The 72,089-nt window shown below is 37.7% G+C and overlaps 1 protein-coding gene across 3 annotated transcripts; it reads right to left on the reverse strand.

Moving 5' to 3' along the window:
• Positions 1–5,332: 5,332 nt before the first annotated feature.
• cpeb4b (cytoplasmic polyadenylation element binding protein 4b) lies at positions 5,333–54,332 on the reverse strand. 3 transcript variants are annotated; one of them, XM_089123922.1, is made up of 12 exons: positions 53,896–54,332; positions 51,327–52,487; positions 32,857–32,947; positions 20,081–20,131; positions 19,059–19,082; positions 15,490–15,660; positions 15,267–15,356; positions 12,588–12,706; positions 12,350–12,464; positions 10,569–10,750; positions 8,522–8,754; positions 5,333–7,916 (listed from the first exon to the last, which is right to left on the reverse strand). In XM_089123922.1, exons 2-11 carry the CDS (start codon positions 52,431–52,433, stop codon positions 8,527–8,529), a joined length of 2,178 nt encoding a protein of 725 aa, XP_088980048.1. In that variant the 5' UTR covers positions 52,434–52,487; positions 53,896–54,332; the 3' UTR covers positions 5,333–7,916; positions 8,522–8,526. The 3 variants fall into 3 exon arrangements, with proteins under 3 accessions (XP_088980048.1, XP_039543888.1, XP_039543889.1); XM_039687954.2 differs by having other exon boundaries at positions 5,333–8,754; XM_039687955.2 differs by lacking the exon at positions 19,059–19,082 and having other exon boundaries at positions 5,333–8,754.
• Between the last annotated feature and the right edge of the window lie 17,757 nt (positions 54,333–72,089).

Below are 72,089 nucleotides of genomic sequence, written 5' to 3' on the forward strand. Positions count from 1 at the left end.
TGAATGAACGAGTGTCAAGCATGTCAAATCGCGCTTTGTTTACTTCCAACCGGAAGTCGCCCCCACTTTTGACGCAAGGCCTCATCGGGCGTAGGAAACTTGTGGATAAGTTTTGAAATAACCGATCGTTTCGCATGATAAGACCTTTTAATATTCTTTATCTGACTTTAACTGTACAGTATCTGTCTGTCTCTGACTGTATCATTATGTTTTGTAATGTATCTAATCTATTGTCCTTTTCAATATGTCTAGCCACTCTTTGCATCCTGTGATGGAACAGCATGTGTAGATTAATTTTTTATTATACGTTTTTTGGACTGACTTGGGGCCTTGTTGTTTGGACATGTTTGTCTGGTATGAAGTGGTGAAAATTAATTTGTGTCTGTGTTTTTCACAAACATTTTATTTTGATCATTTTGGTCAATTTGCAATGTCATTTGCGTATTTCTTCTTTGTGTGAAGGGCCATGACGGCCAATTTGTTTCAAGTAATTAAAATATTTAATTTCATGTCTATTTTTAAAAAAGTCTATAAATAAAAATGAAATCAAAATAATACAAAATACATAAATAATATTATAAATATTAATAAATAAACTAATAAACTAAATTAAATAAATTTTGACCTGTTTTTTAAGATTAGGATGTTGAATAATTTGTTTTGTGAAGTAATAGGGGAATTAAGTTGTAACACTTAATGTGTTTAAAAACAATTGTTTAAAGCTTCTGCAGTTGATAAATAATTAACATTTAAAATTCAGCTGCCAGTCATTAATGTTCAAAAATCAGGAAAATATATTGTATATACTGCATTTTACAAACTTCCTCTAGATATAGCTAATACAAAGATTCATGTAACTTACTGTAAAAAAATACAACAATTAAAAAATACAGTTATTTACTGTAATCAGAGAATACAGTAAAATCTGTAAATTACAGAACTGTACTGTAAAAAAATACAGGAACTGGCTGGCAACCCTGCTGCCAGTATTTTACTGTAAAATTTATAGAAAATTTCTTACAGTATAGGATCATCCATGGATGGGTCCAGCACAGATGATGAACAGCCTGGTCAACAACAGATCTGAGATCAGAACCACAGGATCCAGAACACCTGCTGACCAAAGCTCAGGCAGTCAGATTGAGATGAGAATATGCAACAAGCCTAAAATGTTCCAATTTATTGAATTAACTCTCTAAATACAAACTAACTATATAAAAAAAAAAAAAGAAAAGAAAAGTGCAGCTGTGTCAAAATGTTTAAAAAAAGAAAACAAGAGAAATCCATTTGGCAAGACAGGTCTATTTAAAAAAAATTCAAATAGACATAACACAGCCGACACGTTGATCTGATTGGTTACAAGGTTTGTGACATCATAAACGCCAGCAATTTTAAACCACTTTTTTGATACTGTCTTTGGTTCACTGTAGTGTATATGTATATATATATATATTTGCACATGGTTTGTCTTAAAGCATATTAAAAACACCTCATAAACATAAAAACTTGATTTTTTTGTCCCGCTTTAACTTATTTAGCTGCGTTGACTAACAGTCCATTACATGTAAATAGCCTATATTTAAGTCTAAGTTTTCTGATATTACATTTAAATTAGTTATTAATTAACATATTATTTAAATAAGTTAATATATGCAACTTCACCTATACGAATATGTAATGTACTACATGCACACGTTAAGTACATTCAACAGCACACTTTAACATTTCAACGACAAATATAAATAATTATGAATTAGGAAAAGTCCTACTTAAGTGGGTTGAAAAAAAAAACATTCAAATAATTTCATTTAATATAAAAATGAACTACAATACATTGTAATTTAGTTGGAAATACCATGCAATTATTTTTTTTTAAGTTTGCTAAAGTGTACTACTTTTACACAAGGGACTCCAAAGAAATATTCATAACGAAACTCCTGCAAAAGGGTGTGTGGCGTTGATGCACAGCTTCTGTTGATCATCCAAACGAGTTGTGTGATTGAAACCTCTGGCCACTGAAGCGCGGCTCCTGTCCCGCAGTCTCATGGGGAACAGATCATCGCTGCGACCGACCACAGTACTTAACCTTTGTTCCAGAGACCAGGGTGACCTCATCTCTCTCACTCCATTATTCCACTGATCCCAGCGCTGGATAGATATCAGGGAACAAGTGAGGCATGTTCAGTGTTTCATTAGACCAGATCAGAATATTCATTACCTCAGCGAGACAGCACAACCTGCGTGAGACCTAGACAAAGAAACATCACTGGAACAGATGAAAACGCCACTGGTAAAATCACAAAGCGTTGAGATACTTGATCTCCTGTGGAGTATTGAGGTGAAAAATGCTGCAAATTAAAATAATGGTTAATAAAAAGAGATTTTGAGAACAGAAATTTGTGCTAGTGAATTTGTCCTCCATTTGCTTTTGATTTGTCTTCATTTTGACCATGTTAAATCATTTATTTGGCTCTGTATGTTTAGAGAATATTGTAGAATTGACATAAATGAAGACATAAGACATGCAAAACGGCACATCTACATGAATGTCATTGTCAAATTTGTTTTATGTAAACATACTCTGAAAATGGCTAAGACAAAGAGGCTAAGGACAAATTCAAAAGCTTTATAAGTTGTAGAGACAAAGAGCTGCATGTCTCATCAGAGACAGCAGAGGGTGCCACTGAGAACGGATGAATTACAACACACAATCTAATCATAGAACAAAAGAAATAGTTTACTGATGCTATGGGACTACACCCAGATTTATAAAGCAATGCATATTTATACGATTTTTTAAAACTATTTTAACATGTTCCTTGTTAATAAAAAATGTGCACAAAAAACAAACAAAAACAACTCACCTAAAGGATTATTAGGAACACCATACTAATGCTGTGTTTGACCCCCTTTCGCCTTAATTTCTACGTGGCATTGATTCAACAAGGTGCTGAAAGCATTCTTTCGAAATGTTGGCCCATATTGATAGGATAGCATCTTGCAGTTGATGGAGATTTGTGGGATGCACATCCAGGGCACGAAGCTCCCGTTCCACCACATCCCAAAGATGCTTTATTGGGTTGAGATCTGGTGACTGAAGTTACTTTCATGTTCAAGAAACCAATTTGAAATGATTCGAGCTTTGTGACATGGTGCATTATCCTGCTGGAAGTAGCCATCAGAGGATGGGGACATGGTGGCCATAAAGGGATGGACATGGTCAGAAACAATGCTCAGGTAGGCTGTGGCATTTAAACGATGCCCAATTGGCACTAAGGGGCCTAAAGTGTGTCAAGAAAACATCCCCCACACCATTACACCACCACCACCAGCCTGCACAGTGGTAACAAGGCATGATGGATCCATGTTCTCATTCTGTTTACGCCAAATTCTGACTCTACCATCTGAATGTCTCAACAGAAATCGAGACTCATCAGACCAGGCAACATTTTTCCAGTCTTCAACTGTCCAATTTTGGTGAGCTCATGCAAATTGTCGCCTCTTTTTTTTCCTATTTGTAGTGGAGATGAGTGGTTCCCGGTGGGGTCTTGTGCTGTTGTAGCCCATCCGCCTCAAGGTTGTGTGTGTTGTGGCTTCACAAATGCTTTGCTGCATACCTCGGTTGTAACGAGTGGTTATTTCAGTCAAAGTTGCTCTTCCATCAGCTTGAATCAGTCGGCCCATTCTCCTCTGACCTCTAGCATCAACAAGGCATTTTCGCCCACAGGACTGCCACATACTGGATGTTTTTCCCTTTTCACACCATTCTTTGTAAACCCTAGAAATGGTTGTGCGTGAAAATCCCAGTAACTGAGCAGATTGTGAAATACTCAGACCGGCCCGTCTGGCACCAACAACCATGCCACGCTCAGAATTGCTTAAATCACCTTTCTTTCCCATTCTGACATTCAGTTTGGAGTTCAGGAGATTGTCTTGACCAGGACCACACCCCTAAATGCATTGAAGCAACTGCCATGTGATTGGTTGATTAGATAATTGTATTCATGAGAAATTGAACAGGTGTTCCTAATAATCCTTTAGGTGAGCGTATATATCCATAAAACGATTATGTTCTACCTTCATTTTGACCCTTTGCCTGAAACAATCTGTTTTTAAGGGGCAGGGTTAATTCACCCCAAAATGAAACTGATCCTAAGAATTACTTGCCCTAAAGCCATCCTAGATGTATATGACTTTCTTCATTCAGCCAAAAACAATCAGTAATACTAAAACATATCCTGGCTCTTCCCAGCTTTATAACGGGAGTGAATGGTACAATTTTTTGTAGCCCAAAAAAAGCGCATTATAAAAGTGCTCCATATGACTTGAGGGGTTAATAAAAGCCTTTTGAAGCGAAGCCATGTATTATTCCAAGAAAAATAACAGAGGAAGAGCGACCTCCGACCTGACGCATGACGTATTGATGAATGCGGAAGCGCAGAGAGGATTGAGCAAAACAAAACCCCGGGCACAAATTAGAGTCCAAAAGGAGAAATGTGGGAGAACTGTGAGAGGCGTCAAAGCTTATGCGTCAGGGGTCACTCTTCCACCCGAACTAGACTGTCATACGGACGTTACCGAAAGCCAACGATTATAGTTTATAAAGTTATAATTTAGTGTTTTTCTCATACAAACGCATGACATCGCCAACTTTATATTACAATGGCATCATATTCTGAGCAGACTATTCGCTTAACTGCGCTGTAAATAAGAAAACCTTTACAATATCAATTAAGTATTGTGGTATTCCGCCATGTTCCCGAGCTCCCCACTGGTATTTACGACATTCAAGTGCGTTCAACACATAAATACGATCTATACGAGATGACTTGAATGCACCATTAACCCCTGGAGTTGTATGGGTTACTTTAATGATGGATGGATGAACTTTTTGGGGGCTTAAAAAACAACAACAACACGGTACCGTTCACTTCCATTGTAAAGCTGGGAAGAGACAGGATATGTTTTAATATAATCCAATTGTGTTTTTCGCTGAAAGAAGAAAGTCATATAGACCAAAGATGACTTGAGGGCGAGTAAATCAGGTGTACTGTCCCTTTAAGACTCGTCAGTCAACCGCCCCTATCATGATTGGCTATTTCACAAATATTATCCATATAAAACCATCATTTTCAGACAAAGCGCTTACTTTGGGTTTGTGATGAGAATGCCGACTGCTTCCCCGCCGGTCAACATTACAATGCGCCGCGATTACAAAACGCTCCGAACAAACACATAATCGAACAAAAATCAATTCAGAGTAGAACGAATTGATGAACACAGAGAATATCTCGAGGAGGAGACGAGGCAAGAAACGCAAAAAAAGTCGGTGTCTTGTCACAGTTAAGTTTTATTCATTCAACATTTCACATTACAAATATTTAAAAATTATGCATATTGTTATAAATAGTTGGCTGCAAACAATTAAATAACATTAGATTTTTCTTTTTGTTTCACTAGCACTTACAGACCAACTCCTAGAATATGGACATTTTTGTATAACATAACTTAATTAGAAAGAAAAATACAAAAATAGGAACTTATAAAGTGAAATGACAATAAAAATTAAGGTGATATCTTAAGTAAAAAAAAAAATGCTATTAATAAATACGACAACCTTCCCATACACAGTTAAAAACTATTGAAATTTTGCCATTAAGTAACATCGTTAACAGACAGATATTTAAATATTTATTTTCCTTCAGAAAATGTGAACCATATATTGTGGAGCACAATATAGCAATTAGTAAAAACTAGACACTTTAACATATTAAAAGCTTCACCTCAAAAATATAACAAAAATCTGATCAAAATTATAAAAATTAATTATACATTCCAATTAAAAATATACCAATAAACAGCTAAATACATTGTTGACCTAATAATTACAATGCAATCAATCACAGTAGCTTGAAATAAACAAAATAAGCAAATGAGCACAAAACCTTTAATGTTTTAAAAATAACTTCAATTATTTATATTAGTACAAATAGTTTCCATTTCTTTTCTTTTTTACAAACACCAGCATGAAAAGGATTACAATAACAGTAGAAAATGACTGTGAAAAACATATTAACATCTTCTTTAAATGTCGGCAATTAAAAATGGCATTAAAGAATTACATTGCAAAGAGTCTTTATCTGGAAAAAGTTCAAAAAAAGTATTGCACATAACAACTCCAAGTTAACTTGCAACATTTACCACATTCAAGTCTTAAGTTCCCCTTCCTCCAAACGGTGTAATATTTACTTCCAACAGACGGTGGGGATCAAGTCTTTTCACCAGCGTACTATAGAAGATGCGTTCGTCCTGCGCTGCGAATTCATCGTTTTAGTGTGTGTGTGTGTGTGCGTCGTATCGAGACTATATCGTGGGGGGGGAGGTGTGGGGTGGCCTTAAACGAAAGCTTTGGGAACATCTGGTGCACAACCACAACAATTAATTCAATAGCTACGTTGTTTCGTTTTTTTTTTCTTCTTCTTCTTCTCGTCATGCATTGCTAAGGATTACAATAGGAACTAGTTGGCAGTTCAAGAATATATATTTTCAACTGTTAAAATACCTAGACATCAAACATCCATCCGGATTAGCATTCTCCTTATATTACTATAGTTTATATTCCAGCTATGGAGCCGTTTTTGCGCGACACGAACACGAACGACGACGTGTTGTTCCTCACCATGCTGAATTTCCCAAATGCCGTTAAAATCTAGCGTACAAGAAGCAATGCACTTCACCCCTCTCCTCGGCAGATTTGTCGCGTCAACACAAGTGCGTGCTTTAGTTGTAAAGATTCCTCAGCACTGAAATGTATAAAAAGCATAATTGAAAATAATATATATTAAATTTCGTTTAACTCTTAAAATCAAAATTTCCATATATGCACATCTCTCAGTAACAAAAGTACAAAAGCTACCTTTCACAATGTGAAAAATTGAGGTATTGCAAAAAGGAGATTTTTTTTTTTTTCCATTCGTGAAAAATGTGCCTAAAATGACTGTTGGAAAAAAAAAACCTATTTAGAAAAGTAGTGCATAATAAATGTTTATATGTGCATGACAAAATAATTTAGCTAGAAAACACTGTACCAAAAAATCAGCAGGCCATGTATAAAATAATCATCTTTTCTTTTTCTTTTTTTGTTTTGTTGCCATCGTACTTCAAAAAAACAACAAAAAAAAAGCGTTAAACTTCGAAAATCGAGCGACGGCGCTGAACGGGTCTGTCGGGCCGACGCGAGGATCCACTTCTGCGCTCTCGGTCGTTTTCAACTTCTCACTAGTGTTACTAGGACTTTAACTTTTCAAGGCCAATCTTTGGTTTGCTGGAGCCCATACGACTGGGTTGGGGGCCAAAAAAATTAAAAGAAAGGAAACGTCCGTGGTTTTTGCAAGCCGTCTTTGGTTCCCTAATGTCGGAAAGTAAAAGCTGGGAATGCAGAGATGAATGGACTACCTTCAGTTATGCTTTACACTCAGGCTGAGCGGATCGGTCTTCCTCTCTTCCGCTGCGCTTGTACGTACACCTCTTCTCGGGGCTTCTGGGGGGGGAAAGGCTTACGAGACACATATTGTGAGTTAAAGAACGAGTACGAAAGGCTCGCCGCTGAAAGCCCGAGAGAACGACGCCGACGAAATCAAGGCCCTTGCAGGCGGACTACTGCAACTTTAACAACATACATTCCCCACTAGGATTGCTGGATCTCCAATTCAAATCAGGAAGTGACAGAGCAGGTTCTCTCAATGTGCCGTTTGCTGATGTCATTTCCTTTTCTGTGGTCCTGGGGGGCGGGGGCGGGGGGGGGGGAAGTGTGAGACCAGCTTTGATTTTTCTCTCTATATATTCGACTTAAACTAGCAGCTAAGCTTGAGGTATTAGTTTTCTTGCACGTCACAATGGAGATCGAATCCAGACAGCTGTTGGTGTTGTCATCAGGAAACATTAAAGATTAGCATGGTCTTAAAGTATATATATATATAAAAAAAAAGAATAAAAAGAAACAGAGCGTTTGAGAGAATTCGCTGAATTCGGCTGTTTTCAAATCCCAAGCTTTGGTTGACAACTCAGATCTTAGACCACACACGTATATCTGCACTCTGGCTGGCGAGGAAACAAGTGCACTCTTCAACGCACCTTTGCCTTTTCCGTTCGATTAAAGTAGGACGTAATACTTCCAATCGCAATGTGAACAAAAAGCCAATTCTAAAAGTCATGCAGATACTTACTGACAAATTAGACTAATACTCAATATATTCACATCTCTGTGCACTCGAAAATGAAATAGAATGGAGTTATAAAAAAATAGAGAGATGGATTAGACATTTTTCTTTTTCTTCCTGAATCTTTTTTTCGGATACACATCCGTTTTTTGTTTTTTTTGTTTAAATATATTAAATGACAAATTAAAATCATATTTTTTTTTAAGTTAAACTAAAAAGGAACCAGCAACAGAAAAGTGCATTTATTTCGATGATGATTCTGCGACTCCTCTCTCTCTCGCTCTCTCTCTCTCTCTCTTTACCGGCTTCAGTTCCAGCGGAAGGAGATGTGGCGCGGCCGGTCTCCTCCTTCCTTCACCAGGGGCTTGTGAAACTCGCGGCCGGCGCGCGAGTGGATGGCCGCCCAGCAGTATTCACAGTAATACTGGAGACAGGTGACGTTAGCGCAGAAGAACGGAGCGAACTTCCCTCCGCAGCGAGTCCCCTGACACTCATCACACAGCTGGTCATCCAAGACGTATGGCTTCACTTCCACCTGGGGGCGAGACACATCAGCACACGGTTACACACACAGGTGTGCCAGCACATCAAATGTATAGGTTTATTCAAATATTAGCTTTTTTCGGTTGATAATAAAGGGGATTTTCCATTCAAGTAGTTTTTAATCCTGATTATTCTTAAAGGAGTAGTCATCCAAGATGTCCATGTCATTCTTTCTTCAGTCGAAAAGAAATGAAGGTTTTTGATGAAAACATTCCAGGATTCTTCTCCATATAATGGACTTCAATGGGAACCAAACGGTTCAAGGTCCAAAAGAGAGTGTCAGTGTCAACTGCAAACTGTTCAAAGGGCTTTAAACGATTCCAGACGATGAATAAGGGTCTTATCTAGTGAAACGATCGCTCATTTAATAAATAAATAACAAAGTTTAAGTTTTATAAGCTCTAATGGTCGCCTTGCTCTGTTCTGTGATGCGCGTTTGTGACTCTCCTGTTCGAACTCGTTCATCAAAATGAACAAAACTTTTTTCGAGTCATGACTCGAAGGGTCCTAGATAAGACCCTTATTCATCGTCTGGTGTCGTTTGAAGCTGCAATGAAACTCTCTTTTGGACCTTGAACCGTTTGGTTCCTATTGAAGTGCATTATATGGAGAAAAATCCTGGAATGTTTTCATCAAAAACCTTAATTTCTTTTCGACTGAAGAAAGAAAGACGTGGACATCTTGGATGACATGGAGGTGAGTAAATTATCAGCAAAAGTTTTTTTTTAAAAAGTGAACTACTCCTTTAATATTAACTGTCACGACAGCAAATGTTTTTGAATTATTAAAAATAATGAAAGCACTTTTTACACTATGTTTTACTTTTTATGTACTGTGCATGCTGGCATTCTTTAATGTGTATTGCTCATTTAATCCGTCCTGCAATTGATTATTGATTGATATTGATTTTATTTTGTTTTGTGATAAATGGTAAAAAGAAATAGTACAATACCACAAATTATAAATACCAACATCTGAAATTAAAACGAAGACCTTTAAAAAAAACCTTTGTTGCTTGAAATACAAAAAAAAAAAAAAAAATGAAGCTTACTTTGTTTCAGTTTGCTTCTTTTCTTTAGTTTAACGTAATGTATTTAAATAACTAAAACAAAAATACAAATTAATACATCTATAGAGACATAAAAATCATGTAAAAATTACACAACAAAAAACACATACTATAATAGTATCTCAATGATATCAAAATAACACTGACCTCAAATGCAAAACTGGTCAACTGTAATGAGATTTAAGGGAAACCACTGACATGAATAATTTTTTTAATGCACCTTAAAATATAATTTCTCTTTTGTGTCTTGAAATATGCCATTTATTCAGGTTTCATGGAATTTTATCATCGATAAGTATATCCTGAACATTTCAGTCTGGTTTAAAATATCCATTTCACGATTTTTAACGATTCTCATTTTAAAGAATCAAATCGATTCGTTTCGATCCGAAACAATTGTCATTAAAAATGTATTATTATAACATTATTATTTCAAAAAAAACTAGCAAATAGCCTACAAATCAGTAATATTACAGTGATGTACACACTGGCGTTCCCTGTATAGTTTTCAGCATTAGTTTTGTGTTGAGCAATTTTGCCATAAACGAAAACCTTGCGAATCAAAATCGAATCGTGAAATTTGTGTCAAAGCCCAGCCATAAAAGAAACGCAACTAAAACCCGTTCATCAGCCAAAACTATCTAGAATGTCTAGAGTGTATGTGAGGCTCGTCGGATCAATGCCATGTCACGGAAGGGGAGTGTGCATGTGTGTGTTTTGTGGATGTCAGCACTGACCCGTTTATCAATTTCCCCATGCTGCAGTTGTACGAAGCGAGCACTGATAGCAGCGATGTAGCTCTGCTGATTAGAGAAGGCCACCCGCCCCGCTCCCTTCGGGTACTTCAGCTCCGGGTCTGTGTCGATGCCGGCGTAACACACGCCACCGTACAGCCTGTCCATGATCATCGCCAGCTCCACTGTCAGCAACACAACACACTCCATGGTTAATGCTCAAAACAATACAACACACATACTCCAATGAAATGACAACTCCCCATTTGGGGAAGCTACTTTAAAAGTGTAGCCTGCCATGTTACTTTGACATTTATTTACATGTATGCATTTGGCAGACGCTTTTATCTAAAGCGACTTGCATTACATTTCAAGGTACACATTTACGTTCTTATCAGTTCTTGCTTTCCTTGGGAATTGAACCCTGGCCTTGGTGTTGCAAGCGCAAATGCTCTTCTGTTTGCGCTCCAGAAATGCTATACATGCTATTACCAAGAAGTTAAAAGGGATAGTTCACTTTGAAATTAATTTTTGGTATGTTTTAGCTTACCTCAAGGGCATCCAAGATGTTGGTGTCTTTGTTTCCGCTGTAGTTTCAAATTTGATATTTTTAGGTCAAACCGTTCTTGTCTGTGAGTTATAATGCAGGTCTATGGTCACCACCTCAAAGAGCATGCACAGAGAAGTCCAAATTAAACATGATTTAATGACTCGTAAATGTAAGTACACATTGATGGCCTAAGACACGAAACGAGCAGTTTGTGTGAGAAAACGAACAGTATTTATATCGTTTTTACCTACGTGGCTGTGATTACAAGAGGTAAAAACGATATAAATACTGTTCGTTTTCTCACACAAACCGCTCGTTTCGTGTCTTAGTCCATCAATGTGTACTTACATTTACGAGTCATTAAATCATGTTTAATTTGGACTTCTCTGTGCATGCTCTTTGAGGTGGTGACCATAGACCTCCATTATATGACTGATAGACAAGAACGGTTTGACCTAAAAATATCAAAATTGAAACTACTGTGGAAACAAAGACACCTACATCTTGGATGCCCTTGAGGTAAGCTAAAACATACCAAAAATAAATTTCAAGGTGAACTATCACTTTAAGAGAGAGTTTAGCTAGACTACAACTGTTCTTTTGAACGTCAAACAAATATGGTTTACACAAAAATATTAAGTAGCACAACTGTTTTCACTATTGTAATAATTAGAAATGTTTCTTGAGCAGCAACCCATCATATTAGACTGATTTCTGAAGGATCATGTGACACTGAAGATTGGAGTAATGATGCTGAAAATTAAAGGTTACATTTACAAACAGTTATTTTAAATTTGAATAATATTACACAAATGATACTTTATACCTTTTCATTTCAATAATAATTTTCCCTGTATAACGTTCCCCGCTGTGTCGTTTGCTTACAATCAGTAGTTTGATTAGTAAAATGAAGCATTTCTATACATTTCTAACTATTAATATCCTAATAAAGAACATAAAAGAGATCTTGTAAACCACCTTCTGTGATACAGGTGCATTTGTGATTACCAATTTTTTACAGCAATATTTACAGATATACCTCGTATTAAAAAAAACAAAAAAACACACATTTTCAACGATAAATAATGTTGAGGGAGCCACTAAAATAGTCACTGAATTGAATTCTAGAGGAGCTGGATTGGTTCATCCAGGCCCAAATTAAATCAAACAAGTGATTATGTATTTGACGTCACACAGAAACGACTGATTTCTGAAAGAGGACAAAGCCTCGTACCGGCACGAAGTGGACGTGGCACTCCACCCACAAATATGGTCTTCCTGGGGTCGAGAGGCTGGGATCCATCCATCACAAAGTCGCTGTCGTTGAGATTCCACGGGCGAATCTGGACCTGTTACGAAACAAGAATTCATCTTACGAGTTCAAATCCATTTAAGAGGACAAATAAGGGCAGTATAATCAAAAAGTGCAGTTGTTCAGGGCAAAATAATTGCAAACTGCACTTCATCCTTACAGGTTTGTCTTTAATGGTGGGGCTGGAAACACACAGGTAGAGTTTTCCGTCCTCCTCGATGCAGGCATCAATAAGGGCTTGAACTGAGCTCTCGTCTTGAAACAAGAGGAATGCGTAACCTTTGGGAAACACATTTTAGAGTTAAAAACTAAATGTGACATTAAAAGAATATGATACCAAAACAACACTATCGGTAGCGCAACAATCTAAATTGTGACAACTCGTGTCATAAGACATCTTTGAAACACACATTATTATCATTTTAATGTGAGATATCGGTCCTTGTATTGAAAGTCCATTACACCAAAATGAAATGAATCAAGCCGTTTAATCCAAGTCTTCTGAAGAGACGGGATTGATTTATATGCTTAATTCATATATTCACTGTCCATCATATTAAGTGATTGTGTCTCTTCAAAACACTTCACTGCTCAAATGAATATGGATTGCATTTACAAGTGGACTGGACGTTTAATGCAGGGAAAGAAGCCTCGCAGGCTTCCTTAAATAAGGTCTGGGAAAAAAAATACATGAGATGAAATTGATTCTTAAATCCCACAAATTGATCTTTCAGTCTATGGTGTTTTCAGTTGATGAATAAAATAAGCTTCGAATCGCGCCTCCCATCCAATAAATCGTAATAAGCTTTGTTCTTTGTTAATTCAGTTATGAAACAAAGCTTTATATTTCAAATTCAGTCAATTTCATTACAAAATTCAAACAATAAATACAGGTTTGGCGCTCTTTAATGTTACGGATCGCTGTAGCGTCTCAGTTCAAGAGAAATGGCACGTGAGCGATCATCTCTTCTGCTTTATAACTAGTTACAGCACGAAATAATCATGAATGAACATTAGAAGTATGTTGAAATATTAGTAGCTTGTAAACAATATCAATATTAGCTTGTAAACAATATCAAGTAACGTCACATTTACCTCGGAGAAGCCATTCACCTTAGAGAGGCGCATTTTGATAAATACATGCACTATATTGCATATTCGTTGTACTTAAACTTCTTTGATATTAAATGTGTGTTTGACTAAATCATTCATGTTTTTATGACATGAACCATTTAAAGGAACACTCCAACTTTTCACTCTATCCCTCAGAGTTTGATAAGTCCATACATACCTTTTTCATCTCGCACCCACCGCTAGCCTAGCTTAGCACAAAGACTGGATGTGAATGGCTACAGCTAGCACACTAGTCCCAATAAGAGACAAAATAAAGCAAAAATTTTCCTATTTACATGTTGTGATTTGTATAGTCCCAGTGTGTACAAATAGCAGAAGGCGAAGCACTGCTACGGTGCGTCTCAGGTGATGCGGTAATCACTCCGCCCAAGTAGCAGTGCTTCACCTTTTGAGAATATAGTTCCCAATATTTATATGGTTAAAAGATGGCTGTGTCTCATATGACCTTGTGATTTGTACCCTCTGTGACTATACAAATCACAACATGTAAATAGGAAAATGTTTGCGTTATTTTGTCACTCATTAGGATTAGTATGCTAGCTGTAACCATTTACATCCAGTCTTTGTGCTAAGCTAGGCTAGTGATGGGTGCGTCAGATAGAGTTACAGCACGCACAGAGATGAAAAAGGTATGTATGGACTCATCTAACTCTGGGGGATACAGTGAATAAGCTAAAGTCCAAAAAAGTCGGCATGTTCCTTTATATTTTTAAATATATATATATAAAACGAGTAGAAACAATAGTCATTAAAACTATTATTATTATAAAAAATGCTTGCGTGTAATTTAAATACTTCATATAATAGTGATGTACTGACTGGGGTTCCCTGTATAGTTCCCCGTATTAGTTGAGAGATTTTTATTTTGTCCTTGATGAAATTTGCCATCTAATTGATCAATATCGGATCGAATTTGAATCAAATCACAAGCTTATGAATCAAAATTGAATCGTGAAGTTTGTCTCAATGCCCAGCTCTATTAAAAATCTCTTTACTTCTGTTTCTGTCCTTTTTTGAGTGAGCTATCCTTTTATGAAGTGATCAATCCAGCAGAAACTAAAACATTGGTTACTGTTAAAGGAGTAGTTCACTTCAAAAAAAAAAAACTTTAATAATTTTTAATTTACTCACCCCCATGTCATCTAAGATGTCCATGTCTTTCTTTCTTCAGTCGAAAAGAAATTAAGGTTTGTGATGAAAACATTCCAGCATTTTTCTCTATATAATGGAATTTGGTTCATTCAACGAACGACATGAACGAGTTGACTCGGGAAAAGATTCATTTTGATGAACGAGTTCGAACAGAAAAGTCACAAAGGCGCATCACAGAACAGAGCAAGGCGAGCATTTGAGCTTATAAAACTTAAACTTTTTATTTATTTATTAAATGAGCGATCGTTTCGCTTGATAAGACCCTTATTCATCGTCTGGAATCGTTTAAAGCCCTTTGAACAGTTTGCAGTTTGCACTGAAACTGTCTTTTGGACCTTGAACCATAGAAAGTCCATTATATGGAGAAAAATCCTGGAATGTTTTCATCAAAAACCTTAATTTCTTTTCGACTAAAGAAAGAATGACATGGACATCTTGGATGACATGGGGGTGAGTAAATTATCAGCAAGGTTTTTTTTAGAAGTGAACTACTCCTTTAATGACTGTTTCTCGAAATGGTCCGATCTCCCCCAGTGCCAAACTCTCAGCTCACCTTTCGGGGGGAAGTACGACTTGCTCTCTGCTTTGTGAGGCCAGTCCACAAACAGGTGCCCAAAGCGGCGAAAACTAGCAGTTATCTCATCTGGAACAGATAACATAGCAGATAAGAGCAAGCAACTTTCGTAGAAAGAGTCCCAAAGCTAACAAAGAACCTTGAAACCTGTTTTTGTTTTCGTAAGCATGAGAGTAGAGGTCACCCAAAACACGTGCGATACCTTCGTCGATGTCAGGGGGGAGGCCACCCACGAAGACCTTGCGAGAATAGCGCTCGACCCGCTCTCCGTTCTGGTGAGGGAAGCAGTGTGGGGAACCCAGGCCAGGCAGGCTCTGATCCGCTCGCTCCTCGTCCGGGAAACCATCCTCCATCGGGAACAGGGATGAGTGTCCTGAAGAGAGAGAGAGAGAGAGAGAGCAGGGACTATCATCTGTGTTACAATAGCTGTGCACCACATGGGGGGATTATTCTGAGCCCAAGAAACACATAATTGCATCAACTTGGTCGTGTAATTTTGAAAAGCGTAGGGATTTCTGAATTATGGCTACTGTGTATCCTGTAATCAGACCAATTATAGCCCACAGTTTCAGTCCAATGGCCATTTTCTACACAGAGAGTTGTGTTAAAAGGAAGGATGTGTGTGTGTGTGTGTGTGTGTGTGTGTGCACTAGCGTTCAAATGTTTGGAGTTGGTAAGATTTGTTCTTCTTATTTTCCAAAAAAAAAAAAAAAACTGTAAAAACAGTGATATTGTGAAACATTGCTACAAGTTAAAGTTACTTCTCTATTTTCATATGACATTTTTAATGAAATGTATTCCTGGCATTACTCCAGTCTTCAGTGTCATAATTTTGTGTAAAAATCATTCAATATTATTCAATGTTGAAAAGATGGGGTTTTTTTTTTAGGATACTTTGATGAATAGAAAGTCCAAAAGAACAGCACTTATTTGAAAAAGCGATCTTTTATAGCATTATAAATGTCTTTACAGACTAATTCTAATTTAATGAATCCTTGCTACATAGAAGTATCTTACTGACCCCAAAGTTTGAACAGAATTCAATTAAATCAGATTCACATTTCAAGTTAAATGTACTATATTAGTTAGGAAGGAACTGAAAACAAATGTATCTTTGAAATATTCGTGCAATATTTCAAAGATACATGTACTCTGCATTGTAGAAATTCATTTCTACAATTAAAAGAATGTGTGAATGGGCAGCGCATGTTCATGTACTAAAGCTTCAGGGTCATCCCGTGTCAAGTCAACCATATTTCAGAAACTTCCCCAGCTAAAATGATAGATTTTGATGATATTTCTTCATAAGAAAGACAAACATAAATAGTAATCAAAGCCAAAATGTTCAATGTCACGAATGTATATCGACTGAGTAATCCAATATTTTGCAGAGGAGGGGGTGGTCAAAATGAGTTTTGACCTGAGACTTGGATCTGAATTTCAGCGGGGTAAGAACGACTTTATAAAGTTGGCAGCAACATTATTTTATTTTTTACACAGAGATTGGCATGTCTTGTCGATAATTGAAATCTGTTGACTTTAACAATCTTTACTGCATTATATGCCAATGGTGTCCTTTCAAAACTAGCTTGCATGCCTGTAACTCAAAAAGCTTTAAAGATATCTTAAAAGAGTAGTTCACTTTAAAAAAAAAACTTTTTACTCACCCCCATGTCATCCAAGATGTCCATGTCTTTCTTTCTTCAGTTGAAAAGAAATTAAGGTTTTTGATGAAAACATTCCAGCATTTTCTCCATATAATGGACTTCAGTGGTAACCAAACGGTTCAAAAAGACAGTTTCAGTGCAAACTGTTGAAAGGGCTTTAAACGATTCCAGACGATGAATAAGGTCTTATCAAGCGAAACGATCCGACATTTAAAAACAAAATGTTCTGTGATGCACGTTCATGATTCTCCTGTTCTAAACTCGTTCATGAAAATGAATGAATCTCTTTTCAAGTCATTTGGTTGATTCAATGAACAAAATGAACGAATTCACTTGGAAAAACATTCGTTCATTTTGATGAACGAGTTCGAACAGGAGAGTCACACAGAGAGCAAGGCAGGCATTTGAGCTTATAAAACTTAAACTTTGTTATTTATTTATTAAATGAGCGATCTTTTCGCTTGATAAGACCCTTATTCATCGTCTGGAATCGTTTAAAGCCCTTTGAACAGTTTGTAGTTTTCACTGAAACTGTCTTTTGGACCTTGAACCGTTTGGTTTCCACTGAAGTCCATTATATGGAGAAAAATCCTGGAATGTTTTAATCAAAAACCTTAATTTATTTTCGACTGAAGAAAGAAAGACAAGAACATCTTTTTAAATGTCCTATTGGGTTCAATCGCAGAGATATGGAAATCTTAAAGGGTTAGTTCACCCAAAAATGAAAATTCTGTCAGTATTTACTCACCCTCATGTTGTTCCAACCCCGTAAGACCTTCGTTCATCTTCGGAACACAAATTAAGATATTTAAGATATTAAGATCGCTCCTGCATACAGTCCATAGGCTTCTTGAGGGACTGGCTCTTGCTGTCCCCGAAAAGTCATTAAAGACATCGTTAAAATAGTCCAAGTGACTACAGGGGCTCAATCTTAAGTTTATCAAACGACGAGAACACTTTTGTGCGCAAAAAAACAACAAAAATAACGACTTTATTTCAACTATTCACTTCCTTCTCCATGAGCCTGTAGTCAGTTAACGTAGTGTGATTGCGTAGAGCTACGTCACACGTAGGCTCACTATTGGCCGACGCTGGTCATGTGTGTGTGATGCGTGTGACGTACAATAACAGAAGCTTACGCTATTAAACTAGTAACCTGACTCGCGCAGGGGGAGAAATAAACGAATAGTTGAAATAAAGTCGTTATTTTTGTTGTTTTTTTTGCGCACAAAAGTGTTCTCGTCGTTTGATAAACTTAAGATTGAGCCCCTGTAGTCACTTGGACTATTTTAACGATGTCTTTAATGACTTTTCGAGGACAGCAAGAGCCAGTACCTCAAGAAGCCTATGGACTGTATGCAGGAGCGATCTTAATATCTTAAATATCTTAATTTGTGTTCCGAAGATGAACGAAGGTCTTACGGGGTTGGAACAACATGAGGGTGAGTAAATACTGACAGAATTTTCATTTTTGGCTGAACTAACCCTTTAATGCTGTTCCACATTTTCAGTGGTCAGAAAACAAACGTGTGTCACTCTGCATACAGCTGATAAAGAGACATTTCTAAACTACAAATAACGTTGAAACTAGAAATGTATCTTGTTTTTATTTCTATCAACACAATTGCATAGAATCTGCCTGTCTAAGTGCCATAAAGAAATGATCTTTCCGCCGGGGACGCCTGGTTGATGGACACAGACAGGGCGTTCAGTAACAGGCCGAGAGCTTTAGTCCACTAGTTCAAGCCACTCCAGCAGATTTCCTCCTGACATGACACAACACAGCCTGAGCTGCTTTACAAGACTTATGTAAGGGACTTAGTCACAACTGTGGCCTGGATGGGTGTGTGTGTGGGGGGGGGGGGGGGGGGGGGGGTGTACAAACCACAGAAAAGCCACAATCAAATTTACTCTTCACCAAACAAAAGTAGAAAAGAGGCACACAATCGATACACAAATGGAAATGAAGGTTGCAAGTGTTCATGCAAACAATAAGAGATGCCCCAAACATTTCATGCAGATGCTGGATTATTCCACCGATAATTATGGTAATTTGAAAGTCTTAATCATTTTTGCTCATTTGGATTCGTTAAAAGTTCTTTACCTCGTCGCCTCCCATAATTCCGTGCTGCATGTAAGATAAAATGACCACATGTGAAGTAACACATCCCCAATGAAAAGGTGAACTTTCTGACTGAACAATAAAAATGAACAGTGGAACTACGATACCAAACCTGACTGAATCAATTTCGTGTTTTAAACTAATGTGTTGAAAAGTATGTGCCAGTTTAGATCCGTTAGCCGACTCTCGTTTGGATGAATATGATCAAAATCCTGCAAAAACTACAGTTTACACAGTTTGCTGGCCAAGTGCTCAAACACCGTTAACAAGACTCAAACTAAACCGTCCGGATAACCGGTAACCACTGAGTATTGGCACGTTTATTAGCATTTCTTACCGTAGGAAGTTTACTCACGGTTCAAACAATCCACAAATGTTGATAAAATATTATATATATAATTGTAAAGATATATTGCAGATACTGCCATTTATTGCTACTTAATATATAATATAGGTGCATATAAATGTAATACTTAAATAATATAATACTTCAGTTTCATTAAGAGAAAAAAATTGGTCAAAACATGTATTTTCATGTGCAATACATATCACATCAGCATTTTACATTTTGCATTAAACAATTGAAATTCACTTAGGAACAACAGCCAAGTAGCCTAGTGGAAATGATGGTGTCTCGTATTTAAAAAAAATAATGTTCGTACATCCAAAAAAACAAGCTTGATTGAGATTTTTGCGCAAGATAATACACACTTATATGATGATATACATCCTTCATTTAGGTGAAACTTGCAAACTATTAATATTTGCATTACCTCATGTCTCAAATACATTCAAATGAAATGCTAAAGCTAAAATGGCAAGTCCTATCAGCAAATCAAATGTCCACTGAGCTAGTTAGACAAAGTGCTCCAAACTAAACCTATTTTAGTACTTCCTTGACAGAAACATGCAGACTATTTTAACATCAGCTTGTTGGGTCTGTCGAGCCCATCCTTCAGCTTGAGCCACACACACACACTAAACCAATATAAAATATTACATACCATTTATGGGCAAGGGGCTGTCTCCTCCGGGATGGGTGAATCCGAGGCGACCTTCGAGAGAGGAGGGGGTAGATCAGACGTGTGTTTGAAATGACACACAGCACGTTTGTAACAAATCTCTAGTTTCACACTTGAATGTACATTATTGGTGACTTGATTAAGATGGCTGTCAGAAGCAAAAACAAGTTAGATGTCACCTAAACAAAGTTCCCCTTACGGTTGATCCAACCACACAATTGGACTTTAAAGGGATAGTTCACATTGAAATTAATTGTTGGCATGTTTTATCTTACCTCAAGGGCATCCAAGATGTAGGTGTCTTTGTTTCCGCAGTAGTTTCAATTTTGATATTTTTAGGTCAAACCGTTCTTGTCTGTCAGTCATATAATGCAGGTCTATGGTCACCACCTCAAAGAGCATGCACAGAGAAGTCCAGATTTAACATGATTTAATGACTCGTAAATGTAAGTACACATTGATGGCCTAAGACACGAAACGAGCGGTTTGTGTGAGGAGAAAACGAACAGTATTAAAATAGTTTTTACCTCTTGTAACCACAGCCACGTCCAAGTGATCTGAGGGCTGAGGCGTGTGTTAACAAAAGGTAAAACGATATAAATACTGTTCGTTTTCTCACACAAACCGCTCGTTTCGTGTCTTAGGCCATCAATGTGTACTTACATTTACGAGTCATTAAATCATGTTTAATTTGGACTTCTCTGTGCATGCTTTTTTGAGGTGGTGACCATAGACCTCCATTATATGACCGACAGACACGAACGGTTCTGTTATACCAGCCTATGTTATACCATTACTAATAATATTTTTCTTCAAAATTGAAATGCTTTTAGAACACCATTTTTAGTTTATACAACCAAACTGATTCGCACATTGTCATAAAAACAAGCACCCAGTAAATAAACTGATGTACTGTAAGTCTCGTCAATCTACAGTCAAAAAAGAAAAACAAAAAAAACAAAAAAAACAAATCTAAAACATTTCTTGGGTTCAGCAGTTGAAATTGTTTCAAGAAATTTCTCAGAAAGAACAACATATTTAGGTAGTAACGCTGTTTTAAAACAACACCAATGTCTAAAGAAACATCCCTAACCATAAAAATTAACAATAAAAAAAATATGATTCAAACAACTTTACAGTAATATGAGTTTGGACAAAAATAGGAAGGCTTATAGGAAGGCTTGAACCCACCCAAACCCTCCAATAAAAACGCTCCGGCTTGACCCAGACTGGCTTATTTCAATGTAAAAACAGAAAACCTCGCCGAAAGCAACATGTTCGCAGGTATGTTCTAGGCGTGTGTATGAATATTCGAATGATATATATATATATTTTTAAAATGCCCATCCCTAGTACGGGTATAACGATATTCGAACCGAAAAACCACGATACAGAACTCACGATTCGAATCGCGATACTCTTATTGCGTACCGAACACGCCCCGCCCCCTGCTACCCCGGCCCCGCCCAGCCGGCTCAAGTGTACAGTACACAACAAATTCAGTTTTGTAGCCTAACCACAATCAACACCAAATAACAAGCTCCGTGTTTTGTTACTTTAGATAATAAGTATGGTGTAATCTTTCAAATTCTGTCTATTTGATCACGATATTCAAACAATAAATGGCGTTTTGGCGCTCTTTGATGTGGCGTGACAGATCGCTGTACTAGCTCCTCATTTCAAGCGGAACCACGAGTAAACGCGATCATCTCTTTCTCTGTTACAGAAAAGACTCGTGAAGGTATGTTGAAAGATACAGTATACTTACTGAAAGGCATCATAACTCGTGTAATCGCTCAATCAGTTTTTCAGCAGCGGAAAGTCGTCAATAAAACAGCTTGTCACTAGCATTATATTTAGCTCAACAGGCCAGTGATTCAGTGTCCACAACTTTGGTTCCTATAAATGAACTCTTGCACTAAATAAATGCACTATGTTAGCCTATATATTATATTTTACTTAACCCGTTAATGATATCTTGATTATTTAATGTATGTTTAAAATATCTTTCTTGAAACAGTGTAAATTATTATATTTCAATAACAAATTAGAGTAAAAACACAAGTTAGTGCAAAAACTGCATTATATTCAGTTTACATGCTTTCATACAATGCGTTGTGTGTTTATTATATCTACAAAAATAAATAGCATCTGGATTTAGGTTAAAAGTCTAGGCTACAACCTTTAATGTTTTAGTAATGTGCGGCTCTCTAAATAGTTAACAGCATTAGCAGATTTTTTTTTTAATCCTTGTGAAACAATTAATTCTAATTGAATTAATTTAAAGACAAAGACAATTTTTTAATTAAACCACTGTTTAAAAACAACAAAAAAAGCAATTTTAGCTTTCTAAACCGAACCGAGACGTCAAAACCATGGGAAAACCAAACGGTCAGTTTTATGTATCGTTACACCCCTAATCCCTAGTATGTGCGTGGTTCAGTGAGAGTCACTTGTGAACACATTAACAACGACGACGGATTCAAATCGCAAACTTAAGAACAGGTTTGACGTTCGTGGAACTCACTGAAATGGTTCACAAGAGTCATGCGAATCAGACATCAAGAACCTAAAACCTAAAAATGTTGCTCTACTCCAAGGAATAACTGATGAAAACTGTCGTCAGAAGGTGTGTTTATCCCTTGTGTTATGTTGCGGGTCAATTTGACCAGTTTAGATTTTCTAGTTGTTGGAAATACTGGTTAACCTATATATTTTTTCTTGATATTTTGTGATTTTGAAGTTTCAACATGCTGGTATTTTTTGACATATACAAACATAATTACTATTACGTTCGTGATGTTCGCGGGTCAATTTGACCCGCATATTTTAACGCTCTAATGCAACTGTACCGACCCAAAATAATAATATTTATAGGTTATATTTTGTTATTTTATCTTTTTACTACCTTATGAAGCTAAAAAATTAGGGTTTCCACACTTATTTCAATACAGAAAAATATTTTGTCAGCCACAGATGGTAAAAATTACCTTTCATTTATTTTTTCAAGCTACCTGATATATTATGAAACCTTTGTTTTTTTTTCTTGATATTTTGTGACTTTTTCTCATTTATCATCATGAACATGCATGCAAAGTTTCAACATGCTGGTGTTTTTTGACATATACAAACTAAATTACTATTACGTTTGTGATGTTCGCGGGTCAGTTTGACCCTCGTAGGCAGCTATTCAAAAGCAACTGTACAGACACAAAATAAAAACATTTATTTGATGTATGTCAGGGCATCAACTCCAGTTCTAAAGTGTAAGTGTATCTAAAAGTGCTCTAACCCTAACCAAACTTGAAAAAAAGCTAAATAATGGTGTTCAGAATTAATTGCAAATTACAAATGAAAATCTTTGACAGACACAGATAGTAAAATAAGCTCTCATTTTTAAGCTCTCTTGGTGTCTGAAAATCCTACATATAAGGTTTGGTTAAAAGCTAGGTATTTCAAAGGCAGCTTCACAGACCCAAAAAAATAAATAAAAAACATTTATTTGATGTATGTTTTTGTTATGTCTGGTTTCTGTTCATTTTCAAATTTTGTCAAAACAAAACAGTTTTAAAAAATGGTTAAAACACATGTTCATTAAATCATATCTTCAGATATATATTTTTTGGAATATTTGAAAAATGTTGATATTAAAAGTTTACAGTTTGAACCTGAATCTTTGTTGGTTTTCATAGTGTGATTTTTGAGGAATTGTATTGAATCCAATTAGGGTCAATTTGACCCGAACCATAAGGGGTGTACACAGAAATCCAACATAACACAAGGGTTATAGGGTTTCGATCTTCGTCGTTTACAGTGCCTTTTTTTATGACCATTCCCAACAAATCAGAACGTAATCCGGGTGTCTCACAATACTCTCCCGGATCTAGATCACTTTCGTTCTCATGCCGAACTGCCTCTAGTAGAAGAATGAGAGGAAACATCAAGGTTTGTTTCTCTCAGTAGTGTTAACATGGCTCTGGCTGCCCCTCCTTCTGTTGTTCACTGCGAGAGCAGTCTGGTGGCCAGGGCCAGCACACCATTTTGTTGCTTTAGCAAGAACAGAGAGCTCTTTTACAAGCAAAGGACAATACTGGAAGCTATTCAAAGCAACTTGTACACTGGACTACTTCTGTTCCCCCGTCTCTTGTTTGTCATCTCTGCCACACTGGGCTGGTGTCTGCAGGGTCACTCTTCTGGATCTGAGGGGGCAGTTATGCTCTTCTACAGAGACGCTGACCCCGAGGCTTGTACTAATTTGGTTATTAAATTACAATGTGAGAGAGAGCAGTTTTGATTCAAGAAACCATCCAACAGAGATTTCATTGTGTGTGTTTTTAAAAATCCAAAGTAAGTTTTAAAGGGTTGCAAGTTCACTTTTAAAAAACACTTCACTTTTGCTGATAATTTACTCACCCCCATGTCATCCAAGATGTCCATGTCTTTCTTTCTTCAGTCGAAAAGAAATTAAGGTTTTTGATGAAAACATTCCAGGATTTTTCTCCATATAATGGACTTCAATGGGAACCAAACGGTTCAAGGTCCAAATGAGAATTTCAGTGCAGCTTCAACGGGCTTTAAACGACACCAGACGATGAATAAGGGTCTTATCAAGCGAAACGATCGCTCATTTAAAAAATAAATAACAAAGATTTAGTTTTATAAGCTCAAATAGTCGCCTTGGTCTGTTCTGTGATGTGCGCTCGTGACTCTCCCGTTCGAACTCGTTCATCAAAATGAACAAATCTCTTCCTGGGTCGACTCGTTCATTTCGTTCGTTGAATGAACCAAATGACACGAAAAAAGATTTGTTCAAATGAGCGATCGTTTCGCCTGATAAGACCCTTATTCATTGTCTGGAATCGTTTAAAGCCATTTGTAACAGTTTGTACTGAAACTGTCTTTTGGACCTTGAACCGTTTGGTTCCCATTGAAGTCCATTATATGGAAAATCCTGGAATGTTTTCATCAAAAACCTTACTTTCTTTTCGACTGAAGCAAGAAAGACATGGACATCTTGGATGACATGGGGGTGAGTAAATTATCAGCAAAAGTTTTTTTTAAAAGTGAACTACTCCTTTAAGCATGGTCAAAAAGTGTAAAAATACAAAATCTGACATCAAATGCTCCTGTTTAAAGTAAAGTCATGATATAGCATTTGCATCCCATTTTTACTTCAGTAACATGATTTGTTGTGAACTTCAATGAGTAAAAATAAAATGGCAAAATAGTACCAGGCCTGAATGAATTCAAGTTGATTGTGAAGGTCAATCCTGAAACAGCGCGTCTAACACCATGAATCTGCAAGCTAAACTAAACTACATTTGACCTGGGCTGTGAGCTTACAGTCTGAGCTGAATCTGATGAGACAAAAGAGACCGTCTGAAAAGCAAATAAAACGAGGAGAGGGGCTGTAAAGCAAAAACAAACAGCAAGAACAATCTGATTCACAAACAAATGATTTTTATGAGCCGTTTTCTATTGGGAATCACTCAAAAGCACCCACAAACTAGGGCTGGGTAAAAATATCGATTCATCAATGCATTGCAATTTTTTGCTTCTCAATTCAATATCGATTCATCAAATCCTATGAATCGATTCAGCCATCCAGGCCAGTGGCGGCGCTGTGGGCTACACTCTAGTGAGAGCGTTCAGCGTTGTACAAGTCACGCTTTAGCCCTTAGCAAAATAGCGCGATGACGGACAGCAGCTGCACTCCGTTCAAGCCTGAGTCAAGACTGCACCGCCAACATTAAAAGCCGACGTTTGGGCTCATTTTGGATTCCACTGTAAGCCGGGAACTATGGAAGCTTGTTTCCGCCACAAAATGGAAAATAAAAAAGGTAATTGCGACTTTTTATCTCACAATTCTGACTTTTTTTTCTCACAATTGGGAGTTTACCTCTCGCAATTCTGACTTTATTTCTCAGAATTGCAAGATATAAAGTCAGAATTGCGAGATATAAAGTCACAATTGCGTGATATAAAGTCGCAATTGGGTGTTATAAAGTCAGAAATGCGAGATATAAAGTCACAATTGCGTGATATAAAGTCGCAATTGGGTGTTATAAAGTCAGAATTGCGAGATATAAAGTCACAATTGCGTGATATAAAGTCGCAATTGGGTGTTATAAAGTCAGAAATGCATGATATAAAGTCAGAAATGTGTGATATAAAGTCAGAATTGCGTGATATAAAGTCAGAAATGCATGATATAAAGTCAGAAATGCATGATATAAAGTCAGAATTGCGTGATATAAAGTCAGAAATGCATGATATAAAGTCTATGAGATAAAAACTTCTGAGAGGGAAAAAGGTTAGTATTTTTTCCCCCTTAGAATTGGCCTGTGTGATCAGCTATTAAGTGTTATTGTTTACAAAATTATAATTATAATATAATATTGCACTTTTATATTGTCAGAGCAGTTACTGAATCAACATCTGACTCACTTACTGAACTTTCAGAGCGGCGAAACTTTAATTAGGAAAATTACAGACTGACTGTAAATATAACAATGTGCAGTTGAACATAAAGCTGCATCTATTTTGTTATTTTACAGGATAACGTGCACAAATAAATTAAATTTGATTTCACGTTGACTCTACCAGTAATCACTTTATTGCAGGTGTTCTTATTAATACCATTAATGAAAAGAAAAAAAACTGCACATTGAACCAAAATGCAACGGTTCCCTTCAAAACACTAAAATAACAAGTTTACAAACTCTCGATGTCCTAAAACCAGGCTGATGTGTTTATAAAGAACTTCAGCGTTAGAGACGCCACTGTTTGTAGGTCAACACAGAGCTGTATCTCTCTTTTTGCTCTGTTTGTGTGTATGCGAGTGTGTATGTGGGCGTGCAATGATTCAGCACTAATGGGCCGCTTTTTACAGCTGCTCACTATCACACCAAAAAGTGTAACACCACATCTGTTGTGAAATCTACACAAGTGTGCAAGAAAATGCAGGGTAGAGAATGCCACTGGAGAGCACAAAGGTAACAAGTCTCCAAAGACAAAAAGAAAACGTTTTAATGCCCGTTCACTTTTGTTTTTTTCATTCTGCTCAATTGGGAAATAACAAGCAGCTGTAGCCAGCAGCAGTGAGTGACCATAAAGAAAGATTAGATCCACTGTCTGCTCCAGAACATGCTCTAATACACGCTTGAAATAACATCATTAACTGCTGGTTGAATGCATACAACTGATATCAAACGTGAAGCCTCCAGGACTTCATCAGTTTTCAGCTTCCGCAAAAGAAGAATATGAAAGTGATGCAACAACCAACAAATTTTCAAAAACAATAAATGGGACACTGGTCACAGAACTGGAGCTTAATCAAATCAACATATGATTTCCAACAAAAAGCTGAGAAAATTATCTTTTCGTCAAAGACTGTGTCAGAATCGGATTCAGAACGATGATGAATACAGAGTAGATCGAGTCCTTCAAACCCCCCAAAGCTTGCACAGTTTCGACGTATTTGGGCCTGTTCACATATCACAATTTTTGCACTCTTATGCTACGTTCACACCGGACGCGAATAGGGCGTCAGGCGCGAATGATTTCAATGTTAAGTCAATGCAAAGACGCTTTACGCGCGCGAAAAATTCCTGCGGCGCGAATGAGGCGTGGAGCGCGGCGCGGAAGACGCGAATACGCCTCATTCGCGCGTCAGGTTGGCGCGAATTGAGCGTTGTGCATTCACGCGTTTGACGCGAATTCGCATCTGCCGCCCGAGTTGAAAAATCTGAACTTTGGCGTGAATTCGCGCCGCGTTAACCAATCAGGAGCCTAGCTGCTTGCTCACGTGGTGAAGTATCTGGATGCTTCAGTAAATTATTTTGTTAATATGACTAAATGCATGGTGGGATTATGCACAACAAAGCAAATGTTTTATCACTTAAAACATTATTTCTATATAGAAAATGTTCATTTTGTATTGAATGTTATTCATTCCATATCTAGAAATAGTATTATGTTGTAAAGACAATCAACATACTGGCATAAATTCGTGTCTGGACGTGAGAGAGAGAAAAAAAAAAACCACAGGACAGGTTAATAACTTTTGAAGGCTGGCTCTATTTATCATCAAAACAAAAATAAATGACAGCTAGATTAGATGGATGAGGGCGAGGGTGATCCTCGCTCAGATGCGGGACAACAGGTCATCAAACTGGGCACGTGACAGGCGGAAGCTCTTGGAGCGAGCAAATGGTGAAACTCGCCAAACGGTTCGACTCCGAAGGGTCCGGTGGACACAAATGTACGGCGACGATGATCCCCACGCCGCTGTTCTGCTCTCCAGAGTAAATACAGAGCGGTAACTCTTGATGAATGCTCGGTCGACATAAAAACAATGGCCGCCAACGGATTTTGATTCTGACGCGCGTAAATTTCGCTTCAAACTTTACGCGCGCCAGTTTCGCTCTTGACACGCGAATTAACACTAGTGGTCAAGCGTCAAACTAGACGCGTCAGGCGCGAATTTGACACGCGATTCGCGTCCGGTGTGAACGTAGCATAAAGTTCGTTATTTCAAATATTGGCGCGCGGCATGCGCACTCATAATGGAAGCGCTCATTTTTTTCAAGCGGGTCTGTGCCGCATCGAGATAAAAACAACTCAACTTTTCAGAATGCCACTTGCGGCAACATAAGTAGGGCTGAAACGAATAGTCGACGTTGTCGACAAATATCTTTGTTGTCAAGTAGTCGTTTGATCTCAATGATCGTCCAATATCGCGATTTGACCACTACGGCGCTGTGGCGCAAGAGTGTAATGCAGCCCTTACAAATGCTGTTGTGGTAAAAGAAAAACAGTGCGAATTATGACAGAGTGCAAACGAATACGAACTAGCAAGGTTTGGGACAGTTTCACAAAACTTAAAACCAACAATGCTGTCTTGTGCAATACATGCAAGGCAGAACTTGCTTTTCACGGGAGCACAACATGCATGTTGGAGCACTTAAAGAGGAAACACCCCGGCAAAAGAGGAGCCGTTGAGAATTGAGTGTTCCAGCTTTAGCTAACTAACTAGTGGTAAATTTAAAACTGAATCAAAAAGTTAAACAAACATCTTTAAGATGTTTTCTTTACACGTGAAATAAAGAAAACAGTTACAAACTGAAACAGGAAGTGTTTCTGGACCAGTGTTGTTTACATCTTGCAAAATGGTCTATATATATTTTGTTCCATAATCATGAAGATTTATAAAAGGAGATGTTAGGAAGAATATCATGGCAGTTACTTTTTCTTTTTCATATTGTAAAGTAAAAGGTGGATGAAAACGTCTCTGTCAGCTCAACTGTCATGTAAAAAAAGATTGTAATAAATATAAAATTATAATAATGGTTTGCAGATTAATATTTTACCATTTTTTCTGTACTGAAGTAAATGACCCTTTTTCTGTTTCAGTTCTAAGAAAAGCAGTGGTCCTATTAAACAACGCTTAGAGAGCATTTGTGTGTGATTTGAGTTCAACTTAAAGAGAATGACCCGTTTAGTTGGTTCAAAGTTCATTTCAAAAGCTGAACGCTGAATTTTCTTTTTTATATTATAGTAAGAATATGTATAACTCAATGTTTTAAATTGAAAAAGCTAAATAATCGTTCCAAACTTGATGATTAGCCGGCAAAAAGATTGACGATCAGTCGATTAATCGTTCTAATAATCGTTAGATTAATTGATTATCAAAATAATCGTTTGTTGCAGCCCTAACCATAAGCGCACAGTAGGTCACGTGACAAGAACCAACCGGAGCGCAACCGCCCTAGCGTTTGGAAAAAGGAGAATGTGGCGCGCCCAGCGTTTTCTACACGTTTTTAGGCGCTATATGTGAATCCGGCCTTTCTCTGTAATGCTAGGCCGTTTTGATCTACATGCGGCTAAACGTTTGCGGCTCTATTATGTTTAACGCAGATCTTCTTTGATTGTTTTTGGATCTGATGATTCTGTACTATTTCAGAAGGTCTGTAATAGGGTTGGGCGACGTCTACCAATTTGGCATCAGACGATGTCTATAGTGAAACATCACGATGGACGATGATATCGGGAGGGAGTGTGTGTGTGTGTGTGTGTGGGGGGGGGGGGGTATTTTCGTAATATTCTCATTTTCCACTACATATTTTCCTCTATATCTTATCAGCAATTTCGAATTCGGCACTCTCTACAGCAGCTGAGCACAGAGCGAGTCTATGGAGCGAATGTACAGTGACATGACTGCCAGATTCAAACTGCGTGCTTGCGCTATGGCTCTCTTCCGGCTTAATAATAACAGTCACAGCGCCAAATAAACATGAATGAACATCTGAAAGTATGTTAAAAGATAGACTACAACTTATCGAAATCCGTATCATGTCACATTGATTCGCTCAATCAGCGTTTCAACCGTGGAAAGACGTCAGTTAAACAGCTTGTAATAAATGTAATGTATCGTCATATTTACCTCAGAAAACCCACATAAACTTGTTAGTCAGCTAGAAAAAATAACTCTAGAGACGAGCATTTTGCTAAATATGTACACCATATTACATATGCATTATAATCTTAATGTTCTTCAATATTTAATGCATATTTGAATCAATCTGGCAAGTTTTTATGACGGCCACCATTTAAATGTTTATATTTCATATAATCTTCTTATTATAAAAATAAATAAAAGTGTAATTTAAGTGTTTGTATGGCTACAAAACAGTTCATTATTACCTTCATATTAGGCTAATGAAGCCTATTGGCTACAACTAGACTCCCATAGTTTACAGCATTTAAGAGATTTGATTCCCTTGAGAAAAATGGCCATTTATTGTAACTGATATCCAAAATAATCGATATTGAATCGAAATCGAATCGAAAGCTTGTGAATCGAAATCGAATCGAATTGTGAAATTTGTCTCAATACCCAGCCCTCTAATATATATTATATCAAAACAATAGATTTTTAGTTTGTAAAATACACAATGGTGTCTATGGAAGCAGAAATAACAACCCATTCAAATAATTGACGACGGTTTTTATACATATCAGATAGATACTGTGTAAATAATTATAAAGTCAACTCTATTTTTCTCGGCCACTTACTTTCATGTATTTTGGGAGAAACTGATGAATTCCCGCACTGTAATAAATCCAACAGACAGAAATATCTGAACTACGGCCCAAACACGGCGTCCATCTCACGTTACAGATAAAGATCTTTATCTTTCCTTTTCTTAAACGACAAAACAAACTCACTAACACATTTGAGAATCGGAATATGAGAATGGTAAGCATCATGATATGGTAAGCGGGGGGGGAGGGGGGGGATGCCATCTAAACCTCGTTATCTGACGATGATATCGTCCATCGGCCGAACCCTAGTCTGTAACAGTAATGCCTCCTTCCGTATAACAGCGAAGTAGTGTTGTCACGGTACCAAAATTTCAGTATTCGGTACCAATACCAGTTAAAATTCACGGTTCTCGGTACCAATTTCGGTACCAAAGCTTAGTTTAAATTTACATATATTTATGTGTTTATCACGGTTACAAGTATGGAAACTGTACATTTGTATTATAAACACTTTAGAAAAAGATTAGATAAAATGACCTAAAATAAACAATAGTATACACTAACACATTTTTAAAGTTGTTTGTAAAGTCTTAATCCTTTATTTATTTAATGCACAATGAATTAAGTGAACAAACATGAACAATCAGATGTTTGTAATAAATAACTTATTCAAACATTAATTAATGTTGTAAAAATATATTGTTCACTCAATGTACTGATAAGTAATGTTGATGAATGATATCTTTGTAGCATTACCATAAAACATGTTTTGTTTGACTTGACTGTCCTTTTATTTAATCTAAAACTGCATTCATATTTAGTTTTAAAAAGGCTTTTTAAACCTGCTGAGTTATAAAGGCAAGAATACGCCTAGAACTGGCACTGACATTAAATGACAATACTAATACCAGTAGCCTACTCTGGTGTCGGGTGGATACTACTGTGCTCATGTACTCGTAAAACTACCCCGAAAGCACTTTAGAGGCCGTTCACATGTCGCGCGTGTTTTTTAATTATATTTTTGCGCGTGCTTATTCTTTCCAAAGCGCTTGCTCTCACGCGGCGTCTGTCGTTGCTATGCAACGAGTTTTTATTATGAGCGCGCTTGAATCGCGCCTATATTTGAAATTGCGAATTTGCGAATGTAATCGGCCTCTTATGGCAACGTGACATTAGCCTAATCCAAGATATTTCCATATGTGGCTCTTTCCTCCTTTCTTTTCAACAAGTGGATTCAGAGAGAGAGAGAGCCATATCAGCGTTATAAAGAGGACGCAACTGTGCACGTTTCAGACATCGCGTCTAGAACAGAACTGGATTAACCTGGTACTCGGTACCTAGAAAAGCTGGTACCGTAACATTTTTTTTTTTTAGTACCGACTTGGTACCGAAGTACCGAGTTTTTTGACAACACTACAGCGAAGAGTTAAAAGTTGACCGTTTTTTTGAAAATGTCATTTGCAAGAGTCTTCAAAAGAAGTAGTATGCGACCAGAATGGTCAAACATTTGTTTAGTGCATGTTTGCATAGAAAAAGAAAAGCAGAAACGCAACTGTGTGAACGACCCCTTCCTGGAGAACAAGCCAGCTCCAGCTTCCATTTGATCACAGAGAGAGAGCAATGCAACTTAAACCACGTGAGCAGGACAAAAGTTTTTGGACATCAACGCGGTACTTTGACACACAATCTCCTTTCGTGGACTCTTATCTTACCTTTCAGAGTGTCTTGCTCAGCCCTCATGATGTCGATCAGAGAGTTCTCCAGAGAATGCATGTTAAAGCCGTCGAATGAACGGGGACGATCCTGTGAGGGGAGAAAAGGAGGATGGGTATCAAGAAAAAAACCAACTACGATGGCATTTCTCATATCCCTCAGCTCTGCGGGAGTATCCCTTTCATCTACAATAAAGCTCAAGCTGTTGTGCTTTTGTTCCTCTCAAAGAACTATATCCTGTTGAAAGGAAGTCACAAATGAAAGGCTCAACAGAGGCTCTAGATCAAAATATAAATCCAATTTGGTGCTCACTACTCACTTGACCCCTATATCATGTGGCTAATGTCTGTGTGACAACAAGTCTAATGATTGACATGACTTATAAACACAAAGGTTGAGAAAGCAACAGCGGCTTGATAAAAAAAAAACACCAGCAATGAAGTTTCAACTTGACGGTTCCTCTGGGTTTATGCGGTTGGGTTACAATGACCAACAACTCAAACCATGCGCACGGCCACACACTCATATTTAAAAGGGAGAAAGCCATCTTTAAAGGGTTAGTTCACCCAAAAATGAAAATTCTGTCAGTATTTACTCACCCTCATGTTGTTCCAACCCCGTAAGACCTTCGTTCATCTTCGGAACACAAATTAAGATATTTAAGATATTAAGATCGCTCCTGCATACAGTCCATAGGCTTCTTGAGGGACTGGCTCTTGCTGTCCTCGAAAAGTCATTAAAGACATCGTTAAAATAGTCCAAGTGACTACAGGTGCTCAATCTTAAGTTTATCAAACGACGAGAACACTTTTGTGCGCAAAAAAACAACAAAAATAACGACTTTATTTCAACTATTCACTTCCTTCTCCATGAGCCTGTAAGTCAGTTAACGTAGTGTGATTGCGTAGAGCTACGTCACACGTAGGCTCACTATTGGCCGACGCTGGTCATGTGTGTGTGATGCGTGTGACGTACAATAACAGAAGCTTACGCTATTAAACTAGTAACCTGACTCGCGCAGAGGGAGAAATAAACGAATAGTTGAAATAAAGTCGTTATTTTTGTTGTTTTTTTGCGCACAAAAGTGTTCTCGTCGTTTGATAAACTTAAGATTGAGCCCCTGTAGTCACTTGGACTATTTTAACGATGTCTTTAATGACTTTTCGAGGACAGCAAGAGCCAGTCCCTCAAGAAGCCTATGGACTGTATGCAGGAGCGATCTTAATATCTTAAATATCTTAATTTGTGTTCCGAAGATGAACGAAGGTCTTACGGGGTTGGAACAACATGAGGGTGAGTAAATACTGACAGAATTTTCATTTTTGGGTGAACTAACCCTTTAACAAAGAGATAAAGCCTGAGATTAGCTATTTACATGACAAATGACTCATACAGAGCCTAAAAAACCACAGGTTCAAGAATATTCTTACCAAGAGATCAAAATAGCCTAATTGAACAGTTGCATTAGCCAAAAAGACTGTCAGTGTGTGCAATCCCTGGAAGCTAAATTGATGGTTTTGGCATGCTCTACCAGATAAACGACAAGATTTATTATTGGATTGAGTAAAAAACAAAGATGCATCAAAATCACAGGAGAGCCTGATTGATGGGCAAGGTAAATAAATGAAGAGTTTAAATGGATTAGGATATTCCCTTTACCTCGTAATGCTATTGTCCACCAAAAGCAAACAATAAGAGAATCTAGGTCTTCCCGTCAAGGTCTAGGTCGTCCTGAAGGTCACAAAGACGTTCAACAATCACGTCAACACAGGCATAAACGCATGACCAAAGCATTAGAGTAACAAACCTTCGCACGTGAAGGGGTGACAGAGTTCCCTTCAAATAATGTCTACGCCAATTAGGGGTGTCAATTTACCATGACAATTACCATGATCAATTGTCTTTTTAAATTACGATCAATTAACCGTATGTAGCCAACAACATGACAGGGTGTGCAAATGCTGCTTAAAACCACATGTTTCTCACTAAAAGAATGGGAAGGGTAGTAAGTCTAAATTAAGGGCTAGTACGATAGTAAAATGAGTCGATGTGATTGATCATTTAAATTATTTAATAATCAAATATAATGACCGATACAACATACATTCCCTTAAAGCTCCTATACATGACTTCACTTTAGCCCAGATCTGTACATTTCTACGCGAGTGTGATGTTGTATGACAATAGTGTATGATGTCCAGTTTTTCCTCTTATAACCATTAACAAAGTCTGCAAGTATATAACGCATAGTGCTTTAAATCAGTCCAAATTTTTAAAGTCATACAGTGTATTCCAGCATTATATGTGGAATCATGCTTTGTATTCCCATTCTTGCATTGTGCGATTCAGGAATAAAACAACCCATAGCCCATTTAGAACTAATCTTAAATTATACATACTACACTGTAATTTTTTTTAAATCTGTTAAATTAAAAACCCGGCAGCTGTGGTTGATATACTGTAAAAAATATGGTAGCAACATTTTAGGTTTTATAGACTTAACTTAAATTTACAGTTAAAATGTTTATTTCAAAATCTGATATAAATGTTAATTTACCGACATATTGAAGTACTAATGTCTATTTTGTGCCACTGTAATACACTGACAAACAAATGATGAATCAAAGCTCATCACAAGCAGCTTTTCTACAAGCTGAGAAAGTTCATGATAATATTCAGAAACTGCACATTGTCATTCAAACAAACACTAAACACCATCATGGTAACACGCGTGAAATTTTAAATGCAACAAACATTAATTTAACAACATTAAATGTTAGATAAAACAGATTTAAAAAAAAACTATGAAGAAAAAGTTATTTCAACAAAAATACATCAAATGTGAAGTGCAGGGAATTGTGGGAATGTCAATATAAATTTTTTTCACTGTAAATTATACAATGATTTGTTATTTTTTCATGTCTACGCAATACTACGCACATGGCACCGTTTATCGTTAATATAACACGCGAACCCAAGGCGTCATAAATCCTTTAGCGTTAATATGAGACTAGCCTACCCTACCCCACACCTAAACCTACCCATCACAGCGCGTTATATTAACGATAACGGGTGCGATGTGCGTAGTATTTCGCCGTTTTGTCATATAGCGTCATATTTGACGCTAAAGGATGACAATGCGCTGGTCATTCATAAAAGTATCGATACTAATAAATTTAGGTATCGGGAGGTTTTTCATTTCCGAGTATTGCGATACTTTTGAAGTATCGGTGCATCGTGCATAGGGTTGGGTATCGTTTGAATTTGAACGATTCTGATTCTGATTCCGATTCCTTGTTTCGATTCCGGTTCCTAACGATTCTCGATTCCGATTCTTTTAAGAGGCAGGGTCAAAAAAAGTTTAGCTAACCTTGCTAACCAATGGCCTTTCTGAAGGAAATAATCCTTTCTGAAGGAAATACTCCTTCTGTAAACATACTCCTTTTGTCACAAATTTTGCATTTTGCCGAGATTTCGTCAACGTAAGGTACTCATGTTCGACTCGCGTGGTTATGCCAACACTTCCGGTAGACGCTTCTTCATTGGTGTTGTTCAGCGTTTTTTTCTTCCGCTCGGCGGACTGTGAATATCGAAACTAGGAATCGAAATTTTAACTTTTGAACGATTCCGGGAAAAACGAAAAGTTAGTCCCGATTCCAATCGATACTCGATTCTCGATACCCAACCCTAATCGTGCAACACTATTTTAAACACACGAAACCTGTCCACTGCAACATATACGATGCCACCAGGTTCAGCTAGCTATTTATATAAATAGCTACCGTGTTGTACCCAAGCTCCAGCATGATTAACGGCACAATCTGCTCGTGCTCAGTCAGATCTGGCAACTGCTGGGACCTTCAGAGCACCACTCATCCCCCTCAGCTTAGAGAGGCCGTGTGCTCACGCAGGGCACTTATGCCACTGATGCCGAACACGAGAGCAGGCCAAAGGCCGCATTCAGAATAGCTGCACGGAGTATTCTGCCGAGAGCCCTTCGATGAAGAACCAACCCCATTGAAAAAACTGCATTATATACACCATGTCTTATTAAAAAGGCGTTAATAAGCACATCCCACACCTTAACGCGAGAGCTATTTCGGGTTTAACTATAATTAGACTGTGCACAGGGCTTGCTGACTCAAAGGCCTTTACCCACCAGGGGCATGTTTTCAGGTCATCATAGTTCAAGCGATATGGAAAAAAGCCTGCTGTGAGCTTTTCAGAACGGGACCTTGATGGAACACCCTGATGTGAGTGATTAAGCGTGGCATGTTACGGGTGATTTTAGGAACGACGTTAATCTGAAATGTCATGGCTAAACTAATGAAAAGGGGAGACGGGGAGAATGAGCGGCAAAGGCTTGACATTGTTTTTTATGTTGCAGCAAAAGGAATTTCAAAGCCTTCCACATCAAATCACTCTAAAGCCTATTAATCTGGCCTTTCTGCACGGTTGGGAAGGCAGGGGGTATGGAAACTTTCCACAGGGGAGCGCAACTTACTCCGCTGATAAAGTAATTAAAGTGTAGAAACTGAGCTCTCGCTCAGATAGATGGTCAAATAACAATGAGCGCCATGGTCATATCCCAGTCGTGGACCTTTTCCCATTGGAGAACTTTATGACAAAATCCTGAAAAATATATATTACAACAGTATCATTTACTACGGCAGCATCCCACAAATAAATACAATTTCAGAACTCAAGAGTTGAAGGAAAGAATGAAGCCAAGTTCACCCGGAGTCACCCTCATGTTGTTCTAAACCCAATAAATGTAAATTAACATATTTTAATGAAACCTGAGGTTCATTTCCCTCCACCTAAAGTCCAAGTAACCAAAACTTTGAAGATCCAAAAACGTCATAAAACGTGTCGTACAAATCCGTATGAATCAAGCAGCGTCATCCAAGTCTTGTGAGGACATTCAATCACTTAAAGGAGTAGTTCACTTTTCAAAAAACGTTTGCTGATAATTTACTCACCCCCATGTCATCCAAGATATCCATGTCATTCATTCTTCAGTCGAAAAGAAATTAAGGTTTTTGATGAAAACATTCCAGGATTTTTTTTCCATATAATGGACTTCAATGGGAACCAAACGGTTCAAGGTCCAAAAGACAGTTTCAGTGCAAACTGTTCAAAGGGCTTTAAACGATTCCAGACGATAAATAAGGGTCTCATCAAGCAAAACGGTCGATCATTTAAAAAAAAAAATTAACAAAGTTTACGTTTTATAAGCTCAAATGGTCGTCTTGCTCTGTTCTGTGATGCGCGTTCGTGAATCTCCTGTTCAAACTCGTTCATCAAAATGAACAAATCTTTTTTCGTGTCATTTGGTTAATTCAACGAACGAAATGAACGAGTTGACTCGGGAAAAAATTTGCTCATTTTGATGAACGAGTTCGAATAGGAGAGTCACGCATCACAGAACAAAGCAAGGCGACATTTGAGCTTATAAAACTTAAGCTTTGTTACTTTTTTTAAATGAGCGATCGTTTCGCTTGATAAGACCCTTATTCATCGTCTGGAATCGTTTAAAGCCCTTTTGAACAGTTTGCAGTTTGCACTAAAGCGGTCTTTTGGACCTTGAACCGTTTGGTTCCCATTGAAGTTCATTATATGGAGAAAAATCCTGGAATGTTTTCATCAAAAACCTTAATTTCTTTTTGACTGAAGAAAGAATGACATGGACATCTTGGATGATGTGGGGGTGAGTAAATTATCAGCAAAAGTTTTTTTAGAAAGTGAACTACTCCTTTAAGATTAGCAGATAAAATGTAAGCTTTTATCTAAACAATGATCGACACACATACATAGAACAAATCACACATGGTAAACACCGAAGGCCAATATGCCTGTGTGAGGCTCAAGAATCGATGAGCTTTATTCCGCACACACACGTGACGCATGGCTTCCGTGTTCACCATATGTTATGCACTCTTTGAATGAGTGTTTATATAGGCTCTCTATCTATCTATCTGTTTCTGAGGGAGTGGTTTCATAGACTCAGGAAGTCAACCGGTCGTTCGAGGACAGAGGAGAATGCGGCTGACAATAAAGGTGAAGTTGAATAAAGGTGAAGAAAAAAAAAAACACGAATACATGTTATATTGCACCCCACAAACACAATCATGCAAAGAAAAAAAGCAGTAAACGACCCCTTCAATTTAGGCTTTTATTAATCTACGAATAAAGCCCTAGATTAAATCTGTTCATCATATAAAGCAAAGAAAGCCCAGATTTGTTTCCCTGGAATTTCATTGAAGGGACAGAAACCTCTCCGGTTTGAGTTTTGATAAATTAACATTATTGGTTTTGGATTGGAACAACACGACTGAGTAAATGATGACAAATGTAAATGTTAGTCGCCCTTTAAAGCAGTTTAGCCTAAAACCATAATCAACAGAAGCCTATATATTTGTACAGGGCTCTAGACTGCGACTAAATGTCTCAATTGTGACCTTTTTCCGCCAAACGCGGAACGAAACGGCGCTACACGAATTGAACCGTGCCACACAGAGCATTCATCAGCTCGGCTCAAACGACTAGGTGAGGTAGAGCGAATGTGTTCACTTGCTGACCGGTCTCGATCACGTGAGTGACTGCGACCACTAAACAGCGCTGTGGGATCCGGTGAGAAACTTTCGAGTTCTTCTAATCAAAACACTAATGTCTCCACTCCACTAAAGCCAGATGAAACATGCTGAAAACTAGGGAAACATTGCTTGTGACAACAGGGCTATTCAACCCACAAATCACCGACATTTACTGTAGTAACACTAACTGTAACCATGGTTTTGTGGCAGAAATGTGGGATAACTAATGTGAATTGTTATATAATATCATAATTATAACATAGACATGCATTTAAGTTTTAATGGAATGTAATTTGTTTTTGGTAGGCTTTATAAGATATGTAAATTAGACAAAATGTGTTTTACCCATGGTTATGATCTACAAATGCATGATACAATGGAAGACCAATTTTAATAAGATTAGAACAGCACAAACAGCGCTGACGTGGAAACCAGGAGACACACTTAGCCTATAGAAGGCTTTCAGTCCACAAATCAGCAACATTCACCATGGATTTAGGCTAATGTAGTAACTTAACTCTAACCATAAATATGATAATGTGACAAAAATAGTCAAACGCTTACAAGTAGCCTACTAAACATGTTATTCCAGCACTAAAAAAAATTATAATATCATACATAAATGTTTTTTTTTCTTGTTGTTGTGATAACCCACACATTTTTTGTTTATCCTTCAAAGATTGTCCTAAAACGAAAAATTTTAAGATGTTGGAAAACTCTTATTTAAAAAAAATTATCATTGTACACAGCAAGATGTTTATTGGCTATTTTCACTCCTTAATATACATGTTTTCACTACTTTTGTTTTTTAATTAAAATTAAGACAGTATGAATGATAATAACTAAAGTTAATTTCATCTACACCCTAAATTAAAGGGGTCATATAATGCCATTTTTGTACAAGTTAATATGAATGTTTAACCCTTATGCTGCATTAGGGACATTTTTGGTCTTTTGCAGTTTAATTTCTTTGACCATTTTGGCTGTTTTAATGCAAATGGTATGACATTTGGCAAAATTGTGACTTTTTGGATACATGTAAAAAATGTGATCCCATTTTGCAAAATATGTATAACACACACTGTGTAGATCAAATAGTAACACTCAGCACCATAAAGACCAAAAATGGCCCATTGAAACCCATTAAAACGTTGTTTAAATCTGAGGCTGTCAGTAATACATGAAACATGATTTTTGCACAAACATCCTTTCATTTTGAAGCAAAAGCATTATATTTGCATTATATAGTGTATTCCACCAGATGACGTCACTACATATTTATTCCCTATGGGTGGAAATGCACCTTATTTTAGGCAATAGGCAATGTTTAATAGGTGGCCATTTTTGGTCTCTAACGCGCTAAGTGGGATTTTTTGCAAAGTGGGACTGTGATAATCCAAATCTAAAGTTTTCTCTTTGCATTTAGTTTATTGAAAATAATTGAATTTTTGTGTTTTTTTCTCTTATACAAATCGATGGTTTCGCAAACAAAACTGGTAATTAAAGGGTTAAAATCCTGAAAATGAATACATTGTTGGTAGTTATGATGAGGACTGATGCTGGTTAAAAGATTTAACTTGGTAAAAGTGGAAAATAATAATAATATATAATATTTTAGGCGATGTTTAATATGTGGCCATTTTTGGTCCTTAATACACTCAACGGTGTTAAAAATCTAATGCAGCACAAGGGTTAAGGTCTAAATGAAAACGTTGTTATATACTTTTATTAAAAATTCTCATTAGTATTTTAAGAAAACACCATTTTACCTGGTCAAAATCAGCTCTGTTTTCAGCAAGCCGTTTTAGTGAATATGCCTTTAAATAATAAACCCCGCCCCTCTGTTCTGCAGGCGTGAACGCACGTGGAGTGTTGCCTTGGCAACAGTTGAAGGTTTTGGAAAGAGAATGGCACCGGGAGTCTCTGAGGACACATCTGCGCAACAGTATCAGTTTGAACTGGAGTAACTGTTCAGCAGAACAAGATGGCGGCAGCAAAGAAGTTCGACAGTTAAGGCTTGAGGACGTTTCTGAATGGTTGGTTAACGTAATGTCACTTTGATCTATCTGGCAGGGTAGTGAGATACAAACGCTGTGTTTACTGATGTAGCAGTTCCGCATCACAATCCGTACAGCGACGCTTCCGTAACATGAATCCGTACAGTGACCCTTTGAATCAAATGTACAATGAATCAAAAGTTCATTGGTCTAATCCATTAAGGGTTGCTCTGACGTTTTTGCGTGCCCGGAAGCGAGTTTTCGTGTACGGATTGTGATGCGGAACGGCTAGACGTTAGTTCATTGACAGATTGACGTTACAACTATTGGTCATGAAAAACTTTTTCCCATGATTTGCAAAGATTAATATAAAGATTAATAAAACTTTAGGTGTAGAGGGAACATAAACAGTTGGTAGCGATTATTTTTTCAGGAGCAGCTTCTTAGCAAAACCAGCTTTATACTGATCCTCGTTTATAAAGCAGTCTGGTGAGAAATGATTCACACAAACAAGAAAGTATTGATGTAGATCGAGGGGAATATTCCCTTCGTAAACAAAACTCAGCCACTGCGTCTTCAGCGGTTCGAATTTAGGAACATCAGATTGATTTCTGTGTTTGTTATTGCACCCAAGAACAGAACAACACTTAGACGCCATTCTGCTCCAGTGTATCAACAATGACGGACTATAGTGTATGATGACAGCTCGCTCAGGGCGGGTCTGTGTTGAAACACTGCTGTCAATCAACAGCCGCGGGAGGGGCGTGCCGTGTGATGTCACACGTTTGAACGGCTCGATTTGAGGCAGGGGAAAACATACTAAGGAGATTAAAACAAAACCACTGGATGGATTTTTATCATTAAATGATGGTTGTGTACAGGCACTGCCAACTTGTAAAAGTGCATATGACCCCATTAAGCTTAGTGATGTATTGTCAGCCCCAATGCTACCAGATTTTTTTTTCTTTTTTTTTTCTTTCGTAGAACTCGGTGCGAGTTCTCATTTGAGGTGATGCGGCCCTCAAATTTGAGCCTGGAGCCCTGTGAACTTAAAATAAAACTGCATATCGTAATATCTGTATGTTAAGTCTATTTATTATTAAAGAATTTGTCAATATTACAGTTATTTTGGGGAAAATTTTAATAATTGCATAGCAAGCTGATTTAAAGGGCACCTATTATGGAAAACTCACTTTTACATAGTGTTTGAACATAAATGTGTGTTGGCAGTGTGTGAGCAAAACCACCCTAGAACGATAAAAATCCATCCAGTAGTTTTTTTACAATCTCAATAAATCATATGCACTGCCTCAGAACGAGCTGTTCTGAGATCCAGGTCTTTGTGACGTAGAACGGGAGACAGGGGGTTGATTGACAGTGTGGCTGTGGCCTAGACTCCGCCCTCGGTGATCTGTACACACCATCCTTCATTGTTTCAACGACAACAGCCGGTAATGTCTCTTGGAAACTTAAATTTATGTTCTGTCGTGGACTGGACTCGTGGGTTAATCCTGTTGTTGTGGCTTAAAAGTTAATCCTCAAGTGTGGATTGTCGTCTACTGTTTGCGATCCACCGTCACCCCAGTAACAGTAAGTGTGTTTTATGATTTTTGAGCAAATAGTCTTTTCAGTCAATGTCAGCCAATAAGTTAGCCATCTTCTCACATTTGCCACAGAAGCACCTGTATGACAAGTAAACATGACGCCACAGGTCCCTCGCATAAATGTAATTTCGCTCGTACGTAGCAAACTTTATCACAGAATGTGTATGTAGTTTCAAAAAATTGCGCTAGTGTCTGTGTGTGTGTGTTGGACATCCATCATTTCAAATGGGACGCTATTACAACTCTAAAGTACAAATAATAAAATAGCATCAAATAACCATACCGAGACGTACTGGTCCATTCTCATTTGTTTATTCTGCCGGAGTCTCTTCATACTATTTATATATTCCGATTCAAACGTACGCTGAATGACATTCAATACGGCGCGTCTCTTCACTCTCTCAGTACCGACTGCCTGCCATAGGTATCAAGTTACGCCGTCATCCAAAGGCAGGGCGGGGATATGCAGCTCATTTGCATTTAAGGTGGAATACCCCCTGAAACAGCTCATTTTTAAGCAGGCCCCAAAATGACATTTTCAAATGGTTATAATAAATTAACTGTGGGGTATTTTGAGCTGAAACTTCACAAATACATTCTGGGGACACCTGAGACCAATATTACATCTTGTAAAAAGGGGCATAATAGGTGCCCTTTAAGGTGTGCCCCTAAATTTTCTGCTTGCACTCCTAAAATTTTCAGTCAGGGGCAACAGCGCTCCTAGAAAAAAGTTAGTCTGGACTAGGGCTGGGCGATATATCGAGTATGTACGATGTATCGTTATATTTTTTTGAAACGATATGGAATGAGGCAATACCGTTTATATCGATACAGTAGTTTGATATGAGCACATCTGAAAAATAGCGGAGGTTGCAGTGTGAGCTGCTGCAGTGAAAGTAGCTAGGCTACGTAGTACAATTTGTCCTAAACATGACACAAGCTTATATTAATTGCGTCAAAATCACTTTGATATAGTTAACAAGTTTAAGGCAGCTTGCCGCCCTGTCAAATGCTCTGACAGACACTGTTGCTGACTGACAGATATACTTGCGCTGTTTAATGCGTTTGAGATGTGGTGCTTTCCTCAGTGCTCAACTTACATTTCACAGGTATATTCTCCATCTGTAAATGTTAGAAAGTAAAGCAAATATGTCCATTTCACAACAAATATGTCCATGTCAGAAGAGGACGAGCTTCTGCAAGTGAATCTCCGCTAAAATTCATGCTTCCTTGAACGAGCGCCGGCGCGCGCATGCGCGTGAATAGTACTACGTAGTACGCAATAATTCTGACTAAAATAAACATATTGCTAAAATATTTGTTGTTGGAGAAAATAAATGTGCCATATGTGGAATTTTAAACCTACAAGTATATATTTTTTATGAAAGTGAAAGTGATTATAATGGGGTAATCAAATGCAGGCTAATATAATTAGTTTGTGCGTTTGTTTTTGTTTTTGTTTTTATTTTCATTTTTAGTTTAGCTTTTAGTCAATATAAAAACAAAAGCTTTTTGCACATAATATATTGCATAGCCTATATTATATTTGTTTTCATATCCTTCAATATCAACATTGTTTGTAGGATATCATTGGGCCGAATGTGAATATATATATATATATATATATATATATATATATGAAGAGTTCAGATGCAAAAGCCTCTAAATGCCATTTGAAATTTTCTTCTTTAATGATGATTTTTATCAAACTTGTATATTTAAGTTCAGTAATTTCACTTAAATAACAATTAATAGGTAATTATCATTGCCATTTAAGTGAAATTACTGAACTTAAATATACAAGTTTGATAAAAATCATCATTAAAGAAGAAAATTTTAAATGGCATTTAGAGGCTTTTGCATCTGAACTCTTCATATATATATATATATATATATATATATATATATATATATTAAATATAAAGATTTTCTTTATCTAAATAGAAAACGTAGAAAGTACCGAGATATATATCGTATATCGCCATTTGACCAAAAAATATCGAGATATGATTTTTTGGCCATATCGCCCAGCCCTAGTCTGGACTCTGGAGCCCTGTATTACCCTATAAAAATGAGGCTATTCAAATTTGTACGAATGTTAAAGATTTTGTTAATACAACTACATGTACACCCCCATCTCAAGCTCAAGATACTGCAACTGTCAAATGTGCATTTCCAACAAACAAACATGTAATACTAATATGTTATATAATTAATAATACTTATTTTTGGTGCTACCGCAACCATCTGTGGACCTTGATGCCACTGCTCTCAAATGTAAGTCTAGAGCCCTGTTGAACTGAGAAAAAAGAATACATATGCCATGCAACATATTGCTCTGATAAAATTAACTTTAAGGTTACTCTTCCAGTTGATTTAAAAATTCAAATGCACTACTTTTTATTCCAGTTCAATGCAAAAAAAACAAAAAACAAAAAAAACATCCCGCTGGTATTGATCATACAACAAAGGCATATACATTGACCAGCGTATATATCACTCCAATCATACGGCGTCCATCTTGTGCAGGTTTACATAGATAAACAATGGAAAAGCAATGCAGAGGAATGCAAAAACGAGTTCTGGTTGAACAGACTCCAAATGACCGAATTTTCATTTTTTGAGTGACGTAACCATTTAAGGTTATAACCAAAAAACACTTTCTTTGTATCACACCACAAAGACCACCAAGAATAGAGGCGGTTTCATGAACTGTGGAGTGAATGTCCATGCTGAGGCAGCCTGAAGCCCACACAATTACAGGAGACTTTAGATTATAAAGATTATAGAGAGCTAAGATGACGGCTAGAACATACAAAGCAGAAGACCTCACTTTTCCCTAAAATAAAACATACATACATTACTGGATCAAAAATCTCCATCTAATGTTACAGAATTAAGCTAAAAAGTCATAAATGCGTAAAACAAAAAAGGTGTGCGAGAAGGATTTGCATGCAGTATAAAATGTAAAGTGTGTCATCTTAGGCGACCGCACAGTCAAATCCTTGACTAACCCTCTGTTCTTTACGATAAAGCCGAGCGACAGATGACTGTTTGCCGGGGGCACCTGCGCCCCATGACAATAGACAATCAAAAGCTGGCCTCGCAAATAAAACAAACAGCTTTAAAATGTCACCGTGTCAGCTTGATCGCTAATTGAGCCTTGGGCAGCCCAATTGGATAAAAAAGAGAGACACTTTCCAGCAGCCATATTTGTTTTTCTGTTTTCTTTACAGTGTCTTCAATCATCTAACCTTGTCACAATATCCATCTTCACCATCACGAATTGCATGTCCCATTTCTCATTTTCTCTCCGAGCAACTGCTTAATTACACATCTCGGCAGCGCCTGTTCATGTGTGAGTCTGTCAGTGTGTGTGTGTGTGAGAGAGAGAGAGAGAGAGAGAGAGAGTGTGTGTCCTGACCCCCCTCCGGAGACAGCCTTTGCTTTCACACCAAACATCAGATATTCTTGGCTGAGAGTACACAGTGCCTGTGGAAACTTCCAGCGACATTATGCAGTGCTGGGAATCACATCACGTATTCAACCAGCTGGAGCAAATAGCTGCGAATAAGAGCTGCCTGTTCTCAGCGGTGGAAGCCACAGGTTCCAAGTGCTATCGAATACCTTTAGTTTGTTGGTTTTACAAAGAACAGAACACATCTAGATCACCAAACTGCAGCCTGACCCAAGGTTCTGTACCAGAGGATGAGCTCTGCGCACAAACACCTCGATAAGAGGATCTGGAAGGCACCTGTTCCCGGTAATCAACGAAAATTAAGACACAAATGAAATGAGGACTGATGGCCCATAGAAATGAGAGTCCGAATTTGTGAATTGAACTCATGCGCAAAAAGTGAATATCGCATAAAACATTTGCGAATAAAGCACCATCCATCCAGTGTCACTTCCTGATAATTTGGTGCATTTCAATAAGAACAATGGAAGTTGCACCAGTAGGAGAAGGCATTGTATATATCATTTTCGAATAATAAATTACTTCCATGAAACACAATCATGTTATCTTGCATTCGAATGCCAGCTGTTTGGGCACGCCGTCATGTAAGACAGTTCCGGCATGTGTTTCCATCATAGTTTATGAGCATGCTTTCTTATTGGATTAAAAAAATGTAACAGACACAATTGAACGTATGTTTTGGTCACATATGGACAAACCTAACCATTGGGTTTAAAAATGTAAAAAATTTAAAACCAATTGTTGGGTTTTTAAATTGTGAAAAATTAAAACCAACAGTTGGGTTTTAAAAAATAAAATTAAAATAAACCAATTGTTGAATTTAAAAAAAAAAGTAAAAAATGAAACCAACAGTTTAATTTTTGAAAAATAAAAGTAAAATAAACCAACCGTTGAATAAAAAAAAAATGAAACCAACAGTTGGGTTTAAAAAAATTAAATTAAAATAAACCAACCATTAAAATAAAACCAACCGTTGAATGAAAAAAAAATTAAAAAATTAAACCAACAGTTGGGTTTTAAAAAAAATAAAATTAAAATAAACAAGCCGTTGAATTAAAAAAAAAAAACATAAAAAATTAAACCAACAGTTAGGTTTAAAAAAACATTTAAATTAAAATAAACCAACCGTTGAATTAAAAAAAAAATTAAATAAACCAACAGTTCGGATTAAAAATAAAATAGAATTAAAATAAACCAACCACTGAATTTAAAAAAATTAAACCAAAAGCTTAAAAAAAAAAATCAAATAAAAAAATAAATACAATTAAAATAAACTAACTGTTAAATTAAAAAAAATTAAAAGAATTAAACCAACAGTTGGGTTTAAAAAAATAAAATTAAAATAAACCAACTGTTGAATTAAAAAAAATAAATAAAAAATAAAACCAACAGTTGGGTTTAAAAAAAATAAAAATAAAATAAACCAACCGTTGAATTAAAAAAAAAAAATGAAACCAACAGCTGGGTTAAAAAAAAAATACAATTTTTAAAAAAACCAACCGTTGAATAAAAAATTTTTTTTAAAAAATTAAACCAACATTTGGGATTAAAAATAATATAAAAAAAAAATGAAACCAACACTTGGTTTTAAAAATAAAATTAAAATAAACCAACCATTGAATTAAAAAAAATAAACCAACAGCTGGGTTTAAAAAAACTGTTAAATTTAAAAACAAATAAATAAAAGAATTAAACCAACAGTTGGGTTTAAAAAAAATAAACCAACTGTTGAATTTTATATATATATATATATATATATATATATATATATATATATATATATATATATATATATATTTTTTTTTTTTTAAATTAAGCCAACCTTTGGGTTTAATATTACAAATTGAACCAATTGTTGGGTTTAAAAATAAAAAATAATAATAAAACAACCATTGCATTTAAAAATAAAAATGGCCAACTGTTGGATTTAAAAATAAAAATAAAATAAATTAACATTTGATTATGTCCATATGTGACCCAAACGTGGGTTGAAACAACCCAACAGTGTTCAGTGAGTGTTTATGCACATTTTTTGAATTGCGCATCTTTGCTCTGCCTGGAAGCGCATCTTGGCGTTTCCATCCAGTTTTTTATACAATATCCCAAAAAAAAACACATAAACAATAGGTTTGATGGAAACATAGCTACTGCTTACTATGACATTACATTTAAATATAATGACACAATGTCATTACATGTATGAAATGAAACTGAAGAGCCAATGATGCGCTCAAGTCATGTAGAGAAAGATCAAATTTATGAGTTGAATGCACACGAATGCCACCACAAAGTAAGTGGATCCATAAATTAAATAAAAACGCACTTGATGTGCATTGTTTAGTAATCATTTTGTTAGAAAGTAGAGTTAAAAATACTTGCTTCATTTATTGTAGAAAAAGTTCATGGCTCAGACCAAAGTGATTTAAATGCACAATGTCGTAATTACGACTTCCCCTTCTCATAAATAAGAACTTCCCAGGAGGACTTGATGTGCACTACCCAAGCGACGTCACATGAAAATTAAACAGGCATGCTCAAATTGAACAAAATTCAGATATCTTCAATCATTTTCACCACATTCTGAGCAACAAAATTTTAGGTTTTAACTCGGTTTTCTTCACGGTAAAAAAAAAAACAAATGTTCTCATTCACTGATGTAGTAACATCATTACACTATTCTGTTTAAGGCCTGTATAATAAATTAATAACCGCTCTGTAATAACACAGACGGTGAAACAGACACATGATGAATTAGAGAATCACAATAGCCTTTCCACAAGCTGAGGTATACATTAATATATGGAAGGTCCACACAGTGTCATGCACACAAACACAAACCTTCATTGTGGTGTCATTTAAAGGCTGCACTGAAACACTCATTTGAACCTTGAACTGTTTGGTTCCCATTGAAGTCCATTATATGGAGAAAAATCCTGGAATGTTTTCATCAAAAACCTTAATTTCTTTTCGACTGCAGAAAGAGAGACGTGGACATCTTGGATGACATGGGGGTAAGTAAATTATCAGCAAAAGTTTTTTTAAAAGTGAACTACTCCTTTAAGATCTGTTAAGGTAGCATCCATCTTTCTAGCTCCAGTTAAGAATGACAGAGGGCCAAAAATATACTACCAGGAATAAAACAGGTCGGCCGACATTTTAAAATCTGCAGTGCTATGATTAACGTAATGGCTTATGCAAATGTAATCAAATGGGTCAAAAAGACAATGTCTACATTACTATTATTCGTTTCGAACCATCCCCGACAGCGTCATGGCAGGCAACGCTTGATTTTTGAGCTGTTGTCAGCAACTAAAATCTCACAGAGCCGTTTGGAAAACAAGACAGGCAGAGCAAAGTTAGTCATCCAAGCCTCTGGCACATTTTGCTTTGGGCCCAACTCAAGCAGAATTTGTCACAATGTGCCATGAGAGAGCAGAAACAGGCAAATTAGAGCTGTGCAAATGCACAAAACGATCCGCGTGTTTGTGGGGTTCACGCTGACAGACACTGCTGCTTTGAAGCAACCAGGCATCATTCATTTTCAACGTAAACCGCCGATTTCAGAGAGCAACCGAGACTGTAGGCGATGCGAGAGAGTTGACACATTGCAACGACTACAAATGGGAGTGCAGGGACATACAACACCATTCATGCAGAGAGTAATGTTTGATATTAAGTGAAATACATTATATTTGTAATTCTAAGTGTTTTGCCACTGTTCACACCAAGAACGATGACTATATTACACTGTTTAATTGAAATGTGTGCGGTCTGCCACTTTAAATGTCCGAGCTCTTTATTCGCATGTGGATTCTGATTGGCTGTCAATGTTTTTATTGTTCATCAGCTGGAAAAACCCCTCTGAAAGAGATTCATACGATATCGTTCAGGTTTGTCGTTTCGGTATAGTTGTGGTGTGGATTTCACTGTTCTTGTAAAGGTGAGGTCACATTTAAAGTTGCTTGACAAAATTTCACAGGCAAAATACAGTCAGAATCCACGAGTTTTGCGTGAGTGCAAACGATTTCGCTCATGTTCATGCTGGTCAGGCAAATTCACCGCTTTGACCCACAAACTGACGTGAAAGTGACGTGACGCTATAGACAAATGTCCTATTTTCGCCTGTAAAATGTGGCTCATGTGACCGCAGCTTCGCCGATGTACAACCAGCTTTGTATCGTTGCGATGTCAGCAGTATTTTACCTTTCTTTATGTTACCTGAACCAGATTTGTCAGAAAAGCTAGCTTTCATGAGAACTACAGGTTGCACATTCTTGCATCCAGCTCACAGAGAGAACAGTTCATCATGTTGGAGTTTCCCCAACCTTTTTGGTAGGGATGCACCGAAAATGATCGCTAGTAAAAAAATCAAACTAGTAAAAAAAAAAAATCTCTTAAATTTGAGTCTGAAAAAAATAATATATTGTTACACAGTAGTCAACATTTGAAGTGGATCAAAATCAAAGTTATACATGATTCTTGTCTTAGGACAACTTTGATGACCTTTTTTGATCCACTTCAAAGGTTGACTATTGTACTTACATTTAATATTATTTTAATATAGGGCTATTTTCTGTCCAAGCTTTGTGTTACTTTAAATAAAAATAACTTTCTAGCAAAAGGGAACGCCCACAGCACTTCCATTCTTCTCTAGTCGTGTAGCACCTTTTTTTTTTTTTAAGGCCCATCTTGCCAGCTATGAATACCCAGTTTAAAACATTACAGCCAGACCAATAAATCGGGGTTTTTTTCATACCATCATCATCATCATCATCATGTCAATATTACACACACCTGGAAAGGGAAGATATTCTCGCTCCTGCTGTCATCCATCCAGGACTTGGGGTTGAATCCGGGACTGGTGCGGGAGTACTTCTGCTGGGGCATGTGGTTGTTGGGGAAGGTCTTCTTCAGCGGAGAGATGGAGTTGAGAGGCGTCATGCCTCCGTTGAGGCCTCTGCGATACTCGCGACCCTGGGACCCCCCCCACCCGCCGTAACCCCCACCCGGGCTCCAGGAGGTGGAGGAGGGAGAGGGCGAGGGGCTCTGGTAGCTGCCCCACGGGGAGGGAGGCTTGCTCAGGCTGTTGGAGAGATGCGGCAGCTGGCCGAAGGGGGCGTTGCGGTGCGGGAACGGGGGCTGGTGAGGACTTGCCGGGGAACGCCGATGCTGCTGGTGCTGGCTGTGGGGGTGCTGGAAGTGGGGGTGGGGGGGGTGGTGCTGGGAGATTGGACCGATTTGAGGGGAGAAGTTGCCTCCGAAGCCCGGGCTGACATGGTGGGAGAAATTCTGGAACAGCAGAGGGCCGTTGTTGGCGGAGGCCGCCGGGTTGAAGAAGCTGATGTCCTCGTTGATGATGGTGGAAGGAGTGGGGGGGATAGCAGCTGACCAGTTGTTGAAACTGGTCAGGGAGGAGGAGGTGCTGGATTGGGCCGCCGTTCCCAGTCCCGAGGGCTCCTGATAGTCAAAGGGCGTCAACACGGGGGAGTCCAAACGAAGCTTCTCCTTGCCGTTGGTCCCGTCGGATGACCCGCTCTCCGCTTTAATCTCTTCAGCGCGAGCCTTTTCCAGCTCGGAGATGATCCCACTCTCCTGGTGTCCGGGCGAGAGCTGCTGTTGCTTCTCTTGGGACTCTTGCAGCTCCTGCTGCTGGACTTTGGGCTTTTCCGAGCCCAGGATTTCATCTTGCATGCTGCTGTGAGCGCCGGCTGCCGGGAATAGCCATGTCGAACCGGTGTTGGTGCCATTCCCAGCCGGGGTGCTGTTTATGAAAGCGGCGGGGCTGGTGGTCGCATTTTGGTGGTGGTGTGGGGGTTGCAGGTGAGGGTGGATTCGTACTGGGAAAGCAGACTTGTTGCCAGTGTTGTTCTGCACTAAGACTCCAAACCCGTAATCCCCCATTTATGTTCTCCAGTTCAACCTGGCTCCAACACACTTATTCTTGCTTCCTATGCCCTAAAAAAAACGCATAACCACGGTTAAAATACTCCATGATGCAGTTGCACAACATAATTCATGACACACTACACTAATAAAGGGTGTGTTCACATTTATAGCTCAATACGTTTGGTTCGGGCCAAAAAAAAAAAACAACAACACTTTTTTAACACCGAAACCAAGGATACCGAAACTAAAGCCATAGGGATACGTTCACAACCTGATTGGTCGGCTTTTATGACATAGCCTATATTTCGAGACATACAAAACATTTTTGCGCCCGGTGAATGTGGGTAGACTACATATGATGGCATTTTAACCAGCTGAGATCTTGTGAACAGCTTACAAAATGTGTAAGTGGCAGGAATCAGGAACATTTGCTGCGAGGAGATGCAGTTCTGAACTGTGATGGGCAACATCATGACTGTGACGAGAACACAACTGTTTAGGGTCGCATCTTGTGACGTCACATCCCTTATTGGTTCGTTTACATGTCTTTGGTCCATGTTGCATTCATATATCATTCGAACAGCACCAGAGTTTGTTTGGGAGACCCAGCTTTTCAGGAGTTTCGCTCCACTTGTTTGGTGCGCATCAGAGTTCGGTTGGCAGCGTTCACGCTTATTCAAATGAATCGCACTATTGTATCAGGATTCGTTTTAATCTAACCAAACATGCCAAGTGTGAACACACCCAAAAGCTCCAAAGGGGGTTTTCACATTGAAGAACCACATTAGGTTCCCAAATGAACCTTTCAGAGAACAGTTATCTTAGTGTGAAAAACACTCTATATAATCTAAAGAACCTTTATCCACCATAAAGAACATTTTGAAGAATGGAAACGTTCAATGGATGTTAAAGGTTCTTCATTTAAGTGTGTGGAAACACTGAGGACACCCATTGGTGAGAGACTATGTGGCACTCTGCCACCAGACGTCACAAATACTGACAGGAAAGATATATTTGATGAACATGTCATATCATTAATTCCCCGACTATGTATAATGCCATACTGGCTATAACACAAGCTATAAAGGTCTCTCGGGCTCTAATTATAGATTCGTGACGTCTCTTCAGCTAACAGCTAACAGGCTACCGGCTTATTCAACAGGAACTGCTAAAAGGCTCCATATCAACCGAAAGGCCGACTCGACCGTGTTTTTCTGACGAAAAAAATCACACAGCTAGGTAGCTTACACGACAAATCACCTCATATGTTATTACAATTCAAATATCATTGAAGGAAAAAGATTCTTCCCTTTTTAACGAACGTAAGCTCGATCAGAAAAATGATGACGTCTTCTGCTCGCGAGCTATAATACACACAATACTGCACGATTTAACACATATAAAACCACAACACACATGTAACATTAGGGATTGATCATTTATAAATACAAAGACAATAAATGAATTAAATTTTCACCTTCGTGGCTGATCCGAGCGATGACTGAGGGCTCGTTCCAGATATCACAACGCAAACTAAAGCAGAACCTCGAATAAACCGGTGATCTGATATAATGAAGCGGGGATCTTAAATCCGTCAAGAGTGTCTATATGTTTTCTCCCTTCCTTGTCTTGACGTGTCCTGCCTTCTCAATGACACAGCCCTGTCTTGCTTTAGCCAGCTGCTAACCTTTAAATCACTTGCGTAGACGATTCTACGTCATTGACTTCAATATACAAAGACTAGTTTAGTTACTGGTGAACTACAAAGCGTTCATGCGTCCTTTTCATTGTTGGATTTTTGTTTCTCTGTATTATTTTTTATTTAATTTTTTTTCCACCAGCGCACTTCTATTCCCTTCGCTGTGCTGCCGCTGCTGTCCTTTTCCTCTCCAATCTACTGAAGCCAAATGACAAGGAGACACAGTCCACACACACTTCCGGCTAAAGCCACGCCCACATTGCGTCAGATCACGCCCACGGGAACCTCACAAGGCGTATGTTCCGCCCACGCTGTTTGAGAACGAGGCATTTAATTGGTCAGAACGCAAGCTATTACCGCCCACTTTTTCCTCATTTGAATGCGATTCATAAATGTGTGTCTTCCCTTTAAGGTCATAGCCTATGCTCTGAAATCTCCGCCCTATAAGGTCAATAAGCCTATTAGGATTATGTAGTGTATATTTGCATCACCATATAATGCAATATTATCCTCATTATTTCTCCTGGTGTCAGAATACTGTGGTGGCTTGTGCAAATTGTGTGTGAGTGAGTGTGTCTTATCTTAAGACACTGGTAGGAATTGAATCAGCAGGGGTGAGCTTTTCTCTGTTTGGATGACACCTGCTTGAACCCTTCTTCCCTGTTTTAGGTGAGCCGGATCAATCTCATTACCCATGTTCCAGCAAACGGATGGGTCAGAGAGCAGGGAGGAGAGAAAGGATCTGAATATGTCATCTGTGCCCTTAGACAGAGGTCTCGTTAAGATCTGCTGCTGTTTTCTCTCCATAATGGAGCTCATCCACCATTATCATTTAGACCAACAATGCAGAACAATGAGAAACTAGGTATGAGAGACCACGGAGGGGGTGTGTGTGTGTGTGTGTGCATGTTTTTCTATCCCGGTGGGGACTTGCACACCCACTCATAATGGGACTAAATTAAGTTCCCCATGAGGAAACAAGCAGATTGGCATAGAATGAGAATATATAGTTTGTATAAAAATCATTATGTCTGTGGAAAGTCGCCACAAACATAGTACACCAGATTTTTCTAAACCTAGACAGAATAATCAGGAGGTTGTATCACTAATCTGCAATAAATAGACATGAAATATTGATTGATGAACTGTTTTATTACACTAGAAGGAGACAGCGGAGGGATAGACAAGAAATATTCTCTTGTAGTCAATAATTGTATCCCTTTAAACTCAAAATTACATATTTAAACTTTTTCTTGAAAAAAAACTAGGGCTGTCAAGCGATTAATCGCGATTAAACGCATCCAAAATAAAAGTTTGTTTACATAATATATGTGGGTGCACTGTGTATAATTATTTTGTATATATATATATATATATATATATATATATATATATATATATATATACTATATACACATACATGCATGTATATTTAAGGAAAAAAGTATTTTAATATAAAGTATTTATATTTGTATATAATATAAATTATATATAAATCTATATACAGTATATACATGAAAATATTTCTTAAATATATACAAGCATGTGTGTTTATTTATATATATATATATATATATATATAAAATAATTATACACAGTGCACCCACATATATTATGTAAACACAAACTTTTATTTTGGATGCGATTAATCGCGATTAATCATTTGACAGCCCTAAAAAAACCTCATCATGCCTTAATATACCTTGAATGTAACTCTACACCCTTGCCTCAGTTAGTATATGCAGTCCTATGAATATGCAAACGAGCCCCGCCTCCAATCACGCATTCAACTCAGAGATCCACTCGTCGGCGTTCACACGTTGATCTGATTGGTTACAAGGTTTGTGACGTCAGAAACACCAGCGATTTCAAACCGTGTTTTTTTTAAACTGTCTTTGGTTCAGAAAATACTCAGCAATACTGTCGACTTATGAATTTACACATGGTTTGTCTTAAAGCACATTAAAAATACCACTATTAACAACATTAAAACCTTGATTTTCACCACAAGGGAACTTTAAAATATTTGATAATTGTCCAAGTATCCCTGGAATTAATGTACTGATTGTCACTAAATAACAAAACTAAGTAACTTAAACACTATCTGACCAGCTGCTTGACACGTGAAAACGTTTTTGCCCAAAACATTCACCGCAGACATCAAGAAATTATTATTATTTTTTTTCCCTATGGAGCCACATTGAAATTCAATTGGCCAAAATCTCTCTGCTTTTAGTAGGCCAGAAACGCTAACAGTGGAAACCAGTTAGCATTAGCACGTCAATAGGGTTATTTTTATTTGTTTTTTTGGTTAAATGCCTCAAATAAGTTCTGTGCGGTGAATACAAGCTGAAGATAATTTCACATTTTATTCTGACATAAAATACATCAGATTTTGTTTAAGCTTTTCCCTGTCTTGAACAAAGCTGTTATTGCTAATAAGTGGCTAAATGGGACTTTGAATGTCATCATGCTGAACAGGTAAATTCATATATCTACACTACTTTGCTTTTACAGCCTCGTTGTGTTTAAGAAAAAGATTGTTTTGTTTTTAAAGAAAGAGTTGTTGGAAGCTTAGTTGTGGTGGAGTCATTCAACCGTGGGGTAGTTCGCTAGTAAATTGTACATTTAGCTTTTTACGTCTGATGATTGTATGTAAGCTTCAAGATTATCATGATGAACAAAACACATAAGAATCATAAACTCTTGTCGGTCGCAGAGATGATTTTCTGCAATAATCCAAAAGCCAATTGAAAATTCTGTTTTTTTTTTTTTCAAGGGATCCAAGGTGATGCAAACTTCCCGGTTGACCTACAAAAATCCTTTGTCATTGCAGTGCTCTAGAACTATTGATAGTCTTTGGCTTAGCTAACAGTCCTCTGATATTATGAACGAAAGGCGCACAACTTTTTTCCAGAGATATTTCTACTTAACACTGAACCAGAATTAGAGTAAAGTTCAAACAGGTTTATTTACGGATATGGCAGGAATACAGTGTACAAATAGGTAAGTGATCATCCTGTACTTGACAGCAGATAAGATGTACTTGTATTGTTAACTTTTAATCTTTGTCTTACAGAATCGTTGGAGAACACGCACACAAGAAACCAGTCTGAGATGAGGGATGACTGCAAGATGACTTGAACGACTGGCGATCGACCTGGTTGAGGTAAACCGCAGTAGCTAGCAAGGTAGTCAGGAACATAAAGTGGTTTAAAGGAGAACTCAGGCACAAAATGAACCTTTGGTCCAATAAAACATCAGTACCCGTTCTCTGAGATTTGTTTTCACGATAATCGAATTCAAAGAGTTTTATCTCTAAAAACTGTTTAGCGTATAATGCTAGTAATGGGGTGGGAGCATTTAATGAGTAAAAAGAAATAGCTAGTTAATACCACTAACAAGGCTCAAAATAGCCCCACACTAACACAGTATTTTTGAGCCTTGTTAGCGGTTAGCGAAAACTAGCGATTTCTTTTTACTTAGTAAATGCCCCCATTACTAGCGTTTTATGCTAAACAGTTTTTAGAGATAAAACTCTTTACATTCGATTATCATGAAAACAAATCTCAGATCCCACCTCCACGAATGTGGCGAGTGTCGTTCATTATGCCCTTATTGAGGTAAATTGTAGTTTAACCCCGGTCTTAAAGTATAGACCCAGTTGGTAAACATGGTGACGTTTTTTTGTGGGCGGAGCTTAGGTGGAGGCAGAAAGATCCCTCTGGCCGCTTTACTAACGCTAGTTAGCAAGGATTGTTAGCTTGTTTTTTTAACAATGACTGCAGAAAATCTGATATTATCTTAATGTGTAAGGTCACTCAGTGTCCAGGACCGCGAATGTTATTTCCAAAAGTTATTTTTAACGGACGGAACCAGATTGGCCGACCCGTAGCCGCCTACACGCTCACTCAATGCATGGATGATCTGACAGGATTAACGTACGTTACCTCGGTTGAGTGGCCTGACTTCTACACCTACCTTATAGAGAAACCGAGAAACTGATAGAAACTGAGGGGATATAAATCATTAGATGCCTATATGGTCCTGTGCAAGACTTGTGTGTACGATCCGCAGTTCTGCCGAGCCAGCGCCGAGACCACGACAATGTAAAGAGTGACATTACAGTGCGATTTTAATGATGTGAATATTTTCTAGAAATAAAAGTTCCAGATACAGCATATTCATTTTTCATCAATTCTTGCACCAAACAACACAACAAGATGACATTTAATTATAGTAACTATTATTTAAGCTCCTTATTATGTAGCCGAATCTGGGCTGTTTTGTATTGGCCGCCTCCAGTTTACACTTTGTTTTGCCTCCAGCTAGTGCCGTGACGTAACTGTGACGTCGGCGCAAAAGGGGTCTATAAAAGATGACTGTGAAAACTTAATATTTAATAAAAAATATTTATGGTGACAGTAGCCTACTACATTTTATTGAATTAAATGCATTTATGGTGAAATTACTACATTTTGAGGTCAATCTGTGTTCATTTTTACCACGAACCGCGTGCTGTCACTTTAATTCAGCATTTGCACCACAGCAGAAATACATAGACTCGGTGCAGAAACGATCTCTGCAAGCTCGATCTACGATCTCTGTCAAGACACTATTGAGTAAATAGGGTGCCGAAGTTACGACGTCAAACGCGGAAGTCATTTAGCATTTTAGCTTCCGAGTTGTCCTACAAAGTGACGTCATCACTTCGGCACTCTAAATTGGCAGTGGGCCAAAACACAGACCAAAACAAAAACAGACATTCCGATACGGGACGCACATTTCAAAGTAGAATAACTGGCTGTAGCATTATTCTTCTGAGAAACAAGTATGTGAACCTAGCATGCTTTTAAAATCTCTGCTTACATACTGTATGGTATTTTTGTGCTTTACTACAGTTACTTACAGCACCTTTAATCACTCATCTAACTTTAATTCGGAAAGTTTAATAGTAACCCCAAATTGGTCATTTGCCAAATTGCTGCTGTATACCTAATCCCTAAATCTCCAATTTCCTTTCCATTACAGTGTCTGCCAACACAATCTCAGATATGCAGTGGTTCAGTGTGATGACACATCTCTCTCACTGTGGAATGAAGATGCCACCATGTTGGTAGAGGGATTAAAAGGCAGAGACAAAACCAGTCAGACTGGCTTCAATGGAAACACACCTTTGCAGCACAGCTCAAATGACCTCCATGCAAAATTATGCAGGCAGTCAAGCGAATTTACGTGTATAAAGGCAATTTGAATGAGGTTGGTGCATTTGAACAAGCAGATGTGCTCTTGAGTCTCTCTGTTAAGATTCAGCCACTGCAAATGCGACCCTGGTTCGGTCTCCGTTTTCATTCGCCAAAGAGCCAGCTCGACTATGAATAAAACATTGAGTCCGTTAAAAAATTTATCACCCCTACCTAAGGCATAATTGGCACAATACGCTCCTCAGGAGAGGAGAATGAAGTTGTAACGAAGATGCATTGTATTGTGTAATACTGCTTATTTTGTGTGCCATGAAATATTTAGCTAGTGTACACATGCCTAAACAAAGCCTTGTAAGCTGAACACGCAGCTGGGATCGTATTCTCAGTCGGAGCAGAAAGCGACTGGATCATACTGGTTATGCAGTATATATCATCATGTATTAAAAATAAATATATATATTAAAATATGGATAAACTCACAAGATGGAACTCACATTACCCAGTTTTCAAAAATCCCTTATCCTATACTGGACTGTATACTACTATAATATGACTAAAATGAATAATTCAGTATATTAGGACTAATTCCTATCTTTACTTTTTTTAACCTTTTTGAAAGGTTTCAAAAGGGGGGGGGGGGTCTGATACATTTGTAATCAATATGTAGTCCAATGACGAGTCACCATTCTTGTTTTGCGATGGTGCATAGATTGTCTGTTCTTCTTCTGCTCTTTTTCCTGTTGTGGAAATTGCCATGTGCGCCCCCTTCTGGATTGGAGTTTGGATCGCCTGTTACTTATTGTATTTGTCGTTTGACTGTTTTCGCTGTACTGTGACGTCCATACCGTCATGGTTCGGGATGAATACATGTAGCGTTTCACCCCTAATCTTTTGTCATATAAGTTTGTCTATCTCATTTTATTGTTGTCAAAGTGCAGGCAAGGGAATAGGAGCAGGAGATTCTACATGACAACAATGTCCGAAAATGAAAAAAAAAAAACCTTTACATTTTTTACGTACAGACGACAAAGTTGTCAAAGCGCCGCCTGTTCACATGGATCTGCGAAAACGACTAAAATGCTGTGTTATGCTGCCGGGCCTGTAGATGGCGATGTCTTTTTGTATAGAAACACTAAACATCTATAGACTGAACACATGATCTGCATGCGCATGACTTCACCTTTTCATAAATGTTTTCGTGTGTGAATGAACAGTTAAAACACAAAAAAAGTTATCAGTTTTTAGGTGAAAACGGTGTCTTGTAAACAGCCCCTTAAACTATAGGTCTGCATGGAAAGATTCTGTCCCGCTCCCACAAATTTGTTTTATATTTTATCCCGCTTCCGCCCAAAACTTTAATATTTTGTCCCGTTTCCACCCTCAAAAGTCCCAAGGATGAGGTCTAGGCTGATTTTTCAGTCCCAGTCCATTTTTTCCCCCACATTTTTCCCACATGGATTAAATTAAATTAAATTAAATTAAACTGCAGCAGATTTACTATATTTATATAGAACCAAAATGCTTAAATACATGTAAATGAGAAATCAAAACAGACTCAGGTGAACATAATCAATGAGTAACCATAGAAACCAACAAGCAACAGGATTAAATGGAATTGGAAATAAACACAGGAAGAAAACAAGGGAACCAAAGGGAAAACAACTTAAGTCCACACAGAGATATCTGTTAAATAAAAATAAAATGTATGTATAAAAATGAGTACATTTAGTATGAAATTAAACTGCCTTGTGTAAGTTAAAATGATGTATTTATTCATCACATACTCAAGTTATCATGTAGAGTTTAAGTGCCTGAGCTTGACCAGAGCATGTTTCTGAATGTCTGCTTACAGAACTATACAGATTTTAACAGGAATGATCCGACTGCATTAAAACAGACAGGGTGTTTGAGCATATTGCTTGCCATCTATTTGTTCTTGCTGGGATCCCTGAGGGATAAAATCCTAATTAAGCTGAAGAGGCTGAAGCAGTCAGTAGCACATCAGCCCTGCTTGTGGGAAGGAATGCGGCTAGGTGGGCGTTCACGTCAGAAAAGCATTTGCCATTTCATTACTCCTCTGGGTCCTGAGAGGAATACATTATAGACGAGAAGCTCAGCATATGCCTATGAGTGTCTGCATATGTACGAGAGGGAGACGTGCGTCGACCGGCAGATTGCATTTATGCATTGTCATATGATTATGATGCAAACTCACCTCAGACATAACTGATGTCATCCAAACCTGTATGACTTTATTTCTTCAGTGGAACACCAAAGAAGAAATTCGAAGGGTACGTTTCTATGACAACGATATACAAAAATGGAAAAGTTTCTCCTCCACGCATACAGACGGCAACGTTGTCAAGGCGCTCCCCTTTCACACGGATCCTTGACAATGACTAAAAACGCTGTATTGTGCTGCCAGACCAGTAGTTGGCGATGTAAAAAAAACTACGTGGCTATAGACTGAACGCATATTACGCATGCGCATGCCGTCACGATTTTTACAAATCTACGTTTTTGTAGTTTGCACATAACGATAACGGTTTTAAAAAAACGTGCACTTTGAAACCCATTTTTTTTCTTATTTTCATGCCTCCAAAACACTGCCCAGACAGCAAACTGACATTGAATCAACGTGGAAACGACGTCTCTCGTGACATCGAAACAATGTTGTTTTGCTCATCGAATTAACGTTGAACCAACGTCAGACGCGGCATTCTTCAAAGCTAAATGAAAATTGGTAATTGGTTTGCAATTGGTTTGCTTTCCTAACGTTGAAACAACGTTGATTTCAAGTTGATTTTCCGTTAGTTTTGAAGAATGACGCGTCTGACGTTGGTTCAACGTTAATTAGATGAGCAAAACAATGCCAGATCAACTTTGTTTCGATGTCACGTTTCCACGTTGATTCAATGTCAGTTTGCTATCTGGGTGTTGTTGTTAAAAAATAAGTGCTAAAACCAGTGTTGGGGAAGCTACTCTAAAACTGTAGTTTGACAAGCTACAAGCTACTCGTACGTTAAAGTAGTTAAACTACAGTCAAGCTACCCTTTTGGAAAAGTAGTTAGCTACACTACAAGTTACTATCAAAAAGTAGCTAGCTACATTGAAACTACTTTTACTTTTTGAACAACATATTATAAATATTATATTACCTATTATTATAAGATGTTATAAATCATATATTATAAATAACTGAATAAGTGTCTGATGAATGTTTTAATTCAAATATTTAGTGTTTAAAACAATGCAATACAATTATGATTTCATAGAGTATTGTTTTATTACACACAACACTCAAATATCTCAGACTGTTTGTCAAAAGTTCAAAATTTGCAACAAATAGCCTACAACATTGCAAGAACGAAATATACATTCAACATAAATTGCATTTAGAACATTTTCTCACAAATAACGATTGAACTTGGACAAATAAGACCATGGGTAATTAACGTTTGTTTCTCTGTCCTCAAAATCTGCCGTCACCCCAATGTGTCACTGTCAACCCACTTCTTTACGTCAGTGAACCGTTAGCCGCAAGATGCGTGATTAAACAACAGGTGGCGGTAATGGCAAAAAATGAGTTTGTAATCTAACAAGAAGAAGAATATACTTGCATCGCACTGATTCGCGCAGGCTCGACAATGTAGCAATGTAGCTTTTGCTCGAGCTACACCGCTACTTGCTGCAAAAAGTAGTTAGCTACTGGAAAAGCTACACTGTTTAAAAAGCAACTGAGCTTAGGTTAGGTTTAGGTGTGGGGTAGGGTAGGGTAGTCTCATATTATGCTAAAGGATTTATGACGCCTTGGGTTCGCGTGAATATTAACGATAAAGGGTGCCATGTGCGTAGTATAGCGCCGTTTTGTCATATAGCGTTCCATGTGACGCTAAAGGATGAGAACGGGCTGGATAGTTTCAGTCATTTACTGTAGTTTCTATCACGTTGATGTAATTTCAAGAGTTTGTTATTAAAATAAGTTTGTTTTTAGTTAGTTATTTGATGCAATAAAAAACGGTGCTGTGACATCATGATTGACAGCTGTGATTCGCATGTCTGGTCCCGAAAATGCAAGTGCGCAGACTCAAGACCCAAGATGTCAGCGCCATATCGGGACATTGGCGGCTCCAGTTCTCTCCGATGGAAAAGAGCGAAGGGGCGTCGTCCATCTTTTTTACAGTCTATGGCTAAAACACATAAAAAGTTACAAGCTGCAGTTACAATGAATGCGGATTTTATGATTCAAAAAGGATCAAAAAGCGCAATAAAAGTTCTCCACGCAACTTGTGCGCTATTTTCCAAATCTTCTGAAATCAAACGTACAATAATTTTTAGTTTTAGTTTATTTAGTTTGAGTTATTTTAGTACTTCAATTTGAACTAAACAAAAATAAGAAATGTAGCCGTGGCAACTAACTGAAATCAAATGTTCAAGTAATGAGTTTTTGAATGAATGCTTTAGTTGTAGTTGATTATAATAACCCTGTCCAGAAGCACACAAGTCATACAGACTACCTATGCTACTTTAATGGTGCTTTTGAGTCCATCATTCTTCAATCATATGGAAAAGAATGACCTGTACAATCTTCAAAATGTTTACTTTCACAAAATAATGATGTGACGGTGACCAAATAACACTGGAAGAAATGTCCTTTCCGAGTGATCTAATCCTTTACAATGAACGTTCAATGCCAACGTCATACAAACGCGCATATGTCTGCGTGTCAAAACACAATGGCAATTACAGGGGCTGGCCTCCGAACTGAGATAACTCATTCTTTCTCTCCCTCTAAAGCGCTCCCAACCCCGTGAAACGCTGACACGGCTGATCAGTCTGAGTGGCGGCTGTAAAACGCTGAGTCAGCCTGGCCTGCACCATCCTCCTCCACAGCAGAGATGCTCATCAATAATGAAGCGTTCCCTCAGCCAGAGCTCAGGTCGTGAAGCTCACCACACACACTGCAGTAGCTTCAATATCAGTCGGGTGTTAGCGAAGGTGAAACAACGCATGTGGGCTTTAACTGACGGCTGTTATACAGCCTCTTAATATCAATAACAAACTCCTATCATGTGTTAGTTTTGCTCCAGATGTTCCCAACTCTAAATTGCGGTATAAAAAGCTGCAAAACAAGGTGTTTTCCCCGGGCTTAATACAGCCTAATTTCCTTCACGTTTGTTGCTGCCCTACTTAAACATGGGTGTTCCTGACTGCGCCTGCTTTGAATGCAGTAATAGCGTTAAATACCGCTGAGACGGTGAGATGTTCATGGAGCCAATGGAGAGAGAACAATACTAGCGAAATATGTTCTCTTTTCCTTGTTCCTGTCAGCAGCATTTTGGACCAGAAGACGTGAAGACGTGACAGGAGGGACTGTGAGGCACCCAAGTAGTACATTACAGTGGTCTAATCTTAATGAAATAAAAGCATGTGCCACAGACTCCATGTCTCTGGGTCATAAAAATGAAAAACAAAAATATTCTTTAACTGATAAAAGTAACTTCTTGATTTGTTTATCAAAAGTCAAAAATAACAGTCAGATTTTGAACATGTGTATGGAGATTGCCAGATAAAACCTCTGCAAACTTAGATGAGCCAAAAACTGAGACTTCCGACTTGGAATCCTTTAAAGGGTTAGTTCATCCAAAAATGAAAATTAATTCATTAATTACTCACCCCCATGCTTTACCAACCCCGTAAGACCTTCGTTCATCTTCGTAACACAAATGAAGATATTTTTGATTAAAGGGGGGGTTGACTGTCAGAGAGTCAAACAGAAACTCACCACACACGGCTCTTAATAAACGTTTGTGAATGATTTGCTACATTTTTTTAACTTTATACACGTTTGTTTAACCCTTGTGCTGCATTAGATTTTTAACACCGTTGAGTGCATTAAGGACCAAAAATGGCCACATATTAAACATTGCCTAAAATATTATATATTATTATTATTTTCCACTTTTACCAAGTTAAATCTTTTAACCAGCATCAGTCCTCATCATAACTACCAAAAATGTATTCAATTTCAGGATTTTAACCCTTTAATTACCAGTTTTGTTTGCGAAACCATCGATTTGTATAAGAGGAAAAAACACAAAAATTCAATTATTTTCAATAAACTAAATGCAAAGAGAAAACTTTAGATTTGGATTATCACAGTCCCACTTTGCAAAAAATCCCACTTAGCGCGTTAGAGACCAAAAATGGCCACCTATTAAACATTGCCTATTGCCTAAAATAAGGTGCATTTCCACCCATAGGGAATAAATATGTAGTGACGTCATCTGGTGGAATACACTATATAATGCAAATATAATGCTTTTGCTTCAAAATGAAAGGATGTTTGTGCAAAAATCATGTTTCATGTATTACTGACAGCCTCAGATTTAAACAACGTTTTAATGGGTTTCAATGGGCCATTTTTGGTCTTTATGGTGCTGAGTGTTACTATTTGATCTACACAGTGTGTGTTATACATATTTTGCAAAATGGGATCACATTTTTTACATGTATCCAAAAAGTCACAATTTTGCCAAATTTCATACCATTTGCATTAAAACAGCCAAAATGGTCAAAGAAATTAAACTGCAAAAGACCAAAAATGTCCCTAATGCAGCATAAGGGTTAACACAATAGCATCTGACTGGCAACAATAGCAACTGACCAGCTACTAATGTTATACTCTAACAGCGTTGGAATTAGTTTACGTTCTTGATCAAATTGAAAATAACGCCATAAAACATATATACATGAAAAATACATTTACAACATTAGTACTTCTACAAAATTCATGTTTGTACGCGTTTGTCGTAGACACAAAATACCATAACTAATAGCCTAGTGGCAATAAAGCCAGCGCTGGCATTTGAAAAAAAAAATAAAGCACAAGGCTACGTCTGGAATTATACATGCAAATACATTTAAAATGATGAAGTCTTAAGGCCATTGCACACCGAGCACGAAATATTCGTATGCGTATTTTCGTGTTCGTCAGCTTAAAAATTCGTCACGCATAGAAACCTTGCACACCGAGTCCGTTGCGTATTTCTTAAACCTTTGCGGGAAAAAACGCAAAAATACCAAATGGATTCGTCAAGCAGTGAGGATGATTTTTGCCCTCTCTCTTATTGAAAAGGGAAGAAAGAGAAAATATTGCGTCCATCCAATCCTGAAATTGCGCCGAGAGGAAGGTTCCTTATCAAGGAGTTGCGAATTTATCCTGAGTGATTCAAAATTACTACCTCAGAATGTCAGTGGGACAGTTCGATGCTTTGCTAGCGATTCTGGAGCCACATATTAAAAACAAGACCACCAATTTCCGTGAACCAATCGATTCTGAACGGAGACTGGCAGTGTGTCAGTCTGAAATGGACCAGGTATGGACACACACACGGACAAACACACACCCGCGCGCGGCCCGGTGGAAGCGCTGGGCAGACAGAACAGCTAGGCTGTTATTGTGTATATTGTGCCCAAATAATACATTAGTTATCGAATAGGCTGCTCAATCACACCTTATTCGATCCTAAATTTCAATCTGATTGAAAGGGGAGGTTTATTAATTTCATAATCCAATATAGAGAAGAGAACATAAACACTTGATCGAATTGAAAACCGAAACTGAAAGCACGGCGCATATGTGCAATGATTTGAGGACGAGCTCCCCCCGGCCCTGAATTGTCAAAAGACCTCTCAAAATGCTGGCTCTGGATGCGAAAAACGCAGAAAATCGAACCCGATCCGATTAATTTTATGACGGACGAAAGTTTCGGAGGCGGTGTGCAAGCGTGACTGACATAACGTGAGGTCGATTTTTTTTTTTAACGTGCGAAAATTTCGGATGCGAATTTCGGACTCGGTGTGCAATGGCCTTTAGCCTACTTACAGGTTGTGGCCCAACAACTGCTGCCCTCTGGTTTTAAAGTCGGAACTGCTTCATGTTTTAACAGTTTCTTGTTGAATCCGGTGTTGAATTCGTGGAGATTCTGGAAGCTGTCTTCGTAAAATGCGCAGCACAGAGAGCTAGATTACGATCGTCATTTTCAGGAACATAATCAAACATAAATTGTATCCATTGTTGACGAAGTACAGCGTCCGTGGGAAGCTCAAACACAGAAGACCTGACAGCTGGATGAACAACACACTCGACGAGCAGCAGAAACATGCGCATGCCCTTTCCTCCATATTCCGGAGGGAGTGGTTGATGCAAATGTGTGGGTTAGTGACGTACCATAACCCAGCTGTAGTCCCAATCGAGTCGTTTTTGTAGGCATTATACTTCCTGATTTTTAAAAGACGATATCTCTGCTTACACTGAACTTTCAGCGCTGAAACTTTGCAGATACTGTTCATGCACCAACAGCAACATTACACACTATTTAAAATCAAAAAAAGTGAAATCGCAGTCAACCCCTCCTTTAAATTTGAGAGGTGGATTACTGCTATATAGGCTCCTAAGGGATTGAAACTTGACAGCCCAGAAAGTCAATGAAGAATATGTTTAAATATTCCATCAACAACCGGTTTAAATATTGTATCAATAACCGGTATGAGAACCAAAATCATAACATTATAACATTATAAAACAGTCTAACTAGTATAACTTCACAGTAAGGTTAGAAGCAAGAAAGATGTGCTAGTTGATCTTTGAGGGGTTTAGCTGACTGAGGACGTCCACACAGTTTAATACAAAGTCGACACTTGTCAGGATTTGACTTTGGTTTTGGGAAGGGAAAAACGGACACCCCCCTCCAACCTCTCTGGGATCAGTGTTACAAATGCCCGAGGCACAACGTTTAACCATATTTTTGATGAAACTACGTCGGTAATAGCCTGCCGAGACCAAAAATATGAGACGCCTGTGTTGAAAGTCAATAGAGCGCTGTGAGAAAGTGCCGGACCTCTGAGGGAGCTCGTTCTTGGCTGCGCTGTGATTGGTCAATCTACTTTCTAGGGCGTGGCTTAGCCAAAGGCGAATTAATGACTTAATTTTCATTTTTGGGTGAACTAACCCTTTAACTGAAGCAAGTTGGCAGACATGAGAAATTATCACAGGGTGAGAAATTAATGACAGAATCTAACATCTATCCTTTTAAAAATGAAGGTTCCAAGAGAGTATCTTTCAGATATCAGTTCTTAAAATAACTTGCACTAAGAAAAAAGGGGTGGTAAAATGTAATTTTCACAAGATGTAAAATAAATCTCTGATGTCCCCAGAGTGTGTGAAGTTTTAGCACCAAATACCCCACAGATATTTTTATATAGCATGTTAAAGTTGTCACTTTTTTAGGGTTTGCAAAAACGCACCGTTTGGTGTCTGGCCCTTTAAATGCAAATGAGCTGCTGCAGAGGGCGGGGTTTCACGAGCTTGCTTGTGTTAGCAGCTGCAATTACCTCATGCAGACACACTTAAATCAGTCAAAGATGGAGAGACTCAAGAAGAAGAGACAACATGTAGAATGCAACAGGACGTCTCTGAATGGTTAGTTGATGAATTTATGTTGCTGATGGGGAGTTAACTATCTTCAATTAGCATATTCTGTCATGATAATCTATAAAACACGGAGCGACTTTCTATTGTATGTGAAAAGATGGATGCTAAAGTTTGAGTTGACTCACAAACGTACTTTCCTCTTTTTATGCACATTTTAGGGTTGGTGATGTCACTAACCCGTGAGGGAGCTCGTGTAGTCCCTACCAGCCGTTTGTTGTAGTCCTTAAACTATTTTTTTAAAAGGAAATATCTTCCTTTGCTTTCAACTTTGAGCGTTGTAACTTTGACAATGTCGTTTATGTTCAAACAGCACCATTTCACAACTAAGGCTACGTTCACACTGCAGGGTGAAACAACCTAATTCCGATTTTTTTTTTGCCCCTATGCGACCTGTATCTGATTTTTTCATGACAGTCTGAACGACACAGTTCCGATCTTTACAAATGCGACCCAGGCCACTTGGGTATGTGGCCCAAATCCGATATGTATCCGATCTTTTGAAATGCGACTTCAATCTGAACGGCCAGGTCACATATATCCGACCCGCACGTCATTGCACGCACCTGTAGCTAGCCAATACACGCTAACTCCAACGCGTTTCTGCACTGTTATGGGCCGCTGCAGACGTGTCTCTTCCTCAGTGTTGTGCCTGAACGCGTTCAATGAGCGATAGTGCATGAACGCGTTCATATACTGTATTACTGCCTGATGAACATTACTGTGAACACGTTCATTCTGGTGTCTGTGAACGTGCGCTCTCTGTCAGTTTAACTTCGTACAGTAGGTTGCCAGATTTCTATAGAGCCTTTCAGGTGAAAACCTGGCTAAACCATGTAAACATGCCTTAAAATGTAGCGAAACAACACCCAATCTGGCAACACCAGCCAGTGTCACACCGCGGCCGCCGGTGACAAAGCAGGGAGGACGCGTACTATCAATTAAACGGGTTTTATGACGAGGCCGGTGAGGATCGGAAAAATCTTACATTTATGTGCAAACTTTGCCCGTCGATAAAATAATTGTTGTCTGTGTTTGTATATGGGCTGTGGCAATAATAATAATAAAACATAAGCTCGCAACATATGGAAAAATAGAACTATTCCGCAAACAACAAGTGACGTCGTTGACCGTTGATTACTCCTCTGCGCATGCGGGTCACTTCTGGGTCATTTCACGTTCACACAGGAGTGTTAATTCATTTATTTTTTACTTATTTTACGTATGCCTTTTTATCATGATACACTGACTATACCATTCAAAAGTTTGGGAGAAGTAAGTTTATTAAAAAAGCAAAAGAAAAAAGTTTAAACTTTACAGAAATGTATTTTTATATCAGATTGCAATATATATATAGACTCGATTGACATTGAAGAGGTCTATTTTTCCTTATATCAGTTACCAGTTGTACAGTTTCACTTTTTTGCATCTTGAAATAAATATTTCTATATTTTGTATCACTCTGTGTTGTTTTCTTTTTCTGTTTGGAAGATACCCAAGCCTTTAAATCTCCTTTATGAAGCATAAAAATGTCTCTTTTTATATGAGCTCACAAAAATATTTAACTGTCAACTACTAAACTCTTTGTAACTACCTGATTTAATCATGAATTACAGTAGGAACACACTAAATAATTAGATTTATAAATGTTCATTTACATAGTTCATTAATCATTTACTTACACTTTCTAAGCGATCTTATGAACCACTGACAACTCCTTAACTGGTTTGTAAATAATGTAATTAATTTAGAAATGATAAATTGATCATTAATACAGTATGAAAATACAAGTATTTAACACATAAATGCTTAAGAATAACGCAAGCTGTATTTATAAACTGCTTATTAATGACTATTAATGCTTTATAAATGATTTGTTCATTGTTTACTAATGCTTAACTAATGATTCATAGCAGGGTCACTTCTGAGTCATTTCACGTTCACACAGGAGATCACAAAAGGTCGCATTTAATTGGAAATTTGAACGGCCTTGCAAAAAAATCGAATTTTTTCCAAAAAAAAATCGGAATTGAGCATTAAGCCCTGCAGTGTGAACGTAGCCTAATATTAGAAAGTAAAATCATAATTGGAATCATAAGTGGAATGGAAACATTCCACACACTATAAAAATAAAGGTTTTTAGCTTTTTTTTTATTTTTTTTTATTTTTTCTCAGAAGAACCATTTCTGGCTCCCTAAAGAACGTTTCAGCGATCAGTTCTTAAAATAACCTTTTATTCCTAGCATGAAGAACATTTTAAAACTCTAAAGAACCCTTTGTGTCCTGGAAACGTTCCATCGGTGTTAAAGGTTCTTCACGAAACCATCGATGCCAAAAACAAAACGTAAATCTTTGTGCTATCCCTATTGATAAATATAACTGATTTTGATAAATGTATTAATCCTATTTAATGTATTTTTCATATCCCCATTCCAATGTATTGATCATCGAGTGTGACCTTTTCATTGTCGTCAGGGCTTGGGTTACGAGATTGATTTTCCACCCGGCTATGTTCATACAGGCCTCAGTTCACAGGGTTCATGATAAGGACATGATGGTTTGCTGGACTGGCTAAGATATGGGACACGGGTCATGAATCAGCTTTAGTAGTGTGTTCAGTGTGTGATATATCTGAGAGACTAGCGTGCTAGGAGAACTCTTCCCATCCACCTCAACAAATGGATTTTTTGCAATGTGACCTTGTTGACCAATCTTGTGTGTTAAAGAGCTTTATATATCCTAAATACTTTAAATCAATCTATTGCCCATTGCAAGCAATTGTTCTGCTTTTCGCAGGAAGCTAACCCGAACTCACTAGTAGTTCAAATATGCCCTAATAACTGTGGTGTGTCAGATATTCATGTGCTTACATGAGGTATGTAAAATAATACAATGGAACCATTACCAATGCATATGTCCAATACGTAATGGTACCATGTTTTTTTATTTTTATTTAAATGCTTTCTTTTTCGTTTCTAAATGTAAATGTATTCAGTTTATTATTTAAAAAGGTTTGGGAGAACAGATATTAGTGCAACACTGGGGGAAAGAAAGACTAGTAAAATATTCTGTGCTTTGATACATGCTATTCTACAATGCTATTCTCATTCCACCTTACACACCATTTTTCTCGGTGTAATTTGTAGGCCTCGGCTACAGACAGATGGTGTGACGCCATATATCAGAGAAGCAATCTGCACTCCCATCAAACATTTACACATCTTCACCTCCCTTTGCAGAACACACACGTTTTATGGGCACTTTCCAAAGACATA

Source organism: Pimephales promelas, chromosome 19 (genome assembly GCF_988280905.1).
Source record: "Pimephales promelas chromosome 19, fPimPro1.hap1.1, whole genome shotgun sequence".
Taxonomy (NCBI): domain Eukaryota; kingdom Metazoa; phylum Chordata; class Actinopteri; order Cypriniformes; family Leuciscidae; genus Pimephales; species Pimephales promelas.

Bases quoted from the DNA above. Each gene is read 5' to 3' on its own strand.
- cpeb4b (XM_089123922.1), bottom strand. From the start codon at position 52,433: ATGGGGGATTACGGGTTTGGAGTCTTAGTGCAGAACAACACTGGCAAC. The intron at 20,132-32,856 runs GTAAGATAAGAG...CCTCTCTCGAAG, and splicing joins TGAGCAAGACACTCTGAAAG to GTCGCCTCGGATTCACCCAT. The intron at 15,357-15,489 runs GTATCGCACGTG...TATCTGTTCCAG, and splicing joins CCCCCCTGACATCGACGAAG to ATGAGATAACTGCTAGTTTT.